At 39.4% G+C, this 72089-nt stretch overlaps 1 long non-coding RNA gene across 1 annotated transcript; it reads left to right on the forward strand.

The window, feature by feature from the left end:
- The first annotated feature begins 25880 nt into the window (after positions 1-25880).
- LOC150064348 (uncharacterized) lies at positions 25881-41764 on the forward strand. Its single transcript, XR_016535151.1, has 3 exons — positions 25881-25951; positions 26628-26802; positions 41418-41764. It is a non-coding gene; the product is annotated as an uncharacterized LOC150064348 (long non-coding RNA).
- Positions 41765-72089: the final 30325 nt, after the last annotated feature.

The raw sequence follows: 72089 nt of genomic DNA on the forward strand, positions 1-72089 counted from the left end.
CCACAACATTACTCTGGCCTAGGTGAGTGTTGATTTATAAGGGGAATTGTGGGAAGTCACATTCCCACTTCAAGAGCAAAGACAATATTAGTTGGACCCTAAAAGAAGAGGAAAATTCAGAGAATGCATCAGTGATCATTGTATGAATGGAGGAGTGATAGGTATAAGCTTGGAAGGACAAATTACAGAGATAGATGATAACACTTTCCCTTACCCAATGTGGATCTAGCCCAATGTTCTACTTCTAGCATATTTGCTTCCAATTTTCAATGCCTGTGGGGGAAGGGTCTAAGTAAAGAGAGCAAAAAATAATCCCCTACGGAATGCATGCAGACAAAGGAAAAGGCCAGTGGTGAACTTCTCTCCATCTGCCTCCTTCACTTAGCTGAAGTCAGTTTATCTTTGCTGCTAGGAGAAGCACTAATTTATACACGTGTGTGTGTGTGTGTGTGTGTGTGTGTGTGTGTGTGTGTGTGCGCGCGCACGCATTAGTACTGGTACATAGCTTGGATTCAGGACCTCACATTCTCACTTGGCTTCTGGCTTTTTTTTTTTCTCAGAGCTAACCCTCTACCACTTGAGCCACAACTCTACTTCCAGATTTTTGCTGGTTAATTGGAGATAAGAATCTCATGGAGTTTTCTACCCCAGCTGGCTTTGAACCATGACAGCTTGCTGAGTAGCTAGGATTATAAGCAAATGTCAACAGCACCAGAAGTGCAAACTTTGACAGAAGGAATGAGATTTAAAGAAGACACTGAAAAAGTTGCCTCAGCTAAATACATCTCTCTCTTATGGCTTTGGAAAGGTTTACTGTGAGATATCTCTTTGTGTTAAGACATGCAAATCATCTGTTTGCGTATTATCACAAGGGGGATAAATATCAAGCCATCACCTTTAGTTCGAAATAGGTATCATGCATCTACCATTTTTAACCCTCTCAAGGCTAGTGAAACATGGAGGCATGTGTTGACACAAGGCTGGAATAGAGATCTAGGGAAACGGTGCACAATGCCACAAAATAGCAGCTCCTAAGTAGGCTAGTATCACTGATCTTGGAAAGAATGCTATAATAAAGGAATGCCTTAATGTAGCAGTGGGAACAACTATAGATGTGAAAGGGAAGGGATTCATATTCTCTATGACAGAAAATTCTTCTGGATTACCTTCTCAGCAGAGGCAGTTAATTGTTCACATCTAAGCCTTAGAAATCTAAGCCTTCACATACTCAATTAACAAATGCCTTCAGAGGGCCTATTCTAAGCTCTGATGGAATTGTGAGACAGAACACAGGACAGCTCTAGCTCTTCCTTACACCTCTTTGCTAGAGCTTCCTAATAAGCCAGATCCTGCTTCCATCCAACACACACACACACACACACACACACACACACACACACACACACAGCTTGAATGGGAGAACATTTTCTTGGCCACAGCTCTTCGTTGTAGAGGAAAACTATTAGTTCTCTTTCATGTGTCTCCTGAATTAGTTCACAAATGAGGAGTCACAAAGTCTTTCAGAAGGCCCATTCTCCAGTTTTCAATGTCCTCATGTCAAGTCTTTTCTGGCTTTATGTCTTAGATTTGCAAACGTGACCTTCTTGTTTTCCTGGGCTCAAGCCCAGTTTTCTCTTGCAGCCTCATCTCCGTAGCGAATCAGAAATGATTTGGTTTTATTTGGGTTTTGTTTTCCTGTGAAGCTTTATCATCCTAGCCTCATGCTGTAATTCCTCATCAGCCACTGCCTGCTTCATCTGGTGATGCAGTTTGGCCTGGACTTCCTCTTGGGACATTTCCAAAGAAGCTTGGTTCTGGATGAACAGTCTTTAGGAAAAGCTCATCCCAGCAGTTCACTGAACAAATCACCACTGTCCTCTGGACTCACCTCTTTCCGGTCTTCTTTCTTTCTCCTTCATTAATTCCTTCTGCCAGAGGCCTAAAGAGTATGGATAGTATACAATCGGGTTCTTCAGTGTTTGGCCAGTCTAGATTGTCCTCCCATTGATGTTTTTTGTTTCTTTGGCTTTGATTTTTGTTGTTTAGAAATACTTATGCTTGGATCTCCTGAGACCCACTGAATTGGAATGTACAGTTTATCATGTATCTTACACACATGGGAACATGTCAGAGGTCAACCTTGATGTTTACCAGAGAACTCAGGTCAGAATGTTCATCTCTGTTCCCTTAAACATAAAGCTCCAGCTCTAGAAGTTCAGAGTTTACACAATTAGCCTGGGTGCTATGAGTTCCCAGGTGCCCTGTGTTCTCTTTCTGTGATTCGCACAGTAACATACCTTTCACGTGTGAGAGGCAGCCTTTGTCTTGCCCTTGCAGGTGCTTTTACAAATTTCATCTTGTGGGCTTCTATTCCAGTCAGAATTAGTGTGGAAGGACTTATGTCCCTAAGCACAGGCAGGAAAGAGAAGTCTTAACATTCTCCGGATTCACTAGTGGGGTGAGGTCTGATAACACCTTTCAGCTTGGTGTCCCCGAGATTCCCCTGGGACTTCTGCCAGCCATTCCTTCTTCAAAACAATGTTCAGAATATGATTCATGAAATCACTTTTACAGGAACATTTATATACTCTTGATAATCACGTAAATTAATCCAGCTGCTATAAAAATTAATATGGAAGTTCCTAAAACAACAACACAAAAAGCTTCTGAACAAAGAACCATCATATAATTCTGCCACTCCTCAAGTTCCTTCTATACCTGAAGGAACTAAAGACATTGTTAATATGAAATTCACAGTAGCCAAGCTATGGTATCAGCTTAGGATCCTGGTAACTGGGGAAAATGTGGTTACATATAATATATAATATATATATATATGTATATATAATACATATAGCAGAAGAGGAAATCCTGGCATTCCTTGAGTTACCTGATCAATGGTCTTTGCCTCTGGTAAAGTGCTCTGGTCCCACACTCAATTTGATTCTACAGCCTGCTTTCATGTTTTCCTCCTGTCTGGGTGCCTTCCAAGTCATTTATCTACATCAGCTGCAATCCCTTTATGTCTTGTTCTGATCATAATTCCTTAATCCACCCAGATGCCATGCCAAGCCCCAGGGTACTGTGGGGCTGCCACTAATTGCCTTGCAAAAAGATCTGTGCCAGTGGTCCTTGGCCTCCAGACCAGTGCTCTCCACTAGCTCTTTGCACAGCCCAGATGCAGTTCCATCGCTGTTTCTCTGTTGCCGGCAGAACAACGGAACCACTGATAAGGCAGACGATGAAGGCCTGAAGACAAGGCCAGAAGACCCTGATTACAACTCTATCCCTGAAGAAGGTGAATACAAATTTAACATTAAGATTTTATCACCCAGACTAGACATTCCTTACACCATGAGAACATTATGATCTAAGTATGACAGTGCTAGTCAGTATTTGTGGTGTATCTGATATGGATCAAGCAATTTTGAAGCACACTTTCTATGCATGTGGTTCACAAGAACAACCTACTTTCCTCTCTGTTTTACAAGCGAGGGACCTGAGACCTGAGCGTCCCACAGGGATTTAGTTTTTCACATTTACAATAGTGAATTTATTAGAACCAGCTCATAGACCCCACCACATCAAGGGTTGCACATTATATCAATGTGATTTTTCTTTTAAGATAGACCTGGCCAGTCATTGGGCAAGATGTAATCCAACTGAATTCTCATGCACTTATGTTTGTAACACAAATTGGTAAACATTTCAAATAAAAGGTTTAAAACACACACAGACACACATACCTCCAAATCAACCTGCCATCCTATTCTACTATTTACCCAAGAGAAACAAAATCATATACTTATACTTCATGCCAAGGCCATCTGTGATAACCAAATTGGAAAACTAGAGAAATCCATCTGAGTGGATAAATGTGGTACATCCATAAAATGAAACACTATATAGCAATGCAAAGAAATTAATATTATACCCAATACCTCACACAGCTCACCAAAATTTTGCTTAAGGGAGAAATATGAAAACTCATAGAAAAGGAACCTATTATATGATAGCAAAAAGCCTATGAATGAGTCATGTGTATATTTGTGTATGTGCACATACATGTGTGTGTGTGTATGTATGAACACCCATGTGTGAGTATGTCGGAATGCCAGAATTACACAACATAAAATACTTGGGGGTTGTGTGTGTGTGTGTGTGTGTGTGTGTGTGTGTGTGTGTGTGTCCCTAATCTTCATTGTGGAAATGGCTTCATGGAAATCCTAATGGAAAAGAGAACACACATATTTTACAAGGATTTAAATCCCAGAAGACAACTTTGGAGGCTGCACATTCTGCCTCCTTATTCTGATTCCTTCCCAAATGTGAAAGACTCTGCAGCTCAAGGTCAGACAACGTTTAAGGAGTCATAGACTTTACGTTCTCATTCATTAACTCATACCAAAATCATTTGTCTGCCAGAAAGGAGGGCACATGTAAGGGTGAGGACCTACATTCCAGGAAACATGGTTGCCTTGTTATCAAATCCTGGGTATTTGTCTAAAATGTGAAATGACAGTGCTTGAACCATACACACTATGTTTCCTGGCAGTTTATAAACACTCCAAAAAAAAAGAGAACAACCCCCAAAGTCCCTGGATAAACAAAAATGTCTGGCGGGAAGGCATGCAGCACACTTCAGGCAGAGGGCACAAGCAAGTGTGTCTCTTGTTCACCTGTTCATGACCCAGTGGCATGCCACAAACTAGGACAGAGTGTGGCTTCATGACATACCCTAGCTCCTCATGCCAATCTGTTGAATTCTATTTACTCTGGCAGTGTACATTCCACATGCCCCAGAATTCTGCCCCTCTGCTGTTTTGCGTACTGAAGAGACCACTTGCTAACAGTTAACACTTCTTCACAGACAGCCTGGCCTCCCAAGACAAAGGATATTTGACCTCAGTGTTAAGTACCCCCACCTACTGTAAAGTCCTGTCTCCCAACTCTTCACACACCCTGGCTCACGAAGCCACTGAGCATCCTGACTTATTCCAAAGAGGATGGCCTTCAGGGTCATTGCTGCACTCCCCAGCACGAGCTTCTCAAACCAACCTGAAATCCTGCAGTCAATCTCCAGGCCTCTGGTAGCCTTCCTGGGCAGAGCCCATTCCCATTTGCCCCACCCACCACGTTCCTCTGGTGCTGTCACTCCCAGCTATCAAGCCCTTCCTTTTCCCAAGGCAAGGATTTCATTTCGACAGTTGTCTAAGTTGGTTGGGGCGAAGGGGAAGATTTAAGAATCCAAGGGCTGTGGCTTTCAATTCCGATTCTGGAGCTAAGAGCATTCCCATATACCAGTGATGTTCCAGATGGGCCACTTTCAATTCCCTCTGGAAACGATAAAAATCTCTGACCCCCACTTCACTACCTCAGAGCCAGCTTTCCTTCTCCATCCTCAAAGCCTCAAAAAAGCACATTTTCAACTAAAAATTTTCAGTTAGATGGTACACACATGCAAACACATATACACACACATATGAACTCCCCCAAATCTAAAACTTGATCTAAAGCAGAGCCTACCATTTCCTCCTTCCCCAAATATGATTCTTTTCCTAAATGCCTCTCTCTGTTGTCCATGCACAATCAACAAAGCCAGGTACTTAGGAATCAGTTGTCATTTTTTTCTCTTCTTCAAGTCCCCGTTTAGTCAATCTCCAAGTCTTTTTAATTCTATCTCTTGAATAATTTTGTACCTATCTTTCCTTCTGTATCTTCATATGTCTGGTTCTCAAGCTACTGATTGAGAGACCTTCCAATAAGATTTTAAAATGATTGAGTAAGTTTAGAGATAATTATTGGATCACAAACATTAAATGCATGTTTAAATTTATTTAAAGCTCATAATCTTCTCTTACTGAATAAAACTATAGTTCTGTACAGTCTTTATTAATATAAATTGCTTCATTACCAGAAAGTGAAATTCCTTCTCTAATGTCACGTGTGTGTGTGTGTGTGTGTGTGTGTGTGTGTGTGTGTGCGCACGTGCCAGTACAGGGACTTAAATTCAAGGCTTGAGTGCTGTCTTTCAGCTTTTTCTCCTCAAGGTTGGTGCTCTATATGTGAGCCATGACATCCTTCCGGCTTGTTGCTGGAATGGCTTTGTACCACTATCCTCACATCTCCCTTCTGAAAAGCTAGGATTACAAGCATTAACCACTCATCCTTCTATAGATCTTAGAACCTACTTGAAAATTACTCTGTCATCTAAATTTGCTTTTTATATTGCCAAAAAATCCAACAACCACATATGAAAATTTGGAATATGACACCACTCTTAGCCCTCCAATTTCTTCTCTTCTATAATGTCCCAACTTCACATGTAGCTCTGTATTCTACTTCGGTAGGTGTGACTCCTTTGCCCTGAAATAGTTGTCTTCTTGTCTTGTTACTCAGGAATTAGAGAATTATGGTTCAAAATTAGTTTGAGCAGAACATGTCTGTGGGACTCCATATCGAAAATAATCAGCAAAAAGCTTGACTGGAGATTATGGCTCAAGTGGTAGAATGCCAGTTAGATGAGCAAGTCAAGCTAGCATGAGGAATTGAGTCTAAACCCCAGCAAAACACACACACACACACACACACACACACACACACACACACACGCACGCACCTTCAATCTACACAGTGTGCAGAGAACAGTACTTTAGGGAACAGAAGGTAGAAGGAAGGACAAATGATGATAGCAACAAGGGCTGTAATACAGTAATAACTGTATTGCATTTGCACTTATCCCTTCCATAATTTCCAAAAAATTAGAAAGCTGAACAACATATATAAATGTCTATTTCGTAGCACTGGACAATTAGCAGTTGAAGATCTGTGATTCTGGAAAGCAAGACTTGCAGCCTGGAAGCCATTTCCCAACCTTAGGGTGGGGTGGGGAGGGTTGGCAAAAGATCCACCTTGAGGAGAGAAGAGCTCAGAAGACTGAGGTAGCTGGAAATTACAGGGCAGCCTTCCAGAAGGGAAGGAACTACCCAATCTAACAACTCCAGAAATCTGCATTTGAGTCCCACTCTCCAGCACAATCCCAAACTGCACATGTGTCAGTGAACTCCATATAGCCAGCAGAGAACAACTGGCTCTCTAGTTTAAAATTTCTCTGAGCTCATACATGGCTGAGAAACATTCAGTTTGGAATCCCTCTGAGTGGAGAGACCTCTTTTGAATAGCTGAGGAAGAGAAAATTTAAGCCTTGGTAGTATGAGTGAAATTGCCCTATGATAAAATAAAAGTGTGCACTAACAAATATTACCAGCGAGTCTCCAAAGGATCAGATGATGAATAAATAGAATACATAACCATCTGTCAAAACAAACACCAATGCATCAGAGGACAGTATCAAACTCTAAGCAATAATATATTTTTCATATCCAATGTTCAATAAAAATTGCTAAATATAACAAGGAGAAACACATGACCCCCTACTCCTGGAAAAAAATCAGTGAATCAAAATCAAAATATGGAAATTATACACTTAGAACATAATTCTACATCAGCAGATTAAAAAATTAAAAGAGCTACTATTAAAGAGCAATAATTTAAGAGAAGAGCATATAAAGATGTTGAAAATATTTTTTAAAGCCACACATTCTACAGCCCCCAAATAATATATCTAAGAAGAAGAAAAATTATCACTAATGAACCTAAGTGCCAAATGAACAGATACATTAGTGAACTCAAAGATACCCTACTACAAAGAATTCTGCATCAAACACAGAGAGTAATCAGGCTGGAAAAAGTGAAAGACACCACAAAATTTGTCAAGCAAGTAGACTATAACTACGACCTACTGGAGTTATAGGTGTAGAGGTGAGGAAGGAAGAGGCACAAAATGGTATTTAAAGAAATAAAGGTTGATATCATCCCAAACTGATTTAAAATGATAAAACTCACACATTGGGAAAGCTCTAAGTAGTGCACACACACACACACACACACACAGTGTTAGTCAACCTCCAAGATAGCTCTCAGTGGTCATCCCCTGCTAGTTATCATGACCTGTGTATTTGTCTCCCATATATTATAGTCCTGGCCTCTTTGAGCAATTGGATAATGTGAAGATAATGCTATGTGACTTCTGAATGTAGGTCACATAGCTACCATAGCTTCTGTTTTGCTCTCTTTTAAATTACTTGCTCTGGAGAAAGCTCCCTGAGTCCATGAGAGTTATTCAAGTAGCTCCCTAGAGAGATCCATAGGAGAGAAACTGAAGCCATCTAACCAACTCAGAACTAACTTGTCAGCCATGTGAGTGAATAACTTGGATGCAGACTCTCCAACTTAAAAAGCTTTCAGCCTGCAGCCCCACTGAAAGTTCTTATGAAGCTACTTATGGTAGAACTACCATGGTAAGCCACACTTGAATTTACAGCCCATAGAAATGGGTGGAAATGTTTTGAGCCACTTAATTGGAGGTGGTATTATTTTATACAGCAATAATTATGCTTCTATTTTCTGGGAAAACACAGAAAATAAAATCATATACCCCTTTATAGTATCAATGAAATTATTATTATATATGCATGAAATACTTAGGGATAGAGATGACTATACAATAAGGGAAGGCATGTCAGTAAAAATCACAAAGCATTATTAAAAGAAATCAGCATAGAACTAAATAAAAGGAGGTATACAATCTGTGCCTAGTTTGGTAGGCATGAAATTATTAAACTAATATTACTTGTCTAATTAGTCAATAGGTCAGTTGTAAACATGATAAAAATTCTAGCCACTTTTGTAGGAATCGACATGTTATTTCTTAGATTTATATGGAAATGCTATGAACCTAAAATAGCAAAATCAATCTTGAAATAAAAGAACAAATCTGTATGCATAATTGTACAGTTATTAGAAAATATAGAATTCCAGGCAGAGTAGACATATAGACTAATGAATCAGAATATAGGTTCTAGAAAGATGTCATATATACATATTAGTCGGTTTTAGCAAGAATGCAAAGCCATTTCAGTAGCAATAGGAAATTCTTTCAACATACAGTGTTGAATTTACTGAATCTACATAAAGGAAAAAAATGAACATCAGACCTAAAATTTATCGTGAAAATGTTACAGAATATAAAAGTTCACACTTTAAAATTTATTTACATATAAAGAAGTTGGTGAAACACCTTCATGACCTTGAGATTGGCAAAGATATCTCACAGTTCCAAAATAATACACTACAAAAGGAAAAAATGATAAATTGTTTATAATCAAAAATGAAAGCTGTTGTTCAAAAACAACAAAGTAAGGGCAAAAAAAGGAGAAAATATGGGTAATACACATATGGCAAGATACTACAATGTACAATACATAAGTCAAAACTCATTAACACGAAGGCAAATGAATAAAAAAAATGGGGAAAGCATTCAAACAACCATTTCACAAGAGAAAGTGTACAAATGCCCAGTACACATATAAAAAATATTCAACTTTGAGTATACTAAAACTGCTGAAGCATACCTTTTATACTGGTGAACTGTATGGTTTATGAATTACCTCACTAATGCTGTTATTTTTAAAAGAACCACAGATCTGTGATTGCTAGAGGCCAGCGGCAGAGGAGAGGAAGGGGTGGGTAACAACAGAGCATGAAATCATGGCAGGGATAACACTGGTCTTCATCTCATTGTGGCCCTGTTTTCATGGGTGTATACAACTGTGAAAAATCACCAACTTGAGTGCTTTTAATGAAGTACATGACATCAATTTGATTTTATAAAGCATGGAACCTGAACTGTCCCCCTTCTACTTCTAACATCCATACCCAGATGTAATTGTTATCTGTTACTGTGCATTCCTCTGGATAGAATGTATACCTACATAAATACATCTTCATTTGTTATTTTCTCATCTTTAAAGGTGATACCATACCCTAAACATCACTATAACCTTTCCCCCCACTTTGGATACTTTTCAAGGTCACTCTTTAAGGACACATAAAAGCTTTATTATCTTTTTATACATCTGCTCACAATCGGATGGTATGGAAGTACCATTCACTTTGTTTAATCGGTATCCTATTAATTCATGTTTATGTAATTTCCTTGCTGATATTATACACAATGTACATGTGTATCATCAAACAATTATGTCCCTATATAGAGACTAAAGACTTTTCCAAAAGACCATCAGAACAAAAACTACAGACAGTAATTTTGATAAGTCAAGAAAATTTCCCTCCATTTGCACTATCTAAATGTATATTACTAATAGCAGTTATATACTTTGCTTTTGATAATATTATGGGTAGAAAACAAGAGGTCATCTAGTTGAACCCTAAATAAAATTGTAAGACTGAGGATCTGCTCATAGGTCTAAGAATTGTTTTTGTTTCCTTTTCTATGAACAAATGTTTATAACTTTTGACTATTTTTCTACTATTCTCAAACACATGCTTATTTGTAATTCTTTCTACATAACAAATTATTCTCACCTCAGTTATGCAGTGAAATGTTTCTTTGACATTTGATAACAAGTTGTGCCAAAATCATTTTCATTTTAAGTATTACATTTATCACAGTTTTATTTCTTGACTTTTGTGATTTGTGTTACACTTAGATTAATTTCTATTTATTATTACAATAATTTTTAAAACTGCAGAATTTTATAGGGTACTGTTATGGATTTATTTCTTATGTGTTTTTCTTTCATATATTTTTATTGTAATTAATAGAAAGGTTACATTCTATTCACCAAAGGGAAGGTGCATTACTTCACAAACATTGATACCCTTTCTCATGTCTTGATCCCCATTTCCCTCCCCCCGATCTCACCACTCATCTTATGTTTAAACCCTGAAGCAAATGAAAATATATCTAGATGGCTAGTCAATGCACAAATACCATCGTTGGCTAATCCATCTCTTTTCTCCTTTGATCTGAAATGCCATCCTGATCATACATCATTTCTCCACATGTATTTGAGACTATTTCTATACTTTTGATTGTGTTCTACTAATCTGCCTGCTTCATGTAAAAATACCAAATTGCTTTATTTAGTGCAGCTTTACAATAAGAGTTAATATCAAGTGAGGCTATATTTCCTCATTTTTCTTATCAGAAGTTTTCCTAATTATTTTCCACTTGAACTTTAGAACCAGCTGTCTAAAGCAACAGAATGACCCTTTGATACCTTTATTACTCTTACATCAAATTTACTATAACAAATCAATATTCCTAGTTTTGCTCTTTCCTATCTAAAATCAACACCCTTTGCCTTTTCATTTGTGATAGTCTTGAATTCTTTCATTAGCTATTAAACATTTTACGTTAATTTTGCATATTTTCTCCCTAGTTGTCTTTAATGCTTTAGGTTAATATCTTTTAGAATTTGTTAATATAGATGGTAATAGAGGCAAACGTTTTCTTATTATTAATTGAAAGAACTTTTTTAAAAACCATTTTTCTGTTAAGAATCATGCTGGCCAGGCACTATAGCTCACGCCTGTAATCCTAGCTAATCAGGAGGCTGAGATCTGAGGATCAAGGTTCAAAGCCAGCTTGGGCACAAAAGGCCCTGAGACTCTTATCTCCAATTAACCTCTAGAAAATGGAAGTGGAGCTTGGCTCAAAGGGTAGGGCAGTAGCCTTGAGCCGAAGAGCTCAAGGACAGAGTGCAGCCCCATGACCCACCAAAAAAAGAAAAAAAATTATACACTATCTGAAGAATGATCATGACACTTATTTCTGTAGCTTCCATGATTGTAATTGGTGCAGCCCTTTAGGAAAGCAATTTGGCACTGTGTATTAAGAAGCATAAAAATGTAGTTTCTTTTTGATCCAGTAATTTCTGAGAACTGTGCTAAGGAAACAGTCCAAAATACAGGAGGAAAAAAAATCGATTTACCAAGATATTCATCATAGCACTATTTGTAATTATAAAAATAAAAATAAATGCTCAAGGAGGGAATAGTTAAGTAAATTAGAATGCGTCATTTGAAAGATTGTATATGGCTATTAAAATTGTAATTGAAGAGAAGCTAAACAGAAAAATGTTTATGCTGTAGGAAATACTCAAAATGTCATGCATACTAAAGTATAAAGCTAACAAGAGCTGCCATTAAAATGATAAAAGTATCATGTTTTAAATTATCTTCACCCTCTGGGAGAAAAGCTATTGGCTGTGGCCTTTTCCTGCTTCCAGTGTCCCAAATGATCATGTCCTTTCTTAGCACAGAGCTGGCAGGGAACGTCAGCTATGGGACACTGGGTCACTCTTGGGTTGTTTAAAAACACAATGTCTCCTCTCCCCCTATTGGAACTACACTAATTCTCCTCTGCATGGCTGTACAAATCATTTTCTTACTTCAGTGCTTGATTTCCATGAGGAGAGACCACAATCAGTCTGCTGTTTTTGTCAAATTTGGTTTCTCGTCACAGCAAGGAGGTAGAGAGGAAGTTGATTTAGGATAGGAAAGGAATTAGAGCAGCCCTCAGCCCTCTGATGGACTTCTCCTGGTATGCTGCCACAGACAGAGGGGAAGAAGAGGCCCTCCTCTTGAAATGAGTCGCCAGGTTACTGGTTAAAATGACACTGTGCAAAGACTAAGGTAGGTACGAGACCTTTGGCCTTTATGAAGTTAAGACTACACTCTAAGAGGCATGTCTGTGGTATAGTCTTATTGCTGAACTTAAAATAAATGAGAATAAATAATTTCACTGAATTAAATGAAGTTTTTACCTTAGGACTGGTGCTAGCACTAAATATGCAATAGTCACAACTATATGAGGTATATGTTGGGGGCCGAGTAACCCCATGTCTAATAACTTTCTGCTGAGACAAGGCAAGGCACAAGAGGCAGGGCGCAAGACTTGATTACCATTGGTTACAAATGTGTTATCACTCTCTGCTGGGACCTAGAGTGAGGGTATATTAGCTGGAGGGACTGCCTGAGGGGGCGGGTATTGGAGAGAGATTTTCTTGCCTTGATGAAGCTGTGGGGTGTCTCTGTTCATGCTCCGGGGAAGGAAGGCTGAGTGCGGGAGGACAGTGGGCCCTCTCCTCTCGAGGCTTGGTCTATTTGGGGCGAGTTTTTCCCCATCCCTCCTACTAGTGGAGCGGGACCGGGGACGAAGGACCCTGACATACTGGCGCCCAACGTGGGGCACAAAATGGGGCACGAAAGGGGCATGATGGCAAGTTGAGCCAAGTGAGAGATACATGGAGGAAAGACTGAAAAAAACAGAGAAACCTGAAGGGAACAAAGAAAAAGAAAAAGGGACTGAAAGGCCAGGGAAACCTGAAGGGAAAATGCAGGCTGAAATTGCTTACAGGGAAAAAGACAGGAAGACAAGGAGAAAGAGAGGGACAAAGAGAACGATAAAGAGAAAGAAATAGAAAAAAAGTGGTAAACAAGAGAAAGTGAAGCAACTACCTGCAAAAGTCAAAGAAGAAAAACTCCTCAAAGACTGAAAAACCAGCGAAACCTGAAAGGAAAATACAAACTAAAGTTGCTCACAAAGAAAAAACCCATAAAAAAGCAAAAGAGAAAGAAAAAGAAAAACCCATAAAGGCAAGAGATAGAAAAAACAAAAACTCCTCCCAAAGCTAAGGAGAAAAAAAGACAAGCGGCAGCTGTGTCAAAGCACAGAGGCAAATACAGCAGAAGCAGCTAGGTGTTCCAACAGTAAAAGATTTTAATAATTTCCAGTCTGCCTCCGAAGTGCAGGCACGGTGGGGAAACTGAGGAACCTCGCGGAGAGTGAGGCAATAATCATTCCCAGATCACCTCTGAAGCACAGGCCACTTTGGCAGGGTAGAAGAGTCACTGGCCAGAGAGGTATAAGGGCAAGGCAAGAAGGGGTTTGGAAAAAGAACCAGAATAAGGAATTTTAGAATAGAACCGAAATGGGTTCAGACCGGAACGACTGATATTAATTTTGCATGCTAGATAATAAATTCATACTTGAAAAACAAAGGCAATTGGGTAAATCTAAGTCTAAACTATGAAGCAACTTAAATGGGAGTAAACAGTTTAAGAACAGGTGAAAAGAAGCACAGAGATGCTTGGAAAAATACTTGAGAAAGAATTAAGTGGTAGTGATTTAGAAAGCCTGTGCTCGGGTGCAGAATTGCAAAATAGGGAGCCACCGCCCATAGTTGGAAAAGACTAAAGCTTTTTAGGGTCCCTAGCAAAATATAGAGACAACACCCCTGAGTCAGCTTGAAGTTACAGAAAATGGATCTTCGCCCATAACCCCCTTAAAATGAAGGGACCAGAGTCATTTTTGGAAGGTGAGATAGGACAGTAGTTTAAAACAAAACGCAGGGGGATTGGAAGACTTCTAATTCTTCCATTGCCCTGCTATTCCCTATGGCTTGTGTGATAGTCTTTGTTTTTTCTATTGGTTTCAATCTCTAATTATTAATATTGTTTTCTTAGTTAATGTTGGAATGCTTCCCTGTTTTCTCTGGCTGTTGTGGTCAGAACCCCTCAGTATATAACAGTGCTTGTACAGGCGGAGGAGAATGCTTTCCCGCTCATCAGTAAAAAAGACTTTGGTATTTTCCTGGCCGTGGTGATGACCAATGCCACATCTGTAGCTGCCGTTACTGCCACGAGTATTGCCCTTGCCACTGCAGTTCCTACAGAGAATGCTTTGAATAAGCCATTAATCAGCATGTGAGGACTGAAATTGTTATGTGCACAAATGACACATGTTAATATTCTAACCTTGGGTCATTGGTTATCTTGAGACTATTTTGGGACTTGATCAAAGATGTGCAGGATTGATTGGTTTGCATATATTTTTATGTGCTATAATTGTAATATGTCTATATTGCTTGCCTACAAAGTCAACGCAGAAAGTGAATGCTAATACAACAGGCATCTGCTCCCATGAAAATAGGTGCTTCTCCTCAGGTCTGATTTGCTTAAATGGACAGCTGGTAGCCTATCAACCTAAGACAGGAGCCACGTAAAAAGGACTTGGTGATCCCATGTCGGGTAAGAAGACTAGCGAGCTTGGAGACACCTAAGACACGCACAGTCGATCTGATATGATGGTAGCCCCACATATCTTAGGTTTTGTCTTTTTTCTAAAATAAAGACAGGGAGATGTTGGGGGCCGAGTAACGCCATGTCTAATAACTTTCTGCTGAGACAAGGCAAGGCGCAAGAGGCAGGGCACAAGACTCGATTACCATTGGTTACAAACGTGTTATTGTTTATCACTCTCTGCTGGGACCTAGGGTGAGGGTATATTAGCTGGAGGGACTTCCTGGGGGGGAGGGGTACTGGAGAGAGATTTTCCTGCCTTGATGAAGCTGCGTGGCGTCTCTGTTCGTGCTCCGGGGAAGGAAGGCTGAGTGCGGGAGGACAGTGGGCCCTCGGCTAGGAATATATCCTGTGTTCTAATTTATTCATTTTTGTGTTTAATAGTCTCAGGAATCAACACAGGGTCTTATACAAGCACTCTACCACTGAGCAACACCCCCGACTCTTATTTTTGAGACAAAGCCTTGTGTGCAGCTCAGGCTGACTTGCTAACTAGCCTTAAGCTCATCTTTCCTTAGTTTCCCAACTTCTGAGATTATAGGTGTGTGTCACCACTCCTAGCACAAAGATGGTGCTGTTAACAATTATAGATGCCTCTAATGTTCTAATTCCTACTGCTTAATTCATTCTGATGCTCATTTATTAGGTACCTCTGAGTCCTTGTCATTAGCATGGGTGGACATGAGAGCCAAGAGCCTCTTTGTTTCTTTGCATTGTGAAAGAAATCTGTTATGAATTGAACAGTGCTTTTCTCTCTACTCTATTGCCCCAAAGTACACTAGGTTTTGAATGTTATTTCAATAAGAAATGAACTTAACCAAGACATGAGAAAGGGTATCAATGTATGTGAATTAATGCACCTCCCATCTGGTAAATATAACGTAACCCTTCTATCAATTACAATAAAAATATATGAAAAAAATGAACTTAAGTAACAGTTAACTGACCGGCTCATTTTCACTACCAAATAGCCAATGAAATAGCCAATGAAAATTTATTTGGCCTTTAGGGAAAAAAGTAATATATGATCTTAGAAGGCTTAAGGTTTTCTTTATATTTGAAATATGGAAAATGGTTGATTTGCTTTTGAATTTTTATAATATCCCTTTCCCATGCTCAGAATAGAGAAGTAGGGGTAGTCTCTGCTGAAATAAAACGTGAAAGAGTATAGAATAGCTTGTTTCCACTTAAAAAAAATGAAACCAAAACAAGATATTTGAGTTCTTTAGCAGACTGGATTTTTGATCATTGAGGTTTTATCTGCACTTGAAGAAGACCTCCAATGTATCAAGTACAGAATATTCTTTGTTTTTTTAAATGATTTTCATTGTTTAAGCAGTTGCCATTCTACAAAACAGTTTAACAATGCATCTTGATTACTGCCACCCCTTTTCAACATTTTTCCCATGATCCCCTACCCAACCCAACCCTTCTCTCAGGATACACATTGGATTCTTGGCTGCATTCTCCCTCTCTTCTCCTCTCCAGTCATCCCTTGACCCTACTCCATCCCTCTTTAGTACCCATTTTCCGGTGTTTGATTTTGCTGAATCAAGTACAGAATATTCTGCTATACAATCGTCACTGTGATGGTTTTCAACTCTTTCCTAAGATTAATCTTTAAGTTAACTTGAACTTTGGCCACTAAGAAACAGATGGATCTTTCAACCATCAAGTATTTACTTAACATATCTGGGTAGAGAAGACCAAGCCCAAGAGCAGAGCAAAAAAAATGGCCTGGGAAAAACCAGCAAATAGTAATGTTCACACAGAATAAAGGCCTGGCTACCTAGCAATGTTTCTTCTTGCCACCAGCCTATGCCATCCCCAACCTGTCAGGAACTCTGTTCACTCACTGGACAGAGGAGTATTTCCGATGAGATTTTTTTCATTACAAATTGATAAAGGGTGAACCAATGTAACAATGACGTTCACAAGATATGTTGGAAATGAACTTTATAACTTGACAGGAGGTAGGGAGAAGGAAAGTGGGAGAAAAACATGGGAAGAGGTAACAATGTTCCAGAAGAAATGTACTCACTACCTTACAAATGTAACTGTAAGCCCTCTATGCATTCATTACCTTGTTAATTAAAAGACAGTTTTAAAAAAGACATCCTACCCAAACTATCATTAAAACTAAATCCTTTAGATATAATATGTACATTATCAGATAGGAAACATCTCTTAGTGTCTTTACTCTTAAGAAATAATGTAGCCAGGTGCCAGTGGTTCATGCCTGTAATCCTAGCTACTCAGGAGGCTGAGATCTGAGGATCATGGTTGAAAGCCAGCCCAGGCACTAAAGTCTGTGAGTCTCTTATCTCCAATTAACCATTAGAAGACCAGAAGTGGCACTGTGGCTCAAGTGGTAGAGTACTAGTGTTGAACTGAAGAGCTCAGGGACAGTACCCAGGCCCAGAATTCAAGACCCACAACCGACACAACACAAAAAATGTAGAAGCCAGGTGTCAGTGGCTTACACTTATAATCCTAGCTACCCAGAAGGCTTACATCTGAGAAGTGCAGTTCAAAGCCAACCCAGGAAAACAAATCTGAAAGACTCTTAGCTCTAACCAACAAACCCTAGAAGTGGAGCAAATGAATCCCTCCAAAACTAATCTTCAAAGAAACAACCATCCCATTAAAAGATGGGCCAAGGACTTAGAGAGGCTTCTCTGAAGAAGAAATAAGAATGGCCTATAGACACATGAAGAATGCTTGACATCTCTGGCCATAAAAGAAATGCAAATCAAAACAACTCTACATTCCACCTTACTCCAGTTAGAATGGCCATGATCAGGAAATCTAATAACAGATGCTGGAGGGGATGTGGCCAGGAGGGATCACTACTACACTGTTGGTAGGAATGCAAACTCGTTCAACAACTATAGAAAGCAATATGGCAGTGCCTCAAAAGACTAAACATAGGGGCTCCCCTATGACCCAGCAATTCCACTACTTGGCATTTATCCACTCATCCAGAAACAAGGACATACTAAATCCACTAGCATTGCAACACTATTTACTATAGCAAAGATATGGAACCAACCCAGATGTCCCTCAGTTGATGATTGGATCAAGAAGATGTGGTATTTATACACAATGGAATTCTATGCTGCCATCAGAAAGAATGACATCACCCCATTTGTAAGGAAATGGAAAGACTTGGAAAAAAATCATATTAAGTAAGCCAGACTCAAAGGAACATAGGCTCAATGGTTTCCCTCATTTGTAATAATTAGTATAAACCTTGGACTCTCCTAGCAGAGGATTACAATAGGGCAAAACCTAGATACATAGGCCATGTAGGATGATGCTAAATGAAAGAACTTCCAGGATATAGAAACAAAAGCCATATAATGAGTGATTGTTGTTCTTAATGTACTATGTTATCTCTTTTGGTGTCCCTTGGTTATATCATATGGTTACAGTATTTTACCTTATTATCTGATATATTGTATATATTATTTGGTTATTTGAAATAGGATAGGGGAAGAGGGAAAAAAAAGATGAGGGGTGGGGAGAGGGAAATGGGGACCAAGATATGAGAAAGGGTATCAATGTTTGTGAAGTATGCACCTCTATCTGGCAAATATAATGTAACCCTTCTATTAATTACAATAAAAATATATGGGAAAAAAAAGCCAAGCAAAACCACAAGGCCCTGAGTTCAAGGCCCAGAACCAGCACAAGAAAATAATAATAGAGAAATACCAAAAGAGAAGAAGTTGTAAAATCAATAAAAGTGCTATAAATACATGAACCAGATTTTAAAGAACACATTGTAGTATTTGCACAACCAAAATAACTACTGACTATACCTAGCTACAAACATTCCCATAATGATGTCCAAAGATGGCTGAGAAATACTTTAGGAACAGCCCTTATAGCCTGTAACATTTTCTTTGAAGCAACATCAAAGGTGATAAATTACTTTGTGCAATTATTTAACTGCTTTGCATCTAGGATTCCTCATGATGAAGATGACAGTATCTACCTCACCAAGGTATTGTGAGGGTGAAATAGGCATCCATAATGAGCCTTTAGCACAGGGCTTGGGACCTAGCAAGCATCTAGCAAATGTTATTAATACTATTAGTAGTTGAATTAGACTGTCACAGTGCTTGGAGGGGATTTGAGGACTGCTGAAAGATTTGAAAAGAAGTCCCACATCAGAAGAGTTATGCAATTTGATACCAAAGCTTTATGTTAACAACAATATGAAACCCCAAGAGCAAGAAATATGCTGTATTTTTGGAATGTATCTGGAATCTTTTAACAATAGTATTCTAAAACGTGCATTAAGTAATGCCTGTGTACTTAAAATAAGCAATATCTTCCTACTCTGACTATGGTGGCAGTAAAAAAGAAAAGAAAAAAACATCCCCCCCTTGTAATGGACGCTTTGTGGAAACCAATGATTTCACCATCAGTCACTGTTTTCAGAGTCATGCCTTGTTTGGATTCAAGGGAGTTGACAAACACAAAGATGGCTTGTGCCATCAAAATAATACAAATAAGCACCTGTGCTCTTGCACTTGGAAATTCTAATTTTATCTCCCCCATGTGTTGTTTGTGTCTCTCTGAGCCTTGGAGAAGTAAGAGGGGATTTTCTTAGAAGGTCCATGTGTCTGTGCTATTCACGCCGGTGTCTTTTCAAATAAGGAATGAATTGTTAGTGGAACACGGAACATGGATTGGATTTCGTTTTCCTACTCTTCAACATACTGCTAGTGGTGTGAGTTTCAACTCTTTAATTCTAGTTTAATTCTAGAAGCATTTAAAGGGTCTCTGTGATGTGTGGGGCCTTAACTTTGTAAACATATACATCACCAAGAAACTCCCTATTAAATGGGACAGATTAGATTTTATTTTTGTTTTCTTGTGTTTCCAATACTAGAACCTGAACTCCCTTGGGGCTTCAAGCTGTTGCTTGACTTTTTCACCCAAGGCTGGGGGCCAACACCTCCAATTCTGACATTTTACTGGTTAATTGGAGATAAGAGTCTCATGAATTTTTCTGCCCAGGTTGGCTTTAATTTATGATCTTCAGATCTCGAGATCCTGAGCTCCTAGACTTACAAGCATAAACTATCAGTCAAGCAGCAAATAAGATTTTAAATTCATATAATAGAAATTATGATAGCAGGCATCTTATCATTAAGACTAGACTATCCAAAACAGGTATGCCATGTTGGGCTGTCAGTGAAAGATTGACCTAAGAAATGGTTTAGGAAAAGAATCATGGGAAGATACTGAGATCTCTGAAGTAGTTACTCCAAAATAGGCTTTGGCTATTGATAAGGCCCTTGATAAATCAGGATAGCTTTTAACTAGCTACCCTGTCTCTAATATTCTAACCTTCCAAAAGTCTTATACATTTACATGCCAAAATGTTACTACAGCAGTTATCACCTAGTTAAATATGCCATTGAAGCTATACAACACAATCACTGCCAGACTCTTTGATATGTGGATTAAAGAACTGTACTATTGAACCCAACTGATATGGAAAGTTCCCCTACACTGCTTGTACTACAAATAAGTTCCCTGTGTACCTTCCAAGTCATGTTATGATTTGAAAAAGAAGGGTTATCTATTTCCTTGTTGAGAAGGAATAGAAGGCCAGTATCAGAACTGCATGTGGTGTAGATAAGCAGTCAAGGGATGCCAACTGAATTTTTTTCTCTGATAAGTACAAATTATGCTCTCAAAGTTGATTAGTTTAATTGTTAAAGACAGAGATCAACACTGCAGACACAAAATTTCCAAGTTTCACTCCTCGTAAATAACAGAAGTCCAAAGTAATATTTCCAAGAAATTTATACAGCTAAGTACAAAGTTGAGGGCAAATTTTATTTCTGGTGACAAGTTTTCTTGGATTCCTATGTTAAATTATTTGCTGTGTAGTTTATGACATCAAATGTATATAATACAGAGACCCAGTCTATGGATAAACCCGTGTGTAGTACATTTATAAACAATAAGTATTTGGCAATCGTTACATTTCATCATTGAAAATCCAATTGACTGCTATATGTTCTAAACTGACAATAATGTACCTGGAATAACCATAATTAAATATCAAATCATGGGGCAGCAAAGGGTGCTTTTGCTCTGGGAAGAAAAGATGTTAAGGCAGAATATAAGTTTCTCTATAAGAAGCACTAATGGACAGCAGCATGTCTCTGAGCTCTGATTAGTGCCGTTGGCACTAGTGAAAAATGCTGACATCCTTAGCACAACTTAAAGTATGGCACAGACAGAAAGTTCAAGATTTCGTTTTTCTACCTGAAGTATTCTTTAGGTATTTTTTTTTTTTACTGAGATTAAAACATTTCTAAGCCATCCTGTCCTTGAGTGGTGCATAGCCATGATATATGCACTATCTTTACAGGTCAAATTCATTATGCAGGGTCAAACTTTCATGGTTTTTAATGGTGTGTATGAAATGTCAGAAATTACCTATCCAATATCAGAATGTGGCTTTTGATGATATCTAGCATTTGATGATTTTCTTCACTCAACAACAAAAAAATCTGTGAATATACTCTTCGGTATATTTTTTGGAAAACATATCCAAATTTTGGATAAGTACTTTGTAGAAACTGGTACTATCAAAGAGTGATTTTGGAATCCATCCATTACCATCTCCCAAGCTGAGTCATTTGACATTCAAATGTCCTACTTTAATGTAACATAGGATGGAAAATTGTAGTCTTCAGGGAGAAACTATACCATAATTTCTCAACTGAATGAAATATGAAAAACTCTAGTCTTCAGGGAAAAATCATTCCATAATTTCTCAAGTGAAATACTAAGAACTCTCTTGATTTCCAAGAATCTATAATTTTTGTACAATTTTTTAAAATAAATATAAAAGGAAAGAAAAAGATAAGCCCCTTGAATGTGAAATTTGGCCTGAATCTCCAGCAATCTGATGTTTACATAAAACTACTCTTAGTCATATTAATTTTAAAAGATGTTTCATTTTAAAAACTGATATTTTTATTTGCTTGACATCAGTAATCTAAACCAGAGGTAGTTTCCAGATGTTAGCTTTAAAAAAACAAAACAAAACCTGAGCCTTATGGAATGGTAACTTACTAAGGCTCATTTCTGTGCCTTAAATTACACAATACCTATACTTTATGTCCACGACTTTAAAATTGCTTTGTAAGTGCCTTGCTCAGCATTTCCCAGAGCTAAGTGGAAACTGCCTTTGCCTGGGTAAATGCTGCCAAGCAATGGTAATATCCCTAGAACATTAAAATCAATACTCCTGAAACATCAGGGATTGTCTTTATTGGAAAAGAATCATGGCTTTTCTGGTTACTCTATATTGTCCCTTGGAAGCTACAATCTACTTGAGTTTTCTTACCTATGGGGAAACCCAAAAGAAAAGGATGAGGGTGTGGTGAGGAAGCCTACATGAGCAGGGCCTTTGGTCGTGAAAGTCTAGTACAAAGGACCATAAGGGCAGGCTTGTTGCTGAAATTATTGGTCCACTTGAGCATCACAGATGATCAGGCTACATCTTCAGCTTCCAAGGTGGAAGTAAGTTCAGATGACTCTAATAGTAACTCAAAGTATGAGACTGGTATGTACCAAAACCCCCTCAAAATGTCTATATTCTAGACTTAGGGGTAGATTGTCAGCTGTCTATAGAAGGTTCTAGAAGACGTGCACTGCACATCATTGCATTTTCCTTCTAAGCCCCGCAAAATGTTTCCCAAAGGAAGTGAATCATAAGTGAGAAGAATATAAAAACTCGATAGAACTAAAGAGACCATCCTCATCCTATAGCTAAGAACATTGAGGCTAACGGGGCATGTTACTAACTTGAAGCTAAGTTAGAGACTATTATTGGGCCAAGCTAAGGATCTGAGCAGATGGCTGTACTGTCTTCCACCTTAGTTTTCTCATGGGGCAAAGGCATCTCTCAACCCATCTTCCCTTACTCCCCAAATCTCATAATCAGCTTCATTAGGGAGCTTTTTACATTACAGAGAGATAACTTAGCAAGGAGTCGGTGGGTCTTTTGCCAAGGAGTTTAAAGAAAGGCAAAGTGTGCTCAATTAAAGGACTATTTTAAGTAGACTCTTCACTGAAGCTAAAGAATAGATCTGCAGTATTCTGAAGTTCCTTTCATGCCTCCAAATTCTTCTTTTCTGCTCTAAGGAAAATAAAGAATTGAGAACCTCCTCATAAGTCCACATCCAAATGAGAATTACATCTCAGATAAGATGCAGAACTAATATCTGATTTAATCCTCCTAAGCCATGTGCCCAGTTTCTTCTAGTTGGTCTGATTCCAATGTAGACAAAAGTTAAACAAATTAGAGCACACACCAATGGTGGGAGCAGGGATTTCGGAGTTATTTGAAGATGATGTCTACCTTGCCAGCTCAGACTTGCAGCAAGCAAGTAAACTTAGATTAACCCTAGATTAATCCAAAGACAAAAGAACCTTCAGCTAAGGGATTAAATTAGTACTGGGGAGAGGGGGTGGGGAGAAAAATATGCTATGTCCTAATCGCTAGGAAACAGCAAGCTGTCGGAGCCAAGTCTGTTCTGATCTATAATGAGATCAATTGCATCTGGAGCTCTTTGGATCCTGGCAGCAGGACAGAGACAGCAGGGCAGTGCTAGGGAACAATGACCTCATTGAAGAATGCAGCCAAGGCCACCAGCCTCCCTCACTGGCCCTCCCTTCCTCATCCCCCATTCTCCCGAGCCACTGCCACACTGTCAGTTACTCATGGAAACATAGCCAGTCACATAGTAAATGCATCAATGTGTTGCACCTACAGTCTCTTTACCAACCTGCTAAGGAATGTCTTCCTCTTCAACTTTACATTATAAGGAAATAGGAATTAACCAGCTGACTTCAAATGATTCAAATTTTTCCCTAATGGCTATAACTCTAGAGTTCATACAGAGGGGCAAGTTTTAATCATCTTTCTGATTCTCCTTCAATATGGAATGGGAATATGGCTCCTCATTGAATTATTTCAAGGCCCTGGAAGGCTTACATTATGGCTAGAGATTAGGCCATTGGGCTCATCCCTAAAGGAAAAAGCTAGGGTACCTTTCTTTGTGCTCTCCTTTCCCCTCTTTTTCATCTTACCTTCTCCAGGTAGCATAGGAAAATAAAAGAGATAATGTCTTTATGAGCCATTTCAATTAATGATCACATTGGAGTGGAATTAATGCAGAATGGAAGTCAGAGTAAATACAGATTAAGATCTGTGTCACAGAGGGGCTGGGCAAAACCTCAATATTATTTGGGAAAAAATATTGGAAGAGGAAGACTTACTCTGACTCATTTAAAAGGATGACATAGAATGGCTCTTGGACTTCAGATAACTCTTACAAAATATTTTGATGGATTAAGTGCAAAAAGAATAAAACATATGGATTAAATTTTCATTAAAATTCAGATGGGATTTTTTTGTTATTAAATTAAGTAAAATGTTTAGCAAAGTAGATTTGGTTTGGGACAATCCCAGGACATTAGACAAATAGTTCTGAGATATTCAGTGAACTGAGCACAAGGCAAGATCTACCAATCCCTAGAGGTTAGAAGAATGAACTTTGGCTCATCAAGGTCTGATTCAGTATGGAGAAAGAAGTTTCTGAAATACCAAAATTGTCTACAAGCCTTGGGAATACTGTTGAAACGTCCAAGAGTTATTGAGCAACTTAGCTAGGCCAGCACCATAAGACACAGCAGTGCACTGACCCAAGAGAACCAAGATACAATGACCTGAACCATAGCCAATGTATTCTGTTTGCAAGCATGCTGTCTAGCCTAGGAAATTAGCACAAGACAGATAATGAATAACAACTCTTCATTTGAAAAAGGTGATCAGTATAGTTGGATGGCTGACAGAGGCTTTTATTATCTACAAGGGACAATAAGCATCCTAGTGAAAGGTAAAATTATAATGTTTGCATATTTTTATCCAGGCATCATGAATTTCATTCTACTTATTTGATAAAGAAAAAATAATCCCAAAGATATGCATGGAAATTTCTGGCTCTCTGTCCAGAAATTGCCAGTCCATTTGAATATCTTTCTATCAACCCCTGGGTTACTGGAATCTTCTTTAAATTCCATCTATCAGAAACCCATCTGAACATGATTCTGCATGAAACTTCAAGTTTAACAATCTTTTGTTTCTGCAGTTGGCCATTATGAAACTCCATTAGAAACTTCACAGTAAAAGCACAGCTTTCTGCCAGTGTTTTATGGGTAGGGAGTCATCTGAAGAGCCATGTTTTTCTGAGTAACAACATGTTAAGTATCAAACCACTAGAAGTTTATATATACACCACTGGTAGTAGAAATATTTATAAATCACAATCCACTTCTCTGTATTCTTTAATAAAGGACCATGCATATTGCAAGAATAGTCTAAGGGTTATAGAAACAAATAGTCTTGTTTGCCTCTAAAATATACATGGTGCCAGCTTGCAATATCTTTTCAACCCTTTCATTTTCTCTCGGTAGTAGAAAAGGAAGGAAAACAGAACCACTGTAAGTATGTAAAGCAAGAAGGGATTTGTTGTGAGGATTTAGCAATTTACCCAACCATTGAAGGGCTAGGAAGTGTGAAGTTCAGAGAGAACACTGAAAACATGCAATCACTCAGGAAATGCAGTTTCATAGGAAGCAGCTACCTGTGCCACTTGTCACCTTAGCCTGCTGTGGGTGATTCTCAGGGCATCATCTGGAAGTTCTTAGGGAAAACTAAGGACTCTATGCTGTTTGATAATGTTCACATTCCTGCCTACAGCTATGTAGCAGATAAGCATCTCATTCTTTTCCCCATTCCACAACTGGTCTGAGCAACTTTGGTTGGTAAAACCAAAACCTGAACCCTCCTAGGAAAAGGAAAAGTGATTTCCAGATTTTTACTTCTGGAAGCATATAGGTAAGTGTTTGAATGGGGAAAAAATCCTGCTGAATACTATCAGACATTATTGCACATGTACATTGTGCTTTGTTTAGATTTTCCTGGTGCTGAGCACACTGCCATCATATCTTTTTTATGGCAATAGGCAAACTAGATTGTATCTAATCTGTTGAGAATAAATAGTCCTAAATGAGGACCCTCAGACCTTTGGATCTGAGAGAGTGCATGCTGAAAAACTGTATAAAGTCCAGCTCTGTCAATTACTAGCTGGGTTACACAAATAGGTTTGAACAATGAATTTTCATCTGAAAACATGGAAATGTTAACAGCTATCATACCTGCTTTTCCCCAAAATGGTACAAGTATGAAGTGGCCTATACATGGAAGTGCTTCATAAGCTATACAATATGAAAAAATCTAATTCACTTCTATTGTGCATCATATTTAGTATTTCTATGACTGAGGCATAGAGTCAGACATTTCAAAGATACACTATAAATAAAACAGCAGCCCATGTCCCCTCGGAATTTATTATTTACCAGATGAAACCGTATAAGTGAACTCAAAACACAAGGTAGAACCATAAGAACCATAATGAAATGGAAATGATGGCTGTTTAGTCTGGGAAGGGATCATTTCTGTGTGGGGAAAGATCACTCCTATCAATGATCTATGTAAATCCCTTTTCCCACAGATCTATCTCTCAATCTTGTCACTGTCTGCTGGTTACACTATAATATCTTCCTCACTGATAACTGTACACCCCAAGCCTGACCTCTCCATACTGTCCACTCTACCCTACCGAGCCCACAACCCCATCGAAGATCAATCTGTCCCCCGTGCTGCTCTCAGAAGAACCTATGGCAAAGGTAAGTGTAGTCCTAATCACTATCTGTTTAAACGTTTCCAAAAAGCAAATTCTGAATTGACAGTGGAGTTGCAGTGCCTCCCCTTCCTAGGCAAGGCCCTTCGTGATCTGGCCTGACTCGAGCCACATGGCATGGGCCTTTGTATATGAACTTCATGACATTTGTTGCTAATATTTCTCCAAGCCCCCTTCTTATTAACAGTAGCATAACTATGGAGATAAGGAGATAGATGTTCTAGGAACAAAGAGGTAGATGGGAGAGAGGATAAAGGACAAAAGGCAAGAAGACAGGTAAAAGTCTGCAGTTGGTGATGCATGATGTATACAATACTGGCTGCCAAAGTCAGGACTCGAACTTAGCTCAGTGAAGGAGTCACTGGGGAGGAGAGCTCAGGGGTGTGTGAGCAGATGACAGCCTGTGCCATGCAGGGCCAGAAGCCAGGAAGCAAACCCTCTAAAGAAGCAGAATCAGGTTAAGGAGGAGGAGTAACTGCCCATTAGCAGCCCTATTTTATATTCTTCTAATTTTCCAAATAGTTTCTAGTGGGAAATGGTTGTTGCCCTTAAGATGATGATTAACATTCACACAACACTTTACAGTTTCCCAAGTGTTGCCACCCGTATCTCATCTGAGTATAATAATCTGAGGCCTCCAAATCAAAGTAAGGAATTTTCAAAGGACTGTTAGATCACTTCCTTGACTTCCTACAATGGTAATAATATATCATGGGATTTTAAAAAATTGTTTTCAATTTTTACTTCTAGGCACTGCCCCTGAACTTTTTCATTCAAGGTTAGCAGCCTGTCAGTTGAACCACATCTCCACTCCTAGCTTTTTGGTGACTGATTGGAAATAAGAATCTCTAATCCAGATCTTGAGATTTCAGCCTTCTGAGAAGCTAGGACTACAGACATGAGCCCCCAGCACCCGGGTACCATGATTTGTCCATATTCTGGGGCAGAGGGAGAAAGGGGCATGTAGTATAGGAAGAGTGAACTCATTAGAACATTAAATGTAAATATGCATAGAGAAGTAATAATGACATTCCCTCCTATATAAAACACAATATAAATAAACAAAAAACAAACTTTGTGCTCTTTCTTAAAAACCATGTTCAATTGGTTGTCATTTAACAAGGTAACAAGGTAGAATCTCAAAAGTACATAAACCACCTGGGCACCAGTGTCTCATGCCTGTAATACTAGTTACTCAGGAGGCATAGAGCTGAGAATCACAATTTAAAGCCACCCCAGTCCCCATCCCCACCACCCCCCAAAAAAGTATCTGTGAATACTCATATCCAATTAGTCACCAAAAATTCAGGAATAGAGCTGTGATTCAAGTGGCAGAGTACCAGACTTGAGTGAAAAAGTAAGGGGCTCTTGAACTCCCTGAGTTCAAGCCTCAGTACCAGTACAAAAGAAAAAAAAAACATTACAAGTGAATGACTACAAATTTATGGGATGGGAACTCGGACATCTTCAAGATAATCATCTAGTGGAATGTGAAAGGTTAAAGAGAGCCAGTAGTGAGAAAATACAGGAGAATGTCTTGCTGCTGACTTGCCTCTGGATCTGCTCATGTGTCCAAGGAGAAAGGCAGAGATGTGCAGGAAATAAAAATTATCCTTTCATTCGATCACTAAAAGACTGTTACCCTTTCCTGAACCTTTTGCTCGAGATCTTAAAAGGCTCACTAATTTATTTTGTGGTACTAAACTCATGGATGCTTTATGTGAAGGATATTTTTTCAAGTAACTTTAAAAAAATAACTTCACCAGTCCTTTCCACTATCTTGACTCAAAAACTATGGGCTTATTAATCAACCTGGAGAAACTGCCCCAGACAAACCATGCTTCTGTTCCCAAACTGAAACATGAAAGGACATCACATTCTGAACCCACTGCTTGAAAATCACTTCAAAACTCATTTCCCCCTTTTTATTCCCTTCTTGTTTGTGGAGTTCTTTTCAGAAATAACTACATCTTTGTATTCTTAAGTTTCTGGCAACATTGCTAAGACTATGTAATTCAGACTACAGGACAAGTACCTTTGGGGACAGAAGTGCTTTTACTTGGGACATCTGGTCACTTAGAGGAATGACTTCTTCAAAAAGCAAATTTCATAATATTCTTTTGGGGTCCTACGAGGAGCTTTTCACTTACATAACATTCAGACAAGAGAGAAGTGTTATTCCATGACTTCAGGATTCTTCATGGGAATACGTGATGATACAGTAGCCTTACTCCAACCATCTTTTATGCTAGTGATGATTCCCTAATTATGGAAGGGATGAAAAACATTTGTTGTGCTCCATAGCTGCTTTGGCAGCTAAAGGAAATTATCATAAGTTGGTGGTATAAAAATTCATACATTTACTGCCTTGTACATTTAGAGGCCAGAAAGCTTAAATCGGTACCTCTAGACCATAATCAGAACTTAGGTGTGTGAGCTTTCCTCTGAAAGCTCTAGAGATTTCTTTGACTTGGTCACCTTCTACACCTGTTTTTTGCACCCTTCTGCCTCCTTTTTCTTCAAAGCCAGCAATATGGCATCTTGTTTCCATGGTCATTCTGTTTCCCCCCTCATTGCCAAACTGCAGCCTTTCTCATGAGAACACTTGGGGTAATTTTAGGCAGACCTAAATAACCCAATATAATTTTACTATCTCAGAGCCTTAATTTAATCTTAACAGCAAAGTCCCTGTTACACTACTGCAACATTCACTTATCTAGAGATGAGGGCTTGGCCATCTATTACAGGACTATTCTGAACCTGTCACAGTTTTTTTCCCCCTCAATTCTCACACCTGCTTTGAAAAGAGATGTTCTTTCCACACAGCAGAGACCATTAAGAAATGTGTCATTAAAGGGTGATATTGATCAAAAGGCATTGTATTCATAAATATGTCACCTCCTTCATACCACTACTTTAAGATAGCAACAACAATAAAAGTTGAGTCATAAAAAAACAGAAGTGTGTCATTGTTTCAGATAATCAGTGGCAGAATCAAAGTTCAAACCCAGATTTTTTGGATTTATTGACAAAGTAAAGTGGGGGAGGAGGAGGGGGCAATGAATGATATAAAGAAAAATTGATGACATGTTTCCCAATGTTTCCCTCAAATTTCCTTCCAGATTTCCCCAGAAATAGGCCAGTCATTACCCTTTATATCTGCCTGCCATGGGAAAGGCTGAAGTTGAACTCTTCGTAGAATCCAATCCCCTTTTAGCACTTTTATGCTTTCAACTTGCGTCATGAGAGAAAATGTGTATTCTATCCTATGTGCCAGGCAAGGTCTTTGTGGTTTTATATGAATCAACTCTTTAACCCACCTAACAGCCCTGTGCCATAGGTGCTATCATTATGTTATTACTCAGGTGAGAAAACTGAGACACATAGGGTAAAATACTTTTCACTAATCTTTTTGTAGACTGTGAGTCCATCCAAGTATGGTTCACTACTGGCAACTACACATTTATATGCACTGTATAGAAATAAATATGTATTCATTTGCATATGAAAGTATATGTAAATATTTGTCTTGTGCCATTATACATAAATGTATTTAAACTATATATAGTATATATCATATATACATTTATTAAAGAATTTATTAACATTGATTTTTACATCATATTTCAAATGACATGTTTAACAAATAAAAGTGTTCAAGAAGGGAATCTCTATATACAATCACTGGCACTTAGTTTTTAGAACATAACGAAAATTAGGCTCAGGGTTTGTATATCCTAGATACATATTAATTTAGGAAATAAAATATTATGTCTATAGAGTATATAGCCCATCATAGAGTTTTATGTCTATATAGTTGTTTATATCTCCAGCTATACATATATTTTTAAATCTCCTAATTTGCAAATTCTACAGTGGCAATTTTATTCTGATTCCCCATATTTTTCATAGTTCAGTATACAGGATTATTTCATAGCTCACTGTAAGGATTTGGGCAAATGAATATTGATGGGAATTACATTTTTTTCCCATGCATATATGATATGGAGTACACAGGTTGAAGTGCAACAATAGTAACAGGGGGGAGGCAGGGACACAGGCCCTGCTCCACAGTTGACCTGAAATAATGGTTGGCTACATGGTTCTTGGCATAATAGCAGTCCTAATCCATGGCTTCCAACTAGGGTTTTGCCAACACTAGTGGTGATCCAGATGCTTCATTCTCATGTCATTAAAGTTGAAGTTTCATGTGTACACTTTTCCTCAAACTGTCATCTTGACTCTGAAGAAATCTTTCTAGCAAACTGCTCTTCCTTGGGTCTTAGAAATGCCCTTCTATTTATTTAAGAATGCCACAGTAATATACATATCTTCATTAATGTTATCATTATACTGCCTTTCTGAAGAACTAGTAAGCTTGTCTTTAAAAACATCTTTGCTAACTTTGCACTTAAGTTTCCTTAGATCTCTTTCATGAGATCAAAGCCAATGTGGGGCACCTAATGTCATGAGCTATCAGCCCCTTGAATACCTCCAGGATAAGATCTGAAGGCCATGGATCTGCATGGATCATCATTGGTTCTTCTGTTGTCTGCATGTCAATCTCAGTGCAGTAACACTATGCAATGGATGGAGATTTACATCCAAACCTATGGCTATCTCTTTGTTAGGATTTTCTGCCAAGTTTTCATCTCACATGTTTCCTGATTTCTTCATGTCCTCTCTTGGATTTCAGTCTACTCCATTCTACAGCTTGTTCATTTCATATTTGTTTTGCTGCTCTACTTTCCCTGTGATAGGGGAATAAATTGTGTGATTTTTTTTTCAGTGAAGCAATTAGACATTTCCCAGTGCCTTGTTTTGTTTGCACTGGAAATTTGAGTCCTTTGTTGCAACTGTTAAAAGATGTACCGAAAACTGATTTACTCTCATTTACTTGTTTTGAGTGTCACCTAATCTCTTGTTATCATTCATAAAAATGAGGCACCATTATAATTGCCCAAATCCTAGTTTGCACTTACTGAGCCCCAAAGAGGCAAAACATTCAAGGTAATAATGTAACAGAATATAAAATCAACATACAAAACTCAGTAACTTTTCTTTATATGAAAATTAACAGCCTGAAAAAGAATTCAGGAAAATAATTCCATTATTAGCAGCCTCAGATTATATAGAGACTTAACCAAAGAAGTAAAAGACTTCTACACTTTAGACTATAAAACATTGAAGAAAGAAATTGAAGAAGATACCAGAAGATAGAAAGACCTCTCATGTGATATGCGGGAAGAATTAATATTATAAAAATAGCAAAACTGCAGAAAGCAATCTACAGATTCAAATAATGCTCATTAAGGTCACAGTATCATTCTTCCATCTTAAAATGCATGTGAAAGCATATTAATTAAACAGATAGTTCTCAGAAGAAGATACACAAAAGGATAATAGACACATGAAAAATATTAAATATCCTAAAACATAAAGAAAATGCAGGGAGGGAAATGGGGACCAGAACATGAGAAAGGGTATCAATGTTTGTGAAGTAATGCACCTTCTATCTGGTGAATATAATGCAACCCTTCTATTAATGACAATAAAAATATATTAAAAAAGAAAATGCAAATCAAAACTATACTAAGAGTCCATCTCACTCCAGTTAGGGTAATAGTCATTAAGAAAACAAAGAATGCAGGGAACAATAGAATCCTGATATGTTGTTGGTAGAAATATAAACTAACATAACCAGTATGGAATACTCCAAAAACTAAAAATACATTTACCTTATGACCCATCATACTACAATTAAACAAAATGTTTAAAAAGTATATAAGAGGGGAAAACCAAGACTGGTGGGGGGTGTGGGGGGTGTGGGGAGTGTGGGGGGGAGGGTAATGGGTACCAAGACATGTGAAAGGGTATCAATGTATGTGAATTAATGCACCTTCTATCTGGCAAATATCATGTAACCCTTTTACTAATTACAATAAAAAATGTGAAAAAAATAAAATAAAAAGTATATAAGATACCTCCATACTCATATTTATTGCAGCTCTGTTCACAAACTAAATATGAAACCAGTTGAGGTGCCCAAAAACCAATGAATGAAAAATATATAGTACATATAGGCAATTATTCAACCATAAGGAAGTGAAATTATGCCATTTACAGTAAAATGGGTAGAACCAGAAATCATCATGTTGAGTAATATAAGCCAAGATTTTAAAAAATCATGTGTATATTTTCATTTGTGGAATATATACCTAAACCATATACATGTACATAGATACATACACACATTGTAACTGTGGGGATAGTAGGAGAAAAAGGATGATGAATAATATTGAAATAAATTATGTCTATGTAAGAAAATAGCATAAGGAATGTCACAGAAAGTTATTCGATGATAGGGAGGTAGGAGAGTGGAGAAACCATAGAGAAGGTGAATCTTAAGTTGTAATAAATACAAATGTGAAATGCTATGGTAAATCACCTTGTACAATTATTCCATGTTAAATAAAAAGAGCACAAGAAAAAGAATGACAACAAAGTAAAACAGGCTCTGTTAGGAAGGGAGTATAGCATGAGAAAGAAGGGACAACAGAAAGGGTGAATGAGGATGACTATGGCTGAAATATGCATGTATGAAAACTGAACAGTAAAATCAGATGAAATTTCTTTTAAGAAGGAGGAGGAGGAGCTAGGCACCAGTGGCTTATGTTTGTAATCCTAGATATTCAGGCTGCTGAGATAGGCAGATCCTTGTGAGACTCTTATCTCCAATTAACCACTCCAGTGCCAGAAGTGGTACTGTGGCTCAAGTGGTAGAACACTAGCCTTGAGCACAAAGAGGCTCAGGGATAACTGCCCAGGCCCTGAGTTCACAAGTGCCAAAAAAAAAAAATAATAAATAATAAAAGAAGGAGGAGGAGGAGGAGGAGAATGAGGAGATAAGAGAATGGGGAAGTGGCAAGGAAGAGGGATAAAAGTGAAAATCAAAATGAAACAAAGAATGAAACAAAGGAATAGACAACTAGAACATATCGGGGGAACTATATAGCTTATATGAGAACATTGTACCATTTATTTTTTTAATTATTATTGTAAAAGTGATGCATTTCTTCTTTTTGAACAGTGTCATCTTTGTTTCATTTATTTTAAGAGACGAGGCTATGAGTTCTAATATGGGATACAATGTTGCAGGCTCTGGCATCTATTCCTTAAGGCTGTCCAGAGACTGAGTTTTCTCTATTTAAAAAAATCAGCTTGGGAATGTGGCTTAGTGGTAGAATGCTTGCCTGGCATGCATGAAGGCCTGGGTTTAATTCCTCAGTACCACATGAACAGAAAAGGCCAGAAGTGGAGCTGTGGCTTAAGTGGCAGAGTGCTAGCTAGTCTTGAGCAAAAGAAGCTCAGGGACAGTGCTTAGGCAGGCCCTGAGTTCAAGCCCTAGGACTGGCAAAAAAAAAAAAAATAAGAAAGAAAAAATAGTAAATAAAAATTCTTCATTCCTGAGCAGCACTGAACTTTTAAAATCTGATGGAGGGGCCCTAGGAGGACCTGGAACATTATATGATCATGGAGAGACCCTGGCAAAGACTTCCCCTGGGCTCGGTAAGAAGCCACCAGGTTGGAGGATGGAGCCCAGGTCATGAAGTTGACAGTGTCAGGGGTCACTACCCTGATATGAGCATGAAAGGGGTAGGGACTTGAGGCTTTCCTCATTTGCCTGCTTGTGGCCCCCTCTACTATTTTTCTGCGCTCTGGTAGGAGGTTCCTAAGAAAGCCCTGTTGACTCCCGCTTGGAACGCATTTTCAGTCATTGGAAGTAGCTATCTTGCAGAATCTCTTTAATGGAAGGCCCTAACCCATTTTGGTAACATTGCTTGGCCTCAGTACAAATTGGGGAATGGAGACATTTGGCCCCAAATGGAAATTTATATTACAGTATTATTCTCCAACTTAATTTGCCCTATAGAAAGTAAAAAAAAAAATCAGAGATTCCCATATGTTCAGATCTTTATGGAATTGAGATAAAACAGATATCAAGCTTGGCAATCAGAAGATGTTTAACCACATCAAGAAAAAAACCAAACCTTCTTTAGCATTGCAATTCAATCTCAAAAGGAGAACAACTGATCGTGGCTGGGATTTGGGTGGAGGACACAGCTATTGTGTACCCCAATAGAGATTCTGCCATATGTCCCTCTCTAGCCAACTCTGCCGGAAGAAAACACACTCTATCCCTTCTAGACTGCTTCTTCCTAAATCCTTCATGTTCCTCCTGCAGGGAGCGGCAGCTGGAAGAAATGAGACCATGTGGGTACCTTTCTCATTTGCAATGGGTACTGTTAGATAATGCATGAGGGGGGATAAAAAACACAACTAAAGAGACTCTCAGGACCTAGATCACATCATGCAGGGGCTCGGAGACATAGTTGGTCATCTTTGTATCTGAAAACATCTTTCTGAGCCACTCCCTCTGCGGGCCTCCCAACGAGAAGCACTGCATTCAGAATGTTTCCTAACGGCCTTCTGATGAGCAGCATGCAATAACTGCACCTCTCTCTTCCAATCAGTATGAAGTTAGAGATCCTCTGGAACTATCAGTCAAATCAGGGCAACAGAGGAGTTATAAACCCATGGGTCCAACTTTCTTAGCAATGCTAAAATGCTTCCATGAGAGAAAATGTGTCAATCAATAAGGATAAGGTTACAAATAAAGATAGGATTATAGAGGCTCCTATTAAGTATGCTAGTATAGATCTTGACCCTTAGAAGGACCAAATAGTTGTAAAAACCCACCAAAAACTTCAGAAACAGGCTTTGGTTCCCTGAGTAATAGCTAACAACTGGTAGAGCCTTCCTTCCACATTTGTAATAACGGGTCTAGGTAGAAGAGGAAAAATGGAGGGAGAGTGGGGAAAGGAAAGGCTCAAGAGCAAATTTGATTTGGGGCCGTCTTTGGAGTTAGCTTGGCATTTCCAAGTCATTCAACGAAACCCTCTCAGAAAACACAAGAAAAAGATGCTTACCAAACTGCCAGCGACCAGGACAACAGAACCAAGAATGCCCACAAGGATGGCAACTTCCTAAAATGTGCTAGCCTATCAATGGGCAAAAGAAATTGTCTCTAGACAAGTGCTAAAGGTTGATTGATGGCTCTGTCCAACTCTAGCTGTCAAGGCCATCTGTACCCCTCCATGACCACATACAATGGCCCTTGGAGATTTATGGTAATGCCACCTTATTGATACGAAGGCCACCTGTTCAGGCTTGCTTTCTCACCCTGGACCTCTTTTCTGTAAATCCTGTAAAGAGACAGAAACTGAAGAAAAGCCTTGTCAAGACCTTTAACTCGCAATTGCTCCTGCTTGGTGGGAAAGTGAGTGACATGTCACCATTTTTTCATTACGCCAATAACCTTCCCCATTAAAAGGGAGAAATTTCTTACAAGTTTGGAGAACTATCATCACTTTAACGAATCCTGGAAAAAAAATCACACTAAGTGAAATAAGTCAGAACCAAAGAGACATAGACTGCATCGTTTCCCTCATTTATAATATTTATGTCTAGGATAGTCCTAGAAAAGGATCACAATAGTGCAATAGCTATGTACATATGACTATATAAGATGAGGCTAAGTGACATGAACTCCAAGAGAAGGACGCAAGAGGTTTTTCTTTGTGGTTGTTATTTTTAACATACTATGTGAAGTTATTTCTTTTTTTTTTTCAGTTTTTTCCCCCTGTGAATTATCCCCTGTTGCCACTGTATTTGATTTTGGTACCCTGTGCATTGTACATATGTTTATCTGAATTACAGAAGGGAAGGGGAACAGCAAAACAATGAGATAAAGGACAAAAAGCAAACCAAAGCAACAGAGATACTTACAAGACACTATGTTGGAAATGAACTTTACTACTTGCTGGAGGGATCTAGAAGGAAGGAAAGTGGAGAAAAACAAGAGAGGGTAACAATGTTCAATAAGAAATGTCCTCACTACCTTACGTATGTAACTGTAACCTCTCTGTATGTCACCTTAACAATAAAATTAAAATTTCAAAAAGACCCAACCAAGCTTTCCTTAGCTTGTTTACATGGCAATATTTCTGTATCTTGACTTTCAGCCCCAGAATGCCACTTATGAAGTCTTAGAGAAGGTGGTTTTTAAGCTTGCCCCTGCCCCATAAAAATAACAATTAAAAATATCCTAGCAAACTAGAGAGCAAATAAATGATATTTTTCCTCTAAGCATATCTACAAAACTTGTTTCAAAAGCCAATCTTCAGTGGAATATACAAGATATCATCATGATTTTTTTTTCTGAGTGGTTAGAAAGAGAACATATCTACTTGTCATGGGCAGAGGTGATATGTTGTGAAGTTTCCCTTGAAGTATAAGATCTCTTCACTTAGGGTCCTTCACTTGAATCGCAGAATAAGAAATTCTGGACAAGTCATGATGGTAATAGAATCTAGCAAGAAAACAGACAAAAAGCAGACATAGACAGAGAAAGAAGGGCAGGGGCACAGTAACAGAATGTGAAAGCTTTTGTAGGGAAATAGAGACACAGAGAGACCAGACATGCAGACACACACACACACACACCCTGAGACACCAGAGCTCCTTGGGCCATTGGGGTATTTCTAGGGTAAAGGCAGGAGGTCTGGCTTCAAAGATAGGTGCTTTAGTTTTTTTTTCCTCTAATCACATCAGTTGTTACTTTCTGTGTTTCCAGGTAACACTGTATCCTGCCATAAAACAGATACTTATCCTTGAGACCAGGAGCTTCCCTGTTACCTGCATTTTGGGGCAGGAGGTGACTTAAGCTGGGGGAAGCATTTTCCTTTGGAAGGCACACATCCAGCCAGACAAGTGTTAATTGCTGGAGTGAAGAATAGATCCCGCAGAAAGGAATGCATCCTGTTGTCTACCTTTGAAGCAAAGATGGCATTGTTATGCTTCTAAATAACATAGCTCTGAGTTGCCTTTACCAAGCCTCAGTTTCCTTAAGTTATGCTGCTTCATTTCCCCTAAAATGACTTTTGTTGCCTTAATCTTAAGGGAAGTACATGGAGAAGTACTGTCTTTATCTGTTGTAAGCTGACCATTCCTCATTTTTTCCTCATTTACCCTGCTTCACTCTCACTTTCTCAGTCCCTTCATGGAAGGTCATCACAAAGCTTCATGACTTGACCCTGGTCATCACCACTGAGAGGCACTCTCTCGGATTCCCTGAGCTCTCTTTCTGAACAAATCATTTGGAACACAATTTAATAGATGACAAATGTAATTTTGCCCTGTGTCAAACCAACCACAAAGGCCAATCAAACAACCTTCGCCTTCCCACTTTTTTAAAAATATAGTTTGTTCAGAGGACAAAGACTTTTCCAGTGAAAATGGGCAACTAGACTTCACTCTAGTCCCTCCTTTATAGGACTCCAAATACCTTTTAGTTTTCATGAACAGCTCCACAGGTCAAAGTTTTGCTGAGCCACATGGAAAAGGCCACGGAAGTAGCTGCTGAGCCCACCCTCAGTTGGTGACTGCAGCACCCTGCAGCATCTACTAATTGAGCTAGCCTGGAGGCCTCAGCCTCCTGAGGAACAAGCCCTAACACTCAGAAAATTGGCTTGGGATGCTGCCCATTTCCTATTAAGGGGAAGGATGGCTCCGCAGGCCCATCTTCATCTCAGCCCCTTCGAAACGGAAGTGATGGAGATGGAAGGCCTTTGCTGACTTCTGTGTTCCCGAAGATCCCCCAAGTGAAGCAAGCTGCAATACAAAATGTCATCATTTCAGGACACATGCAACAAGCAACACTACACTATGGACACTGGATTTTGCTGGTACCTGATCCGAGCCCTCATATGTGCCCCCTACCAACTGGAGACCTCGTCTTTGTCGTGTCACACAGGTATAAGCACTGATCCTGTTACAGAGGGAGCACACCAAAAAAATCGTAAGCAATCCAAAGAGTAGTAAACTGTAGCTGGGCTTGTTTTTCTGGGTCAAACCCTACTTCCCAAAATCAGATCCTAAGGAGATCAAACACCCAAGTTCCTAGAACTAAGAGCAGCAAACTACAAGCCAGGGGTAATCCTAACCACTCAGGAGGCTGAGATCTGAGGATCGTGGTTCAAAGCCAGCCCAGGCTTTGAATTAACCACCATAAAACTGGAAGTGGCACTGTGGCTCCAGTGGTAGAGTGATAGCCTTGAGCTGAAGAGCTCAGGAACAGCGTCCAGGCCCAGAGTCCAATCCCCACAACCGACAACAAAAGCACATAAGTATGGCCTCAAGCTGCCATTCAGAAGACAGCCCTCAAAATCCTCCAGAGATAGGAGAAATGCAGAAAGAATACAACTGTACTTTGTTTTTCTTCACTCACAGTGTAATTGTGTTTCTTGTCTTCTGCCTTATCCATCTTGGCTTGAACTCCACCGAAGAGTCCTTTCCCTCATTGCTAGCAATGAGATTCTATAAATCACGAGTGCTTCCTGTTCACTGGTGTATCTTTGCCTCTGTATCTGCTGCTGGCCATCCTTTCTTCCATGTGAGTCTGCCTTTCTCTTTATTTCTACCATTTAACACATCCAACTAGCTCTGGGTCCACAGACAAATAGCAATCTTAGATCAGAGAACACTTTATTGGGTCAATGACTCCCCAGTCCTCATTTCTCAGAAATGTAGTCCCATTTCTTGGGAAATTCCTTAATGATGTACACGTTCTCAGCACAATCATCCAACTGTCTATACAAGTGCTTGAGACTGGAGTCTTAAGGCACTGGACTGAACACACTGCCCACTCTTGATTTCTTTTGGGGATGTATTGTTATCTTGGAATCACTTCTGCTTTAAAGAATCTAGATTTTTGTTTAAGTAAATCTCCCTTGTTAAATGCTCTTCTGTGCGTCTGTCCTTGCATTACTTCTTTGGAGAGATCACAGATGGCCATCCATCTCTCCTGACAGTCACTCCTTTATATATTCTTTTAAAACCTGACTGCTCAAAATACGCTTCTGAACCCAGTAGCCTAAGAATCACGGGGTCGTGTTGGATATACAGTCTCAGACCCTACTGCAGACCTACTGAATCAGAATCTGTATTTCAACAACTTTCCCACGTATTCATGTGCCCATAAAAGTTTGCAGAGCTCTCCTTAGGCTGGGCACCAGGGGTTCATGCTTGTAATTCTAGAGATTCAGAAGGCTGATCTCTGAGGATCATCACAGTTTGAAGCCAACCCAGGAAGGAAATTCCATGAGACTCTTACCACCAATTAACTACCATAAAAAAGTAGCTCAAGTGGTAGAGTGCTAGCTTTGAGAAAAAAAAAAGCTCAGGGACAGTACCTTGGCCCTGAGTTCAAGCCCCAGACCTGGTACACACACACACACACACACACACACACACACACACACACACACACACTTTAATCCTTTGTCTCTAGCCTCCTCCTTTCAAATCTGAATGTCTATGACTTGTCAGTTCCATAAACTGTTCTTTTTAAGCACCTGTATACATGAAAAATAGTAATGTTATTCAAGAGACAGATTTTTTAATATTTCTCCTCAAAATGCTCTGCATCGAGCATAAAGCCTCCTAACCCCCAAATGCTCAGAGTGACCTATCTTCAGACACTGCACTACAGGTGAGTCAGGGAGACAGTAGCTCCAGTGGACTGAGACTGGCAGTTCCATGTCACCAGATAGAAGGTACTCCACAGGGTGACAAAAACAATAAAGACCCTCAATAGCTCACATGCGTCAACCACTAGGCATCTTTTATCACAACGTATTTCATCTTCTTGCTCTTGCCTCCAGATTCTATGGCACCTGGCTGTGGAAACTTGTGCATGAGTCACTGCTATAGAACAGAGCATTTAAGGCAATGCTTTGTAAAGAGTCTCATGAGTAGTTTGTGATCCCCAGAATCCAGCATGCATTTTTTAAAATTTTATTTCATTTTATTGTCAGGGTAATATATAGAGGGATTACAGTTACATTTGTCAGGTAGCAGGTACATTACTTCTTGAACATTGTTACCCCTTCCCAAGTTTTTCTCCTACTTTCCTCCCCCCACCCCTCCCACTCATCTTGTTTTTCCCTTACTTTCCCTTTTTCAAATAAATAAATAAATAAATGTGTATACAATATACCAGATACCACGTTCAGATACACTAACAACACCAGCATGTCTTTTTAAGCCAAGTTCTCGAACAGGACATCAGCCTAACTTAACTCTTAAAGCAGAATAGAAAAATGCTGTGAAGAAATTGACAACCTTTAGAGCATCTGACCCACTGATCCCTAATTGCCTCACAGTCCTACAGTAGGGGTTGACATACTAGACATTTTAAATAATTTTTATTTCTGTGTACATAAAATATTACTCTGGACACCAGTGGCTCATACCTGTAATCCTAGTTACTTAGGAAACTGAGACCTGAAGATTACAATTTAGGACAGCCAGTCCAGGCAGAAAGTTTGTGAGATACATATCTCTGATTAAGCACCAAAAGTTGTAAGTAGAGCTGTAGCTCAAGTGGTAAACAACCAACCTTGATAGAAAAAGATAAGTGACAGCACCAGACCTTGAGTGCAAAATACATGTAAAATGTCTTTTCTTTCTGTGTTCCAGAAACAAATTGAAATACATCAAGGGACAAAAGCACCACGGAAATCTTAGAATTCTACTGGTTGGATGACCTCAGAAAGTGAACATAAAAAGCAAGAGAATCAGAAAACCAAAGGAAGGAAAGAGCAGCAGGGTTGGAATGTTGATGGCAGAAGTGGAATCAGGGAAAATAACACCAAGGTCAGAGATGAAAAGAGAACTGTGTAGAGATGCTAGAAATTAAAACACAGTCAGAGATGAAGACTGCCTCCCACATGCTCAGACAACACTTAGTACATGGGGGAAATGGGAAAGGAAGGACTCGAGTATGTCAGTGAAAAGAGCTCACATCACAAAGCAAATAACAAAAAGGGAAGGAGAACCTAGAAGGAGAACCTAGAATATTATCAGAGTCCATTCAAATCCAACCTCTAAATCACAGGTAGATGCTTACAAAACACCAAGCAGGATAATAAGCTACTGAGAAAAAATGGCAAAGAACAAAATTCTCAGACAGCTAGAGAAAAAGCCACATTAAGTCTAGAAGGAAAAAAAAAAGGAATTAGAGTTTTCTGCAGAAACCACACAAGCCAAAAGACAGTGCAGTAACATTTTGAAGTGCTAAAGGAAAAACTGTTGTCATTCAGAATTCTAAATTCGAGGGAAAAAAAAAGGAAGGAGGAAATAAAGGTTTTTCTCAAATACCAGCTAATTCTCTGCCACTAATCTTCACAGAAAAATGTAAAGGAAGTTTTTCAAGCATAAGATGAATACCAGAAAGAAACATGAACCTATACAAAAATATAAAGAGAAAAAGAATGGAAATAAATGACACATGCACAAAAAATCATTTTCTCATTCTAATTGCTTTAAAAGTAACTATATAGAAGAAAAAAAGACTAGCAATATTTTAGGTTTAAAGCATACATAAAAAGTAAACAGGGCTGGGAATGTGGCTTAGTGCTAGAGTTTTGGCCTAGCATACATGAAGTCCTCAGTAACACATAAACTGAAAAAGCTGGAAGTGGTGCTGACTCAAATGATAGAGTGCTAGCCTTGAGCAAAAGAAGCTCAGGAACAGCACCCAGACCCTGAGTTCAAACACCAGGACTGGCTTAAAAAAAAAAAAAGTAAAATGGTCAGGCAACTATTAGAGGCTCACACTTTCAATCCTAGCTACTCAGGGGGCTGAGATGTGAGGATTCTGAACAAAAATGTTCATGAGAATATATCTCTAACCAATGAAAAAGTCAAACTGGAGGCATGGCTCAAGTGGTAGAGTGAACATTGATTCAATACAAATCAAGATACTAAAATTAAAAAATACTGGAAACATGTATATATCTAATTACATTTTATATGCAGACTGGCATTCTTTTATGAGAGAAGGTTAAAAAATAAAACTTATTTGTATAGAAATTAAAATTTGGGTGTTAAGAAGAGTAAGCTGAGGCATAACAAAGAAGGAAGATAAAAGAGGATAGGAAGATTTCAGGTATAACCACAGAGTAATCTAGTTCAGTAGTTGAAGAGAATGGTCATAATGTCAGAGATGGCCAAGAGGTAGAAAAATTAAGAAAAAATAAAGAAGGTGGTCGAATACACTACTGGATAGAATAGTTTTTAAGAGATAAGAAAAGTAAAACAATATATGGCCATGTAGGAGGAAGCTGAACTCCAGGATAGGGAAACAAGACATTCATCCTGTGGTTGTTATTTTTAATGTACTATGTAAAGTTCTTTCTTTATCTTTTTTTTGTTCTATTGTTGTTGTTTTCCCATTATGGGTTGTTCCCTGTTGTCCTTGTATCTGTCTCTGGTACTTGGTGTACGGTATATACATTTATTTGTTTATTTGAATCAGGGAAGGGAAAGGGAAAAACAAGATGATGAGACAGCAGACAAGGAGTGAACCAGTGTAACAGTGATGTTCACAATATGTTGGAAATGAACTTTCCACTTGAAGGGGTTGGGGGTAAAGTGAGAGAAAAACATGGGAAGGGGCAACAATGTTCAAAAAAGTAATGTATTCACTACCTTATGAACGTGACTGTAACTCCTCTATACATCACCCTGACAATCCAATTTTTTAGGAAAAGAAAAAGAGCAAATAGGAAAAACTGACTATAAATAAGAGAGGAAAGAATGAAAAAATTTTACATTTTTTCTTTCTTGTTGAGAACAATGAATGTTGGCTGGAGTTTACCAGCAAAATGGATACATGTTTTCAATGTCTGTATGGCCACAGGATCCTGGCCTGAAAAGGGACAGCATAGGACCAGTATTCTGTGGTTAGCAAAAGCTTGGATCAGAAAGCATTCTGCTCCTCTCAAAGCCCACACTTTGCCTTACTCAGGAAACCCAGTGGCAGTTCTGAGTTTTCCATGGGGATCTTTTCCTTTTTCTACCTAGGCCTCTAGTTTCTGTTCATGGCATTGATTATAACAGTAGTTTCATGAGTAGTGTATGAGTATGTAAAAACCTCTCAAATTGTACATTTTTAAAATAGTTACTTATGTCAATCTCAATAAGCCTAAAAATAAAAGTAAAAAGTGGATCAGGATAATTCATGTGAATGTGTTCAATTTGAGCTGGCTTCATGTAATTATCTTGCTCCACTTGGTATCTGAACAAAACCAGTCTCCACCCTCTAATCCACTTCTCACCAGCACTCAGAATAAAATATGGAGGATTTTCATCAGAGCTAAACTCCTTCATAAGCTATTGACTGAAGGTCTAGAATTCCAATAGCTATGACTAGCTTTAAAAAAATTCCCATGAGGGCCAGGAGTTTGGCCTAGTGGTAGAATGCTTGCCTAGCATGCACAAATACCCGGGTTCGATTCCTCGGTACCACATACTTAGAAAAAAGCCGGAAGTGGTGCTGAGGCTCAAGTGGTAGAGCTCTAGCCTTGAGAAAGTCCACGGACAGTGCTCAGGCCCTAAGTCCAAGCCCAAGACTGGCAAAACAAAAAAAATTCCCATGAGTGGGAGGAGGGAAAACAGGGGAAAAGAAAAGGGGTAGCATCGATCAAGATCTACTGACTCATACCCGGAATTGAAACCTCTTTGTACAACTATATAATAACAATTAATATAATTAATAATAAACTTCCAATGGAAATAGGCTTCAAGACAAATATACCAAAAGTAACTTGCCTTCATAACCCTTATATTAAACATCTTTTAGCCAATTTGTTATTTCCCAACCACCCCTCTCTCTGGACAGTAATTGTCAGCAATAGCTACTTTAAGTCCTCCCTTTTCCATTATGTCACAGGATCCTTAAAAAAGTCTGGGGCCGGGAGTTTGGCCTAGTGGTAGAGTGCTTGCCTAGCATGCACGAAGGCCCGGGTTCAATTCCTTGGTACCACATACTTAGAAAAAGCCGGAAGTGGTGCTGAGGCTCAAGTGGTAGAGCTCTAGCCTTGAGAAAAATCCAAGGACAGTGCTCAGGCCTGAGCTTAAGGCCAGGATTGGCAAAAAAAAAAAAAAAAAAAAGTCTGGCTGGGCACGGTGACTCATACCTGTAATCCTAGCTGAGATCAGGAGGCTGAGATCTGAGGATCAAGGCTCAAAGCCAGCCCAGGCACAAAAGGACCTGAGACTCTTATCTCCAATTAACCTCTAGAAAATAGGATATGGGGCTGTGGCTTAACAGATAGGGCAGTAGCCTTGAGCTGAAGAGCTCAGGGACAGCATCCAGGCCCAAAGTTCAAGCCTCACAACTGACCAAAAAAAGTCTGAATCCGCTACTATGATGCTGTATTATCACATGATTAAGTAGCTTTCACTTTTTATTCAAAATTAAAATCTCACACTGGGCAATTCTATTATGACTTCTACATCTAGGGGAAAGTCACCCCCAATTTGGCAACAAGGACATCTAGTAACTCATTTTAATGTTGTGGTGCTGTGGTAGGCTTTGCCTGCTAGTGGGTAACCCCCCTCCTGCTCATGAGGGCATCAGATGCATGAAGCCCAACAATGGCATGACTCACTCAAATAAAACAGAGAGCCAGGCCACAGAAACACAGAGGAAAATGTATAATGTTGCAGCCTATCTGCATCCGTTCAATTATGTTAGCATTCACAAGCAATAAATTGAATTGAACAACCTAATGATATTTACTGTTCCTGGCTTTGAGTTGATTTCCTTAAAGGATTAGCATTTTGTTTTTCTAATTTCAGAGAATATTAAGAACTGTTCTCTGCTTAACTAAATCCAGCATTTTGAATGCTTCCTCCTAAGACAGCCTTACATCGATCCATCCATTTGGTAATTCTGTTGTGCCCCCACCCCCCTCAGTTCCAGCTTTGCAGCAGGGCTGAGGCTTGGTGAGCATCTAAACATTGCAAGTCCATCTTTCACACAGGGAGAGGCCAAATCCCCTAAGGATCTGCAGCCTGTGGATGGACAAGGAAATCGTTTGTGGCTAGCAGTCACACAATAACCCTTGGAAAGGGATTATTGCCATTTGGAACCCCAAAGGCAAATTTCCTCTCTTTTGTTTACTGTTACTGTCAGGGGCTTCAACCCAGGGTTAGTTATGCTTGTTCTTGTTTTTAAAGAAACAGGAAGTTGCTGTTGTCTGTTTGGAATTGAGTTTCTTTTGTTTGTTCTTTCCTTGCCACATTAGTAAAGGCAGCAAGAAAACACTGTAGCCCTTTTTAAATGTCCACTTTCCTTAGGCCTTGGCTGCACAGGTAAGTGGAATTTTCCAGTTGTCTCCTCCTTGAATTGGAAGCTAATTAACTTGTCATTCTTCACTCTGCATAAGTTTCTTCCAATGCCTGAGATAATTCTCAAAAGGAAAATAATAAGGTCAAAATTCAATACTTTTAAAGAGAAATTGTAAGTTGTCCTTTTCACTTTATCAAGAAGTCAGCATTAAAGTGATTTGATGGCTAGTGCTACTCAGGAGACAGAATTCCTTTGGATACCTATCTTAGCCATAAAAAACTTAGGATTTTCTCATAAAGGTCCCTTAGGTCTCTGGCAAGGTTTGCTGGTTGGTATTAATAGAACTGACCACAGATTCTGAGCTCCCCAGTTTGTAAGCATTTCTGCAACTCTGACTTAAAATTTGCTGCAATTTAAGAACCATCAGAACAGGAGACACCACCATGCTCTTTCTGAAGCCTCCACTTCTTGTCGGGGATTCAGTGACCACATGTATGGCAGAGTCATTTCCTGAGCCACAAACATTACAGGCTTGAAAGTGTTCCAGATACAGGTGAATCAATAACCTCACTGTTTATCTGAGCCCTTGAAGCACATTAGAAATGAAATTGGCCATCTTTGAGAACAGGGCCAAGCGAACATACACTAAGATGTTCTGGGTTATATTTTCAGAGACTAGGGTGATAGCATTTTAAACTTCACTTCTCTTTCAAAACACAAATCATGAACCCGCCTTACATTAGCTTATCTAAAACTCTTCTTGACCCTATTTATGTTTTCAGCCTTTGTGAACTCCTAAGGTAATGAATCTGAGTACCACTGTTTAAAAAGATTGCTTGTAGTGCCAGGAGGAAAATAGAAAAGGAGGGAGATGACTCACTGAGGCAGAATCATTGTGTTCCAAGCCAGAGCCTACCATGTCTACTCATGCAACTTCCATCAACACAAAGCATCTTGTCACACTCAGCCTGAGTGGTCTAATGAAACAGGCAGCTCTCACCTTCTCCAGCTGTATTTTGTATTTTCATTTGAAATTCACACTGAAGCCAGAGCTAATATGTTCAGCTGGGCTATGCAACCTTTCTTTTGCTAGAAGAGCTGAAGACATCTTTTTTGGAAAAATAACATTCCCCCTTTTATGTGAAGCTTCTCTGTGCTAAGAAGTGTTTGAAAAAAAATTAGAGATGTGGCTCTTAATCTTCGAAGAACAGTGAGTAAAATAAGCAAAATAGTAAGCCCAATAGATTATGTACATATATATGAATGAATGAAATAGGACAATTATAAAGTGATTAGTTAATTAAGAAGAGAGGATTAAACATTGACAATATATGCCAGATATCCTGGATACAAGAGTGAGGAAAAGAAGAGGAAAGAAAAAGAAGAGAGAGAGGGAGAGGAATAGAGCAATGCTATTTACAATTAGCTTGAGAAAATTTAGTCTATTAACTATGTACACCACCATATCTTAACAATATTTTTTTAAATGTAGAGTCTATACTTGTAAGTCAAGTGATAATAATGAAGAAATAGTGTTCAGTATATCTGAACACTAGGAAAAGGAAATTTCATATTGAACACATTTGAGGACAGTTGTGTATAGGCATGCACAAATAGGCAAAAACAAAAACAACATAAAAGAAAAACTAACTGAAATGGAAGTAGAGAGTTTGAACAACCTGGGGTTAGGAGGTGTTATATGGGAGATGAAAAGACAGGAAGAAGGATCTGGAGGACTAGATCTTTCTAGCAAAGGATTGGGTACCGTCTGGCCTAAGGGAGTTTTTACAGCTCTATTGAGGCCTCTGTTGTGCATCCATGACACTGTGTGGCCAACAAATATTCCTTGCCTGATCCAGCATTCCTTCATCATGCAGCCAGCCATTTACTAAGCAACTATTATACTACTTTCTTAGGTGGTTGTGGTAGGAAGATGAGTAAGCTATGCTTTCTGCCTGAAGGAACTTACATTTTAATGGAAGAAACCACTGCACACAAATGTGCTAAATGAAAAGGAAACTAAGTTAAAAGGATACGTCAGGGATATCGCAGAGGGAAGGGGCCATCTAGCCCAGTAGAGGCTCCAAAGAAGGCTATTTCTGAAATGAATTTTAAAGAATTATGTGTCATAGGAAGGAAAGACAAGAGAATTGCCTTTAGTATTACATGATCACGCTATGGAGAAGAAATGGATTTAAGGCAGCAACAGAGTCATGAAAGAAAGAGAGACACCGTTGTGACGGTTCTGGTGAAAGATTAAGGAATACGGGGTAGTACAATGAAGTGAGCTGGCTGAGAAAAATTTATAGGGGAACATCTGTAGGCTAGTCACTGTGAGGATGGAAACAGCAAAGCAAAGGGTAACTCAAAATTGGGTGCCACCTCAAACATCAACCATGAGAACCTGTGAGATGTGCAAATTGTTATGGTGACTACAGACCCATGAAGTCAGCATCTCTAGGGGGCTTAACAAGTCTAGATGGTTCCTAGATAACCATGAGGCTGCCTAAGAGGGGGAAGCTTCTTTTCTCTTTATATTCAGGAAAACATTCTCCACCCAGCCCTCTCTCTTTTTGTGGGTCATGGGCTTGAACTACGCCTGGGCACTGTCCTTGAGTTCTTCAGCTCAAGGCTACCACCCTACCCTTGAGCCAAGCCCCACTTCCTGTTTTCTAGAGGTTAATTGGAGATAAGATTTTCAGGTTCTTTTGTTCCTGGGCTGACTTTGAACCTTGATCCTCAAATCTCAGCCTCCTAAGTAGCTAGGATTAGAGGCACTAGCCACCACGCCCAGCCATTTTCTCATTTTTTTTTCTCTTTTCAAGCTGTCATACTGATAGCCCAGTATTTCCTTGTGAATGTCTCAAAACCAACTAGTTGAGGGAAAGGAGACATTATAGGTGTAGTTGAGCACAAGTGCGTGGGGGGGGGGAATAAGTGGGGAAAATGTCCCCAAATGATCTCTATGCATCAAAAAATTTTCAGACATCTACCTTTATCATGACCACTGTAACATAGACTTGACTTTAATATATAGGAAAGTATTCCTTGTAAAGTTGCAATCAAAAGAAAATGTAATCACATCAGAGAAAGAGGTTTCTGTTTGGGGAGCAAGCACAATTTATGCTTTTGTTTGTTTGTTGTTCGTATTGGTCCGGGAGCTTGGACTCAAAGCCTGGGCATGATGGTCCCTGAGCTAAGATTAGAATTCTACAACTTGAGCCACGGCTCCACTTCTGGCTTTGTTTTGGTTTTTTTTTTTTTTTTTTCGGTAGTTAATTGGAGATAGAGTCTCACAGACTTTCCTCCCTGGTGCCAACTTCAAACCATAATCCTCAGATCTCAGCCTCCCGAATACCTAGGATGATAGGCGTGAGCCACTGACATCCAGCTATATTTCCATTTGTTGTGCTCCACTGTGTTAGCCACACCTACTAAAGAGAATATAAATTAGGGACTGAGAGTTTGGCCTTGTGGTAGAGTGCTTGCCTAGCATGCAGAAAGACCTGGGTTCGATTCCTCAGTAGCACATACATAGAAAAAAGCAGAAGTGGTGCTGAGGCTCAAATGGTAAAGCTCTAGCCTTGAGAAATCCCAAGGATAGTACTCAGGCCCTGAGCTCAAGCCCAGGACTGGCAAAAAAATAAAAAAGAAAGTTGTAAAGAGAATAGAAATTAAAATAACTAACAGTTAACAGCTCAACCAGTGTTTCAGTGGAACCCCAATAGAATCACTGGGACATAGAGACCCCAGTGCAATGTTCTTCAGAGTTCAGGACTCTTCTGAATCTCTGGTTAGTTCCAATTACAAAAAAAATACACACAGAAAATATTCAGGGGCAAAACCAAGTAGTCTGATGCATGGAAAATCATTAGTAGTTAAGTAATTAAACAATCTCTCATTTATTAACTTTTCTGGTACTTTGGTCATGCTCAACAACACCAAGACTGCCTAATAATTATATGAAAGATTCCTATTCCCCCAGACTAGGCACCCCAAAAAAGCATATTTTCATAAAGAATAAGGAAAAGACAGGGACATGACCTTCCAAGTGAGGGGGCAGGGCAGGAAGAGGGGAATAAATTCTTCCCAAGGAAGACTGCTAATTCAGACAACATGTTGGGAGCAGGCAGCACCAGGAACTGAAAAAAGATTGATTTATTCCATGTACTGTTCGAGGCTCCAGTGATAAGAATGAACATCTCATAATTACAAGGTATAATTTATTGTCATTTACATTTTTTTAATGAAAAGGAAAGAAAACACAGCTATAAAGAAACATGACCAGGGCCAAGAGCTTAGCCTAGTTGTAGAATCCTCGCCTAGCATGCATGAAGCCCTGAGTTTGTAGAGTACTCAACACAACAATTGTGAGAATCAACACTCAGTAATCATGGCTTCCCGCTACGGTTTCTAGCTTTGGTCTCAGCACTGATCCGAGTTCAAATCTCTGCTCTTCTACTTATAGCCTCTATGTTCTTAGGCTACTCACCTTGCCTTTATAAGGCTTAATTGTAGCTTGATTTTTAAGATATATAAGCTGAGGCTGACATTTCTACCAAGCAAGACTACAGAGGACACAGAACAGACACTGGAGAAGGGTAACTACGAAATTAGTGTTTCAGAATGGATTTTGTCATCTTTGTCCATTTACCTCAGTCCTCCTCAGTCTTTAAGTACTGTTATGTTTCCACTGGAATTGGCAGAGAATACCCTTTTAAAGCCTTTTTTTTCTGTGATTCTCATGGTTGGAATGATCCTCTTATGTAGTCTTGCCCTTAAACTGTCCCAGAACCAAGGCACAGGGCTCCCACCTACCACGAGGGAAAAGACGAAAGTCATGGCCTGAAGAGAGAACAGAGAGAGGACCACAGGTTCCTCTGTGTACTGCCATGGTTTAACTTATTAGAGCGCATTTTTACGTAACTAGCACCACTGAAGCCCAGAACCCATCAAGTAGAACTGAATCAAAGGCAAAACTACAAAACTATAAGAGAAAAGGTAATTAGATATGACTAACATTAATTGTTGTTTTAGTTTTAAAACATTTCTGTGCTGAAAAGACAATAGGAGATATGAAGGATGAATAAGCAGATGAAAATTTAACAGTCCAGTCAGTTAATGAACATATATAAGATGGTGAAGTTTTATCAGATGCCCCAAGATTTTATAAACTGAGAATCCCTGGCTTTGGCAAGAACATGGGACAATGGTACTTAATGGACTATTGAAAGAAACTTTCAGAAGGCACTCATGAATCAAAAATTTAAACAAACAAAAGAAGCTCATGCCTGTAATCCCAGCTGCTCAGGATACTAAAATCTCTGAGGATCAATTTTGGAAGCCATCCTGTACAGACAAAGCTGAGAGACTCTTATCTCCAATTAATTACACAAAACAGAAATGGAGTTATGACTAAAATGATAGAAGGCCAACCTTGAGTAAAAAGCTAAAGGATAGCTCCCAGGCCCTGAGTTCAAGCCCCATATCAACACACACACACACACACACACACAATTCATGGTGGCCAGGTGTGGTGATACACACCTATAATCCTAGCACTTAGGAGGTATAGATGGGGGAAGTGAAAGTTTGAGGCCAGTGTGGGCTATGTAATGAATCCTGTCTCTCAAAAATGCAAGAGCTAAGCTAGGATATAGCTCAGTGATAAAGTTCTTACCTGAACAAGGGCCTAGGTTCCATTCTCAGCACCAAAAAAAAAAAAATTCAAGGTATGAAAGAGGATTGGGGAGAATAAATGCACACATACATCCAATATGCATTCATATCTACACACATGTACACATATACATGTATCCTAATACACATAGTTCAATGTATATGAAAGAATATTTGCTATAGAATTGTTTCTAATAGCAAAATTAAAATCCAAAACTCCATGTCATTGATTAAAAATAATCAACTCCTTGGCCTGGAGTTCGGCCTAGTGGTAAAGTGCTTGCCTAGCATGCACAAAGACCCAGGTTCAGTTCCTCGGTACCACATACATAGAAAAAAAGCTAGAAGTGGTGCTGTGGTTCAAGTGGTAGAGCTCTAGCCTTGAGAAAATTCGACAGTGCTCAGGCCCTGGACTCAAGCCCAGGACTGGCAAAATAATAATAATAATAACTCTTACCTTTATAGTACAAAACATATGCCAGTTAAACACAGGCACTGCACAATTCTATCTATACACAAGGAAACTCCTTGTGTTGGGGAAACGGCCAACCCAGCTTGTGCAAAGGCCCCGTTTCACACATGTTTTATTTTATTTTATCACTTTTATGTCAGTCTGCCCTGGGTTTAGACTGACAGTTTATGTCACTGTTCAGAGGCCCTATCTCTTGCCAAATGCCCTCCACAGCTCTGGCACTATAAATGCCTATGGTGAATGAAAGGGCAGTTGACCCATGCCATGGTCAGCAGAAGCCCCTTTCCAGCTCTCAGAGAGACGCATCACTCCGCTGCAACCCTGTAGAGTTGGCTGCCCTTTGGTCCAGCACCACATCTCAAATCGGGATGCCAGCTCAGCCTCATCTCCTCTAGGGAGATCTCTCTCCCCTGTGACCAGCGATATTCTCTTTATCCTCTAGTGTTATCCTCCTTCCTGGATCCTAAAGAATCCATTTCCTTCCCATCTCACCCAATCAGCATTGCACTCTCCTTAAGAGCAGGAAGCAGTAGCAGCTGCTACTTCCAGGCCAATCACCTGCTTCCCAGCAGAAGCTCCAGAGGGAGCAAGGAGCAAGGCTAGTCTAGGCTTGGCTGTTTAGCTATTCTCAGTGAGGATGGCTTGGCCTCACTGAAGACTTTGAAACCAAGTCTGCATTCCTCCACTCCAAATGTTAGCAGCAGGAGAACATATCCAGATCCCTACACAGGCAATGGCAGGGTCGCCAGAGCAGTCACAAATTCCTACTCTGTTCCCTGAGCATTCTGGGGTGTATCAACAGGGGTCAAGCAAAGAGGAAGACTAGGAGAGTTATGTGTGCTGATTGGCAGTGGTTGCTATTGCTATTGTTTTATCAGATTGGGTGAGTTTTTCTCCAACTTGGACTTTTAGCATGCTGCTGCTTTGGATCCAAAAACCCAGTACTATGGGAAACAATGTTTGTGTTGACAAGGAAAGGCATTAGCAGTGTCTTTCCAGCCCTTCAAAGGGCTCCAGCGACATTAAACAAACAGGCAGGCAGCACTCACCTTCCAGATCATTCTCGGCCTGACCGTCTCTGTGACTAACGTGAATTCATTTCTGGGAATATATTTTATGGAAATAATAGAAAATATAAGGAGATCCTATATTGTGTTTATTTAGGAGAAAAGGAAGAAGGAAAGAAAAGAGAGAAGCCAGTCACCATAGGAGGCTGAGATCTGGGGATCGCAATTCAAAGCCGGCCTGGGAATCTTTTCTCCACTTAACCCCCAGAAAACCAATGTAGTGTTGTGGCTCAAGGGGTAGGGAGGTAGCTTTGAGTTGAAGAGCTCAGGGATAACACCCAGGCCCAGAGTTCAAGCCCAACACCGACAAGGACAAAAATTTAAAAAAGGGAAAGAGGGAAAGTGAGAAGCAAAGTGAGAGAAGGGAAATAATTTGAAGTAATGTTTATCTAAACCCCATTTGGAACACTTGGGTTTTATACAGCACAATGTAACCATAAAAAATGGGGCCGGGACATTAATGAAGGATGATTCTTGTATATTCTAGTAATGCATATAGTTTTATATGGGAGACAATGTCTCTTTTTTTTTGTAATTTTGTTTGGAGCATGTTGAAATGGGTACAACTTTTACATATTTGTATATTTAAAAAATGAAAGTTCATTTAGATCTTTGAAACAATCCCAATGAAATCCTGCCACAAAATAGTTTAAACACCACCACAGCACCCTGTAATATGTGTATACATATTTGTTATAATTTTTCCCTATAAAGTTAATAAGAGTAACCTGATTTTTAAAATGAAAAATAATTGGGCCAGGTGTTTGGCCTAGTTGTAGAGTGCTTGCCTAGTATGCATGAAGACCCAGGTTTGATTCCTCAGTACCACATACACACATATACAGAAAAAGCCAGAAGTGGTGCTATGGCTCAAAGTGGTAGAGCTCTAACCTTGAGAAAGCCCAAGAACAGTGCTCAGGCCCTGAGTTCAAGCCCCAGGACTGACAAATAAATATATGCAGTGCTTCTCATATTTAAATTTCTTTCACAGGCAATCACATCTTAAGTTCCCTCAAGTATTTGTCCACATTGTTCTTTAGGAAGTAGACGTCAATTGGTGAATGTCAATTGGTATTCCCATAGCAGTACTTGTCATATTGTTTTTGTTGCATTCTAAATGCCAGATATATCTTCATGTATCTCTAATTAACAATCATATGCTAGAACAAATTCCCATTCTTTCTTGTCTTGTCATGTAAGATGACAGGTTCTAGCTGGGCACGGGTAGCTAACTCCCATAATCCTTTCAACTCAGGATGCTGACATCTGAGGACCACACTTCAATAACAGCTTGAGCAGAAAAGTCCATGAAACTCTTTTCTCTAATAAACTACTCAGAAAAATCTGTATGTAGCACTGTGATCCTAGTGGGAGAGTACTAGTCTTGAGCACAAAGAGGCTCATGGATAGTGCCCATGCCCTGAGTTTAAGCCCCAGAACTGGCAAAAATAAATAGATGAAAATGCTAAATAAATAAATAAAAGTAAATAAGCAGATGACAGGTGCTGAGCTGAAGTATCAGGGCAGAGGTAAAGCACCAGCCTATTAAACACAAGCTCTGAGTTCTAAATCCAGTATTGAGAAAAAAAAAAAAAGGACAACATCCCCCAGTGTGCTCTGAGCAATTTATCTCAACAAAGCTTATTGGTGTCTACAGAAAAGATTTCCTACCTAAGCTTTGTATTTGAGCGGACAAAATTGGGAGTTAGTTCTGAACTTGGAGAAAGAAACCAAAAGGTTTGGTTTGGAGGCAAATAAATTGAGCGATGTAAAGAAGCATAGGGAATCAGAAGTTGAAGAGTTAAGCTCAGAATTTTCAGGGTTGGAATCTGCAGAGTGGATGGAAGCATGGCCAGCTCCATTACCCATATCCCACCCCCTCCCTGCCCAGTCAAGGGGGGCCCAGTCAAACTGAAACAAGGTAAAGCATGGAGCACTGGTGACAATCATGTCATTGATGTATTTGATGTTTGGCTATATAGCCAGCAAGGCCTCTGTCTCTGCCATGGTAACTCCTACTTCTCAGTGGACACCCAGATCCCTAAAGGCCAGATGGATCCCTAGCTATTAGAGTCACATGATTCTGTATTTGGTGTATGAATGCAGATTTAGTAAGGTCTGGAGGATCAGAAATTACAAAGCAGATGGGTAAAAGACACTTCAGGATAGCCTGCTAGGGCATTCCTACCCATCTCCATGGTTCAGCGGCAAATCCCTACAAGGGTGATAAGCTGATCCTTGGCCATTAACCGTTTTTCCCCAATGAGAGGCACATGCTACTTGGGGAGCCACAGGGGCTTCAAGTGCCCAATCTAGCCAAGGTGTGCCCTGCACTTCTGTCAAGGGGAGTAAACGAACTACTTCATTCTACAGAGGAAGAAAAAAATAAAACTAAAGAAAAGGTAGAAATCTCTTGCCAAAATGACTTCAAGCCAACTAAAACATCATGATGAATGAAAAATGGAGATCAGTCAAGGGCAAGCTTCCTAATAAGCAGTGGTAAAAGCTCTCTGAACCACCACAAGTCTCCGGTTCCCAGTAAAACTTCAGACCTTCCAAGACAGGCTGGCTAAGGACCTCTCCAGGAACACAGCACTGAGCCCTTTTGGAATCTTTCAAAGATCTTCTTGCAGAGGTGACAAATGCCCACCAGGGCAGAGATGTTTTTGTACCTCTTGGGAAAGTATGGCATATTGCCATAGATAACCTTTACCCACTGCCATGATGGGACTCACATACATTAGTTTTGCTTTTCCGCTCTGACTCTATAGACAGTGTTAGAAGGTAGAGTATCTAAAATCCCCTTTGTCTGTCCTCTAGTTTTAGTATATTAATTATGCTGTGATATTCTGAGGCTTTCCTCTGTTCATATCTATTTGGAGTTTGAAATATCATTTGGGTATTTGTATTTCTTTTAAAGTCAAGAATATGCAAAGGGTGCCCACTCTCCTGACTCTTATTCAATACAGTACTGGAACAACAAGACAAAAGAAAACCATAAAAAGATTCAAATGAGAATAAAAGAAATCATATGAACCCTATTTGCAGATTATATAATCCTATACCTCCAAAGATCCTATAGCACCAAAAAGGAAAACACCTCTTGAAACTCACAAACACTCTCAGCAAAGCAGAAGAATAAAATACAGAAAAAAAAACAGTAGTTTTTTTCTACACACCACCAAAAGATAGACTGAGAAAGAAATCAGGAATACAATCTCATTTCCAATAGACTCTAAAAGAAAACTAAATAAAAATCCTAGGAATAAGTTTAGCTAAGGAAGTGAAAGGATTCTAAGATGAAAACTATAAAACTTTGAAGACAGAAACTGAAGAAGGCCCTAGAAAATGGAAACACTTTCCATGTTCATGGACCAGCAGGATTCATATAAAAATAGCTATACTGCTGAATGCAATCTATATACTCAATGCAATCTCCATCAAAATTTAATGTTTACCCAAAGGAAGTGCTTGTTTTCTTAGGGAGAGACAGATAAAAAGCTTGGTTTGCTCGACACACACACACACAAAAAAAAAACAAAATTGCTGAATTCTAAACTGTTTATATCTGGGTTTTCTACTCTCTAGTGACCCTTCCTTAGGTTGTCTTTTCTCATTGATCCTCTTGCAGAGGAACCCTATGCTTGAAAGAGGTTTGAAGGACTATCATGTCACTCATACACTGGAAACCTTTTTCTTTCTTGGTGATATTAGTGAATTAGGAGCACAGGCTTCTTTCTCCTAAAGCACCTAGACATCACTCCGTCATTTCACTACAAGCAGTTTGTGTACCTACATCCTCACCCTGTTCATAGTAGAGTGAATACTAAACTCGATCTTTCAGAGCACAGGAGCTGCCTCTCCCCGTTAATCTGCTACTGGCTGGCTCTGTGCTGGTAATTGTCCTAGGAAGCACTAAGCTTTTTATAATAGTGCAAAATTGCTATGCAAACAGACATGGATTATGGTTGGGGAGGGTACATTAACACTACATTCTCCCTATGGAAGAAAAGCAAGAGTCCCCTTCGCCTTTTTTAAACAAAAAATTTCAACAATTAGCCAAATCACAGCTGCTATTTTAACATCTTGTTAGAAATAATCCATCTTTGAGGCCAGGAGTTTGGCCTAATGGTAGAGTGCTTGCTTCACATGCATGAAGGCCCAGGTTCAATTCCTTGGTACCACATACATAGAAAAAACCCAAAGTGGTGCTGAGGCTCAAGTGGTAGAGCTCTAGCCTTGAGAAAGTCCAAGGACAGTGCTCAGGCCCAGAGTTCAAGCCCAGGACTGAAAAAAAAAAAAAAGCAAAAAAAAGAAAATAACCCACCACCCCTGTGCGTGAAGGTGATGCTACAAGGGAAAAATTGTATTTTTTTAAGAGAATAAGTTAAACAATACCAACTAGTGAAGAAATTGCTATCAGAACGATCCACAATGTACTGTTTTTTCGACAATCCTGTCTCCCTTTAAAGAGGTCAGTAGGTGACTGGCACCCTCTTTTCTGTGTTTGTGTAACGTGAATCATCAGAGAAGGAGGGAGAAGATGAAATAACATCTTTGCACCAGCTTGTTCTCTCTAGTTCCTTGCCACCACATGTCAAGTTTATATGGATCTTGCCCAGGACTTAAGGAGCCCCAGCAATGACACTAACCAAAATTGCACCATGCCTTTTTCAAAGAAAAGCGGGAAAAAGAAAAGAGGGTCCTGGAGTGGAGAATAGAAACTGAGCTATTTCCATTACCTTCTTTTGAGTAAAGCACTATGTCAATAGATAGCCCATGTACCAGCTCCTACTAAGCCCTAACTTTAGAAATGCATTTGCAAGGAGGTTTTCATATCTATTTAGATGGGGAATGTACTATCACTTTGCTTCTCAGTGAGGCTATCAAGAAACACACTTTAAAAATTCTCAAGGGACACATAATCATTCTTTCAAAATAGCAATTTGGCGGTAGCTGTCTTCTTCCCATTCAGCTGAGCAGGCCTGTGAATGGTAATGGAGACAGCTAATGTCTTTTGGTTTTTTGGTGGGTGGAGGAAACTTACCGCCATATGTAATTAGGAAGAAATAGCAAAGAGAGGCAATTGCTAGGGAAGCAAATACTCTCTAAGTGATATTCATTCAGTCTTTTTTAGGTTGGAAAGGAGGATGGTTTTTGGTGTTAAGAATACCTTAAGATTTTCAAGGAGGTAAAGGAGTAGTACTTGACAAGCTCCTCTGGAAAGAAGGGAAGCAATCCCACAAGAAAATGCTAGGTGCTGTTTTAGTTTCATGAGCTCTTCACTGATTCTCAGCTCTTTCTTCTCAGGTTAGCATACACTGCATCTCACCTCTCCAACAATATCAATAATAATAATAATAATAATAATAATAATAATAATAAAAAGATTTGGAATATTACTCAGCAGAACACCTACTGTGAACTGCATGTCCTCTTTTGGCTCTCACCCTCATCTGCCTAAACATGGCAGAAGTGATAACATGCAGACTTCCAAAGCCCATAACACAGATTTCTGGCCAAGTCGTGAATGAGCAGAAAGTAGACCAAATGCTGAGGAAATAAGTGGAGGTCTTGCTGTTGACCAAAACCCAGTAGTTCCCTTTCTCTCATGTCTCATAGATCTCACCCATGACATTCTCCTAAAATTCCTCATTTCCTGTTTCCAACCCTTCCTCTTTTGGTTGTCTGGTGCTTCCTTGCGTGGCAAGGGAGAGGGAGGAAGTTCTTCTAAACCTGTTCTTGTCTCAGCTTTCTTTCTTTCAAGTACCATTTCTCTTCCCAGTGGACAGGCTTTCTCTCACTCCAGCCCCAACTATAGTCACCCACTCTAGTCTCCTCCTTCTCTGAAATCTTACAGCACTTAACAATCTCTTCCACAAAATCCACTTCGGTATTTAGGACCTGCTGGCCAGGTCCTACCCTGAGCAGTTTACAAAGGACCTTACCTATTCTCCCTAGCTATCCCAACTTATTTTTATTCTTGAGGAACTTGAGACGGCATAGCTAGTAAGTGGCAGAAAGGGAACTGGAGGCTAGATCTGTAGCAAGGAAAGCCTGTGACATTCTCCATCTTCCATTTTCTGGGGGGGGGGGCCTCCTTGCAATATCCTAGCCTAGAGTCATCTTACATCATCTTACATTTCATTCTGTGTTGATGTCTCATTCTGCAATGAAGCTAGTCTCTCTAGTGAATGGCCAGCAATTATTTCATATGTGTTTTCTGTCCATTTTGTGGACATGTGGTTATGATGTGTAGAAAGCACTCCGGAATAGCCAGTGAATCATCTTTGCTCAGCCTCACTATCACTCTTTAAACTCCTCAGTAATGAGCAAAGTCATTGGAAGTCTATATCAGAGAAAACCCCAGGAAATGTGGCATCCCTGCCACAATGGTGGTATAGTGGTGATAATCATTAATCTTTGAGGTTCCAAGATCACGTCAGCCCCATTAGTTCCAGGATGGAACATGGGCGGTTTACAGGGCTCCCTAGTCCAGCTTTAAATAGCTCAGTTAGATCATTGAGAACCTGTGCCAAATCAAAGTCATTCTGATTGACCTGCTATTAGGAGGCCATTGCATTATAAGCCTTTAAAGCTTTAGTCATAAAATAATTTCAAGTGCAGTGTCAAAGAGAAGAGCTCCAACATGTAATAAATAAAATTTAGAAGATGCATAAAAATTAAAGGGTGGGTCTTTGAACAGAATGCAAAATTAATGCTAGTGTAACACTCTAATGGAAATATACAACATCTTAGGGCTGGGATTCTCTTAGGTTCCCTCTAGTCTTGTAACTAGTTTTGAGATTCTCCTAGGTCCCATTTCCTCTGTCCCATCTTTTTTTCTATCCCACAAGTATACCATTAAAAATTTCTGTTAAGGCCAACATACCCCAATTTTATAGGAAAAAGGAGTGAAAAGAAAGAGTTATTTTCAGGATTGGAAAAAGCCAGAAAGCAGCACAAAAGCAGGTTTCAGGTATGCAATCTACTGCTTATCCATTGAGCCTTGTCACATTCCTTTAAGAATAGAAGACTGAAATAAAGTCCTACCTCTTTTCTCAAGAAGGGCTACACCTTCATAATAACTTATCAAGAGATGAGGATGTCCCCAAATCCTTATTATTACAAATTGCCATTATTTTCCTGTCAATTCCAACTTTGAAAATGAGTTAACCTACCTTTTTAATTAATTCCAGGGGCTGGGGGGGGGCAGGAATTCAAGACTCATTATAGAGGAAAAAAATGCAAGATTTTCACAGAATCTTTACCCCAGTCCATTTGGCCAGAGCTTTATTATTTTTAACTTGCTGGTACCTGTATTACAGCTCTCCTCTTCCTCTTTCCCTATTACCACACTGTCTGCTGGCTCTCCTGGTTTCCTTTAGAAACGAACTCCTTCATTCTTTCCATTTCCTTGCTCCTTCTATCTAATTATCTAGGTTCATGAAGCAATATGCCAAAGGCTTCTAAAATTAGGAGTAATATTACAGGACTAGAGAGGATCTGAACTTCCCCTTTAGGGAAATGACAAGTTTGTGACACCTTTGTGGCTTGGGTAACTAGTGGGCAATGAAGCTGTTAGGTTCTCTCCAATGACAGAAGCTTTGCTTGATTTAGAAGACATCATTCCAATGTCTATCTTTCTTTTTGAAGAAGAAACCCTTCTGAATATCACACTACTTAATTCTTGTTCCACAGAACCTATAGTCATGGCACAGATAGAGCAGTATGTTGGGAACAGGTCAAAACGAGATCACTTTCCTGAGTACCATCTCTTGTGGAAGACACATCCTGGTATTAGATATCTGTGACCCAGCCAAGAGCAGTGAGTAGGTCAGTTCAATAACTAGAAATAACAAGGAGTAAAATGAGGATCTGAGCTTGGCAAATTTGTAATCTGATGATCATTTGGGTTTTGCTCATAAATGAGACAAAATTCTATAGAGACTATGTTGGATTTTAGGAAATAAAATAGCACCTTCTTCAAAGAAATAGCTAGAAAGGAAGGATCCCAGAAAGGCTATGTCTTTTGGGATTGAATTACAGCCATCAAAATGTTAGCTTGGATATGAATTACTCCCATTATTATGCCAGGACCCTCATTCGGATCTGTTGCTCAACCCATCAGCCTGTCAGAGAACTGACAGTGCTTACACATTACACACACACACACACACACACACACACACACACACACACACGAATGTGGGTGCATCTCTTATACTCTTAAGTCCATAAGGATGACACAGGCACTTAAAGTTCATAACTTCAGCACCTAGAATTGTGCCTTATGCAAAGTACGTGTTCACTACGTGTCTGAATGAATGAAAAAAAAAAGAATAAATCTGTCTTCTGTAATACGTTTTCTCTCCCTACTAAAGAGCTAATCTTGCTATATTCTTGGATGACTTCAGGAGATAAGGTATTGTGGCCTCAATCTAAGATAAGACAAAAGCACTAGGAGAGGTCATACTTAACATCATCTAAAAGGAGGCTGAGAACTGAGGAGGATCTTAGTTCAAAACCAGCCTGGGCAGGAAAGTCTATGAGCTTCTTATTCCAATTAACCACCAAAAAGCTGTAGCATCAATGGTAGAGTACTAGCCTTAAGCAAACAAAATATCAGAGACGGCACTCAGGCCCTGAATTCAAGCCAATTACCAGTAAAAAGAAAGAAAGAGAGAGAAAAAGAAAGAAAAGAAAAGACATGGGGTGGGCTGTGTGTCAGATCTGGAGTACAAGCCTACAACAATGAGGGTGATACTTCAGGTGTAGCTCAAAGGACCATGTTTTTGAGCACATGTCGAGATATCAGCTCCTTTGAGATTTACTCAGGAATTCAAGTCCTGCAATATGAATGTATCCTATCACTTCCTGAACTCTTAATTCAATTTTCAATAGAAAAAGAACAGCTGGCATTTCCATTGATGTGTCTGAGAAAAACTGGAAAATCTTTGCTTCCGAGATTGAAGGGTAAGGTATGATGGACTGCTGAGCTGAAATAGGTCCCTCAACAAACAGGCCATGCCATCTAGAAAGCTCTATTTGCATTAGGTTTTCTTTTAAAGACCTAGAAGACTATTTTGAAGAACCACACGAACTCTGTTTTGAACTTGGATAAAAGGCTGCAGTTAATTTTTATGAGTAGCTCTCAAAATCCCCAAAAACAAGTTTGGAAAAGAAAATCTCTGACAGGACCTAGCTGCAAAGTGTAGGGAGAACTCAGGGGGAAAAAAAACATAGAAATGTTTATTTTCTTTGTACATTTGTTCCTGAAAATAATTTGCTAAATAATATTTAAAGGACAGAAAATCTTGATTAATGGTCCTTCCATTGGAAAAAGCCAACTATGAATGAATTTCTATGAATTTTGAATAGTTAGGTACAAACTATCAAAGAGTTGTCTTGATTTCTGATAAGTGATATTGAAACACATCGTTAAACACACCAGCAACTTTCATCACCCTCTCTACATCCCTAAAAATGCCTCCAACTGAGAGTTTCTGTTAATATTCTTAATTTGGCAGCAAGTTGGAGGTGGCAATCTTATGTTCTTTCTTTCGGCACTGATTTAACCTATGGCTATATGTGACCATTAACTACAACACAACTAATTTTTAAAATTATTTAAGTATTTTTCAAGTTTGGCCATGTAACAGGTGAGTGTTCCTAAAGTCATTCTGTGGGTTAACTAATCTAGTTTTCCCTCTAGTGAACTACGATGTCTTACAATTATCAGGATGAATTCAAAGAGTCTGCTGATAGCTTAATGTCTGTATGAATTCAACTTAAAGAAGCTAGCCCTACAAACTAGAGACAGATGATTTTTCTTTTACTTTCTATTTTTCTTTTAGCCTGAACTTCCAAAATGAACAAGGTCAAACTGTGGCAATGTCTTGACCACTTTGGAAGAGCCGACTCAGCATGTACACTATTACTCCATGCCATTTTGTATTCCCAGGAAAAAAACAATGAGTCAGGAGGCCAGCTCAACAGAGAACATGGTGCATGAGGAAAGAGAGCTCAGAGCCAGGGCACTGTATCTGTGTCAGAGCATTCAGCTACAGCTGCAGGCCATAAGGAAGTGCTTTGGGCTTAGTTCCAGCCAAAATGTGGGTTTTGGATTCTCTTCTTTCACCCACGGACCCTTCCACCTACCATTCAGTCACCTCCAACCTGGAAGGCAAGCCTCAAAACAGACCATATCTGAAAACTGCTTCCTTTGTGGCCAACATGTGAAATATTTTAAACATCTCAACCCAACATCAACAGTGATCAGAATTCTCCATCTAAGGACCAAATGTAAATGACTTCTTTAATCCTAACTTTATTCCCAGAAGAGCAGGGAATTTATTTTAGGACATGAGAAGAAGGAGCTCTTGTTAAGTACCTCAGAAGAATCAAGGTTGGAAGTTGGAAGTAGAAAGTAAAGATTAATCCAAATAAAAAATTATGCTACTTATGCAAGGCCAACCATTCTACTACAAACATGTCTGAATAAGCTGCCAGCTTCCTTCACAGAAGCTAGATAGAAAAGCTTCAAAAGAGAGCACCAAGGTGTGTGGAAGCCTATGCCATTATTCCCTTTTTCCAGCCTGAAAGGAAGAAGTGGCCACCCAGAATCATCATACATGTACAGAAACTCCACTTCAAACATTTAGGGAATCCTCTTTTCACATTTTCCAAGCATGCCTTGGAATCTGACAACAGACTGCATTAGAATACAAGAATCCCAAAATATCTGATGTAATATACTCCAACTTTTGCATTCGACAGGTGTAAAGTCTAAGACCTAGACAGATGAGTGACTTCTCCCAAAGTATTAGAGTTCCCTGTTCCTCTAAGGGTCATGTAGAACAAAAATGTAGTCTTTCTCCCTGACCCAGGGCAAAGGGCCAGTGTAATGTAATATGTTTGGATCTTGGCCAAATGTACGATCTCCACACATTCGGTCATGAGCCTCCTTTTTCTGGAATAATAAGAGGACTTACTTCAGAGGGCTTTGTGAGAATTAAATGAGACAGTATACTTAAAGCATTGAGAAAATGTCTGTCAGCTGTTAGCTATCAAAAGCGTCTATGGTAAATATTTTTTTAATATTTATATTATCTCCCCTAATAGCATAAATCTGTGAAATTATGAAGTCAGGAGTCAAAAGTAACTTCAATAACAGTGATAATAATTAGCATTGTGACAATAAGGTAATGAACACTTTTTGAGTTGTGCCTGAGCACTGATCGCTTTCAATATATAATCACATTCAAGTCCCCTAGTTCTGGAGATCAGAATACTGCACCTCATAGTACCCTAAAGTTTTGTTCAATGGCTAATAAATGATGCTCCCAGGAAATGGGACTAGGCCTCCAGTCTCCTGAATTCCTACAGTTATGAGAGAGTAAAGACTAACTAACCATTTGTAGATTAAGAAAATAAACATGTTTTATGATTGAGGTCCTTGAGACTTCTCCCAACTTAAAAAATATGAAAGGTTATGTTTTAAAGAAGGATATCAATCATTGCACATAGCCATGCCAAACTTTTATAATAAATGTGATGGCTGAGTGTGAAGTCATTTAATGTCAGTTCAATACCCCTTTTAACAGGGCACCTTAAGTCAATTCTACCATGGAAAGATTGATCTCTGGGGTACACTGGAATTGGTTGGTTTTCTATTGATTGATTGAACATTTGAGGTACAAAAGCTTGGAAACTGACTCCTGCTTACTTAGTATCTCCCCCTAACCATTCAACTTGTGCTTGCTCTCTACTGTTTTCATGTGACTCAGGGCTTCACAAATGTGACTTCTATGATTGTTGGGGAAATGACATTTCCTGCTTGCAAATATTATGAGATTGTTTACATAAACCAAGCCATTAACCAGGTTAGTTTTACCCATCCCACCCCATTGTGGCATGGCAGGGGTAGGGGAGAAGTGGGTAAGCTATCTGTAAAAGGTTTCCAATGTACATGAGGTACGCTACATAAAGGCACTCAAAGCTCTCTCTCTCTCTCTCTCTCTCTCTCTCTCTCTCTCTCTCTCTCTCTCTCTCTCTCTCTCTCTCTCTCTCTCTCTCCCTCTCTCTCTCTTTTTCTCTTTCTCTCTGAAAAATGCACATCTTCTGTCAAAAGGCCCTCGTATTGCAAAATGCTCTAAGGAGGGTGCCTTAAATTGTGAAATCTGTGAGGGATCTCACTTTTCTGGAACTCCCTGACATCTGAGCCCTCGTGCTGCTGGAAGGATTCCAAGAGCACCATAAAATTAGGGCTGGTCCTGTCTGAACTGAGTCCAGATCATTTCAAAGTGACTCAAGGCGGGGAAATAAATATTGAACCTAGTTAAATGTTGCTTGAGATTATGCTTGGCACTGAGTGTCCAGTCACTGATTTACTCTTAGGTTACATAGGTTATTTTGAGCTCAAATGGATATGCCAGGGCGGATTCCTTCAATGGCTGCAATTATTTGCAAGCACAGATGCATTTCTGACACATTTAACGGAATGTAATGTACAGATTGATGGGATGGTATTAGATGGGTGGAGAATACATTCAATTCCTGGGTTTCATGCTATTTTATCCAGCCTTGGGTTACTGGATTACATTAGCTTCCCTCATTCCTTGCCTTGTCTTGTTTGAATAAACTCGCCTCTCTCTCTCTTTCTCCTCCCCTTTTCCTCCTCCCTTTTCCCCTCTTTCTCCTTCTCTCTTTTCATCATTATACAATAACTTTTAAGTTATGAATGAACAGTAGGAAGTCAGAATTGCAGAGATCAAAAGGAAGAATTATAATGACCTTCATGTCCCCCCACCCTAAACCACAAAAAAGTGAGGGAGCTATGTATAAAAGGTTTCAAATGGCCAATTGCGCATTTAATGAGTAGAGTTTGAGGCAGAAGTACCACAGCACACATAGACTATTTACAGCCACTCAGTCTAAGCCCTACTGACACATTCCATTTGGGATTGATGTTGAGTTTGGCCCCATAAGTACCACAAGATGCAAGTCATATGCAGTCCAGTCCTGACACTTCCCAAAGCTGAGTTTAATATTGCCATTTGATTTGAGCCTCAAGATACTCTGCCATGTTCTAGTCTAGCCAGACCAGGGGTGACATTCTAGAGCCTTTAGAGTCAGACGCTCCCACACAAAACTCCAAACCCGAACTCTGAAGTCATTAATCCAAAACCCACTGAGTTCAATTTCCTTATTAGTAAACTGGGTATGATAATAATCTCTACTTCATGAGGAAATATACATAAAATACTTAGCTCAGCACCTGGCATAAGTAAATAATAGAAATTATCATTCTCTACCTGCCAAACTCGCTCAGTTTCTGAGAGGCCTTCCGATTCAGCACAGCTGTGACAACTATTGCTTGAGCCTCTACAGGCCTGGGCATGGGGATTGAAGCAGCCAAAAAGAAAAAGAAAAGCCTGGCAGTGCTGGAAAGTGAGGGTAAAGGAAGGGCTGAGCAGGCAACCAGCCAGCACTGCCTGACCAAGATGCACACCTATTTCCTGGATCACAATTAAGAGCGCCCAGGCTCTGAGCAGTCTACATTCGTGAAGAAAGATGAAGGGTGTTGCCCACATTAAAGCACAGTTCTTCTTAACTAGACCATGTCATCTAACTTCAGACAAAAGGCAACAGAACACAGATTAAATCCTGTTAGGAGAAAAAAATCAATGAGAAATATCTGCTAAACAAAGCTCCGGTCTTAGACTGTCTTGTTTCAAGAACTGTTTGATCCAACTTAAGTCCAGGAGCCATAATTTACATGTGTAATAGATTTTATAGTTCCCAGTGCACTTTTCCATGCTTTAATTACTTGCGCCTTCCCCAGACCTTGCAAGGTAGATAGTATGTATCTCCACTGCATAGAGAAGAAGCTCACCCTCAGAAAGTTTTAAGTGAAACCCCAGGTACTCATCTAATGTCTGCCTGGGTGGCATAGCTTAGATTTTTTGAGCTTAGAGTTCACTTCATGACCTTTCACCTTTTCCCCCTACCAAAGACTGCTCACCACCCTCACCACCCATCACTTACCAACCCAATCTAACTCCACGCAGAAACTTGGTCCATGGAAGAGGGTTGACAGTTCAGTGAGTCATAAAAGATCTCTAGTTTTTAAAAATTTGTACCATTTACAAAAGAAAGAAAAAAGAGTCTCTTTTCCAGCTTTTGGAAATAAACCAGCTGTGAGAAGTGATTTACTTTGTTAGCCCAACTGAATATATCGCCATGATAATTTTAATGATCGTATAGGTCCCACAGACCTCAGACATACCGTACAAATAAATAGAGCCTTTTACAAATAGAAGCAGACTCATTCTTTGATAATTCTATGCCCCTAACCACAGTGAATTATATTTGGCCCTCCTAACACAACATTCTCAGAGAATCCCCATGACACATCTTTTTGCTGAATGGGGATAAAAGTTCTGAGCTGGTCAAAGCTGGTCAATGTCCATGGGGATAGACAAAACAGGTCACTCTCCTTTGGTCAGGAAATGAAGACTGACAACACTTAATGACTCCTGGTAGCCATGTATAAATTGTTTATCTGAGAAAACATGATTTAAACCATAGCAATGAGATGATTATTTTCTAATGTCCTATTTACCCTTTCCTAGCCTAGACCCAAAGCTATGAGGTTAGAGAAAGGCACACAAAACAAATCCAAGACCATCACCCAAAGCCTCTCAGAGCATGGCTCCTGACTAAAGGAAAGCCAGGAATTGCAACTTGAGAGGGATGTTGGCTATATCAAGGAATAAGAAAGACTGTCTAGATGTGAGGACATGCTCCAAAATGGTTGTCTATCTCCATGTTCAGCCCAGAATGAAGCAGAATGTTTCCTAGGCAGGAGACATACTAGTCACTGGAGTAACTGGACTACACTTGAGACCAACTAGCACGTTCCATGACATCAATAAAGCCCAAAGAAGTACATGCATGAGAAGTTTCATGGAGATGAAAGAACCTTTTTCTTGTAAGGGTCCTCCCTTACGACTGAACCATACTGAGATTTTAGAGCACTATGCAGCCTCTGCAGATGCCTTGCAATGTCTGTTCTGTGCCAATTTCTGGAGCCAGCACTGCCATGCCAATAATCTCTTGGACCTTCCTTCTCTCCTTTGCATCTAATACATGTGCTCCTTCTGAGAAGAATTTGAGAGGAGGAGAAAAGGCAGAACACAAACTCTAAGTGTGGACAGTACAAGCTGTTCTGGGCAATCATCGGGGCCTGTAGACAACAAGAAGACTTATCACTCATGTCTCCACTGCCTTCACTCTCTGGAAACAATTGACCTTTAAGTGGATGATAACATCCCATGTCTTTCTCCTACTTAAGCCACAGTGTAGCTGGCAATTCAACCTGAAAAAAAAAAGACAAAGGACCAGAAGGCACTGAGTAGAGGGCAGCTGCCACAATATCTTTAGGCTGTCCCTACCCCATAACCCAGACAGCCCTTAGAGGCCCCAGGACCTTGGCTTGTTGCAACTACAGCACAAAGCCCAGCCCATTTCTGTGTAGCTCTGGGCATTTAACAAGTGCTCTTAATGATAATGATGCAAGCCTTTCAGCTTAGATCTGTCTAAGTCCCTACGGCATGCAATGGTCCCCAGAGAAGCATATATTATCCAGAGCTTTCCCTTTTGCTTAATTACATTGTACTAATGTTCTTTTTCTCTTTTTTTCCCCCACTGCACTTCTCCTCTGCCAACTCCCTCACCCAAACTAGGCTTCACTGTGGGTTGGATTGACATAAAAGAGTAGCACATTATAATTGTGATGATTGATCACTGAAGTTTCCTTGGGTTCAGATTGTTTCCTAATGTGGGTCATTTTTCATAATAAAGAGTTGGCTGATAATGATGTCATTTCCATTGCTTGAATTTCAAGGCAGTAGCCTCATATCACAGAGTTTAAATGACTGTCTATAGGGCAGTGAAATCCTGTCGTTATCACTTTAAAGCAGTTGCTGCTTTCCTCCTGTGGGGCTGGGGGGGGGGGGCGTGAGAACAGCAGCTTCCTAAAGCTCATCAAGCAAGAGCAAGATGCCAGGAATATGGGACTAGGAACAGAGAGGATGAGCAGGGAAGTGGGTAGAAAACCTGTTTCTGTGTAAAGCTTTGCGGTAAGCATCAGATGAAAACCACACAAAGTCATACTTGACAGAAAATGAGCCACACTGCTGACCCCCTGGGCACCTTAGATCTATTCCCGAACCATTATTTCACTGTGATCCCACAAGAAGATTAATGAAGAAGAAAGGAAATCACTCAGGAAGGGCTCTGGACTACAACCCTTCTTTCCAGATGAGCCAATAAATGTGGGTCTCATTGAGGTATGGGATTGGTAATGGAGCTAGAACATGACCTTATAGTTGTTCCTGTATGCAAAGCATGGATGTGAAATGAATACATATCATATGTGTCTAAAACAAACAGCTGTATCATTATAACCCCCAAGGCTTGCAGGTCTAAGAACAGTGCAAGAGAGCTCTGCTTCATTCAGATGGTCAGATTTCTGTTGCTTGCCTCTAGCCACATATGCAGGTGGCACATCCTTCTATGATCCTCTAAGTTATCCTGAAATTGTTTGAGGTAGTGGCTCATTCGAGCCCTCCTCATTCAGCCCAACCTATCTTGCCTCTCTGTCTTATTTGGAAAAGGTTCTAGTTTGGAGAAAAATAGCAAGAAGAGCACAAAAACACTGAAATACAGCTTTCTTACATGCACAAATTGTTCATAATGTCTCCAATTTGCTCCACTTCTCTGTTTAATATACATAGACACATTTGTATTTCATCATTTCAGAATTCGTTGGCTTGAGCTTTACATACTTTCATGACACTTCATTCCTGCACACTAACATAAACATGTCAGAACAACAAACGGTTCCCCTCACTTACAATACAAGGATCACACTGAAGAAATGTAACATTAACATAGTGCTATTCTTTAATAGACAGTCTTTTTCTAAGTCTTCTATTTATTGTCCCAGTTCACTTTCATGCAGCCCAGTGTACGTGTGTCTCTCCAAGGCTTCATCAGTGATCTTCCATTGCATTGAGTTGACTTATTATTATCCCCTTTTCATTTTGTGGCATTATGTTGGTATTTCTTTTCAAATTTTTATTTTTTAGTAGTGTTGGAATATGTCAAGAGGACACAGGATCCAGCTGGAAGAGATTCCCACTGGGAAAACTGGAATAATTGAGGAATCAAAATGATAAATGAGAAAAATGGCTATAACATCTAAGGGGGGTAAAATTGGATCCTTATGAGTAAGAATGCCACTTTGTCCAATGAATTTATACTAATAAAAAATTTAAAGTAAAAATAGGAAGAGAGAATTCTTTACAGAAGAAACAAACAAACGAGGAAAAATTGGGAAATGGAAAATTACTACTTCATTGCCCTCAGAGTGAGAACTAATGACAATTCAAGCAAGAATCATGACCTGCCCGCCCTCACTGATCACTCTTTTTCTCCCACAGAGAGAGCAAGCCCCGGGACCCAACAATCCTAGTTCTTTAATTCATTTGTTCAGTCCAGCAACTTATTAAATAAAATTCAATACTTTTTACAGTTTAATTTGAAGTCTTAAAAAATATGCTATCTTAGGGCAAACAATCAGAATACTTGGTTCAAAAGTGATTGGACTAAATCTTCTAATATGTGATTCTTTTTTGTTGGTGTTTTGTTTTGTTTGAATGAAGCCATGACCACTTTTCTGTCCTCACTGATTTAATTTTATTTGAGGGGAATGTAAACCATCATCACAGTTTAAAACTCAAGACCAAATAAAGAGTTATACTCAGAAATGTCTCATCATCTTCACTCTCCCTTGGGCTTCACTCCCACTGATCCCTGAGATAGCCAATTTTATCACTTTCTGTCTTGTTTATCTTCTGTTGCTTTTTTTCTTTGTTTTTCAGAACGAAGCAGATCCGCTGGTTTAAGCCATTAAAATGTGTATCCTTTTTTCTTTCTTTGTAATAATTGTTTTGGGAATACAGCGAAACTATGTGAGAAAACTCCAAAAGATAAACTCACTTCAAGAACATTCCTTTTTATTTGTCTCCTGCTTTGAGTTGGAAGAAAATCTCAGTTTCTTTTATGAATATCAGAAAAGACAAGCCACTGGGACAGAAAGGATGATGGAGGCTAAACAAAGCCTGGGACAGTATATAGTTCCCCCAAATGTCCAGGGCTTGTCACATTAACAAATGGGAAAGCAATTATCTTGTCCCAATTTTGGTTCTCTTGCTAATTCAGCCTTCTCTGCCATAGTTCTTAGACTCAGCCCAGATCCATAGCTTAAAACCCTTCCATAGCTGCCAATTGTCCTTACAACATAACCCAAACCTGTAAATTGCTAAGTGGTTTTCCTTTCCCGGCTCACATGGTATAAGCACACACACATATACACAGCTATTAATTCTTATCTAAGCCTGTGACATTTGCTTTGTTCAAATGGCCCAATGCTTGAAATACTCATCCCATCATGGGCTAAGGAAGTGAGCCTGTTGTGTTTTATCTTGATCAGTCTCATGAAGCAAGGTTACAAAGTAGAGTCATGGAAAGCCTCTTAAATTGTGTAGCACTCCACATCTGAAATACCGGTTGCGAGAGGGCAGGATTTGCAACCTCCTCCAATTGCCAACTACTTGGAGTGGCATGAAAATAGGAAAGTAGATTTCCCAGTTTAACCTTCCAGCCAAGAACAGGTGAGAAAAAGGCTGGACAAAACTCAAGTCCTATTCACTTTAAATGTAATA

The sequence above is a fragment of the Megascapheus bottae genome, chromosome 4, assembly GCF_031878675.1.
Source record: "Megascapheus bottae isolate mThoBot1 chromosome 4, mThoBot2.hap1, whole genome shotgun sequence".
NCBI lineage: Eukaryota > Metazoa > Chordata > Mammalia > Rodentia > Geomyidae > Megascapheus > Megascapheus bottae.